Genomic DNA, 67,306 nt, shown 5'->3' with positions numbered 1-67,306 from the left:
TTATGTGTGTTCAGTATCTATTCTGTGAGCTAATTGTTAAGTGTTATCTGTACTTGAATATTCAAAAATAATATTAATTGAGTATTTTAATTTTTATATGTCCAAAATAAAATATAGATAATTGTCATATCTTCCTAATTATTTTTATGTTGGTTTATGGATTTATAAGAATCATATGAAATTTCTAAAATCTTTTTCCGGATAATTAAAATCTATTTTATAAAAACGGGAACCAACCGACGTCAACCGTTGTTACGTTTTTGGAACCCGAAACTCTTTCGAGAACTCCTTCCTAACCTAATTGTAATATTCCGAGCATATTCCATGTTTTGACTTTTTCGATCCGGCTTACGGTTTGTCCTGCGCGGGTCCCGGCACAACATTTTCGATACAATATTCGTTTCGGTAAATCAATAAAACCCGTATTTTCAATAAACGGCAGCTTTTTATTAAACTATCCCAATTATCACTTCGTAATACGTGTAACCAGGCGCTGAGACCAAGACCGCAGTACAAATTGTACTGATTTGGATAATTATCCCGAAAACCGATACCGTTTGGATCAGTTTTTACAAATAAACGTACCGTTTTATATCCGGAATGATCCAACGGGATACAAATTTTCCATAATTGTAAATAGCCTTTTACCGTATTTTATTTCGTATCAAAATCATTTGCAGATAGTTAATTATATAATTTTCAGAGAAAAGCCCTAATTTCTTAAAACTGTTCTAAGAATCAAACAACAAAACGAAGGCGTTACCGATCTCTGTTTTCAAAGCTTGAGTAACCAAAACGAAGGATTTGAAGTGTTCTATCAGATTCTGAGCTTTGTTTCACTGCAGAAATCAAGGTTATTTTTCTAAAAATTTATTTATTTTCGAATTTATTTTATTAAAAATATGAATTTTTGTTCAGATGATTGTTTGTATGATTTGATGATTGCATGTTGTAGAGCTTGTTTTCCTGATGATTTTCATATGTCATACGTCTGATTTGGAGTTCAATAACATGTTCAAATTTGAGTTTGATTTTCGAATTTCAAAATTAGGGTTTATAACCCGTATGAATGTTCTTAATTGAAATTTGGGGGTTTCTTATTCTGTGATAAATTGATGTTGTGTGATAGTGGGTTGTGTTCTCTGTGAAATTTGCAATCTAGTCGTATAAGTTTCATGAACCAACGAGGTCTGTAGAGAAGGGAGTTGTGTTTTGAAGTTTTCCGATGTTCGCTGGAAACTGGAAAACTTCACGGCCAAATTCCGGCCAACTCAGGGATTGTTAGGATGAATTGATTGCATGGTTGTGTTCCTGATGTTGTGTAGATGTGATCTGGAGGTGTTGGTGTGGTGAGGACGCCGGGAACGTGTTCTCCGGCGAACCCGACTGTTTTCCGGCGAAGAGCTGGAAAATTACAGTTTAGTACCCCAACTTTTGAAAACGATACAGTTAGGTCCCTGAAGTTTCCAGACTTTGCAAATTTAGGATTCCTGTTTATAAAATGTTTAAAAATCATATTTCCTATTTATTTTTATTATAAAAATTCATTTTTAATTTCTGAAAATTCTAAAAATTATTATTTTAATTCTGAAAATTATTTTTAATCCACAAATAAATCTAAATTTATTAGTTAATTAATTTCAGTTAATTTATAATTGATTAATTGGTCAATTAATTCAAAAATTAATTGATTAATTGATTTAATTAATTATTAATTGATTTTAATTAGTTATTTAATTAGATTTAATTATTTAAAAATGATTTAAAAATTCTGAAAAATAGTTTCGAGCTTTAAAATATTATTCTAAATTATTTCCAAGGCTCGATAATTATTCTAAAATTATTTCGGAGCCAGAATGGGCCAACCGAACCCTGTTTATTAACCAGAAATTGATCCAACGACCCGTTTTAATTCCGAAAAATGTTTTAAAAATCATTTTAAATACCAGAAAGCCTATTTATGACCCGAGACTTCTTTATAAATAATATATCATTGATTACGTGATATATTATGTGCTACATGTGACTTGTTAATTGACTATCGGTCTATATATTCGGTGTTTACTTGATTATTGCATAACTTTCAATCCGTTAATCGGATTTAGGTAAAACGAAGGGTAGATAGAAGTATGTGTTAAATAGAATTCCATGAGTAAATTATTGATAGATGCTTATGATATGTGAGCAGAAGAGGTAAGACGTAGGAAAGGGAAACAGGTAGTTGAGGAGTAAAACGGTTGTGATTGGAAGCGAGTGCAGTGTAGTAAGCTAATACCAGGCAAGTGTTCTGAACTTTCTCGAGATATTATAGTACTTGATAATCCTGTGATATTGCAAGTGCTTTGAAGCACAGAAACCTAAATCCTGATTTCAGTTATTGTCCTTGAGCCATGAATCATATTCTTTCTAATCCATTAATTATTGTATACCCAAACAAGAACCACAAATCTACGATACTACTCTACAAATACATACAAACTAAATACCAAACACTGAAATGAACTATTATATACTCAACCCATGGTATCTTATACTTTGAAAGACCGAATCCTTGAAACCTTGAAACGTTGATTCCTTTGTTATCCAATTCTTTCATTACCCAGCATCCAAGCTTTTAAATTGCCTTATTGATCCTTACAAGGATTGAAACCCTTTCATTGTTAAACATTTATTGTTGTTAATGATTTCGGTTATTTTTTACTATTGCATATTCTGTTATTATGTTAGAATTGGATTGTTTTTATAAAATTGTGGACCAGATTCATGGTCAGACCATATAATGGTCAAGTTAGGCCAATGTGTGCCTTGGATCCAGTAGTTAGAGTAATGTTGTGTGCCTTGCTCGGGGTTAGTGCGTGACTGATTAGCAGCCTAACCTTGGTTTTTAAATTAAAAGTATAATATCCAATTCTAAATCATAATCTATTATTCACTTGATATCATAAACATATTCACCTGATGATCATTATTCTCAGTTTTGTCATTGTGACTTGCTGAGCTAGTTAGCTCATTTGTGCGATGTTGTTTATATTCTTTCCAGTTAAAAAGGAACCAGTTGGTAAAGAGGATCCCCAGTCCAGCGCGAGAGCTAGGGGTTCAGGTTGAGAAAGCTGAGCTAGTAGGCTTCTTTTGGAATAATTTAAGTTTGTAAAAGTTTGTAATAATGTTTAATACTCAGTTTGAATTTGAAATAGTTGGGATTTGAACGGTTTGTATTATATTAGTGTGTTTGGCTTGTGTGCATACTTTAACCTGTTGCGGTCCGTGGTGATTGGTAAGTAGGGTCATTGCATATATTATTATTATCTTTATTATTGTTATAAGCAGGTTATAATTAAGGTGTGTGTGTGGACCTCAAACTTCTGACCCGAGTTTGGAGGGCGCCACAGGTTTGGTATCAGAGCCACAGGTTATAAGTCACTGACACAAGCCTAGGTTGACGGGAATGGGTAGAGGGATAGGATTAGAAGTAAGGTATAGGATGATAGAACGTCGAGAGGTTGAGTGTTATGGTATAACCGGTATTAGTATAGTTTGCGTCGTGGTACGAGATTCTTATATTACGATATGATTTCAGATAGCTGAGATGGCCGACTCTTTTATTCCCGTATCAGCTGATCACTCAGAGCCTTCAGTTGGAGCACCAACATCGGATCCACGTCCTGTGATTCCACCAGCATTGGCTATTCTACCTCCGCCGGTGTTGCAGCCCGTACCATTGCAGGCTATTCCACCTCCAGGCATGAGGCCACCTGTTAGAGGACCCCCACCAGCTGATTTAGATTCCACTGGGCATTCAGTAGCGAGTGCCCCATTCCAGTCTACATTACCCCCAGTTCCTTATTATCGGTATAAGGCTCTTCTATTGGAGCGTGATTCCTTGTTGGCTCAGATTAGAGAGTTACAGCATATCATTAGGACTACAGATGTTGATCGTGGTGTGAGGGAGCTTCGAGAGGAGATTCATGTGACACGGAGGGTTCTTGAGGCTAGGCTATATGGAGCTACACTACCTGGCAGAGGCCCTGATGCACTGCTGGGCTGGGCTACTGAGGTGATGGAGGACTTCGAGAGGCTGGCAGGACCAGAGTTTCCTTGGAGCTGAGTTAGAAATTTTGAGATGGAGATGCTGAGCAGTGTTGTTATGGTTATGTAGTATGGACAGTAGTGTGTAGTGTGTATCAGAACACTTTTGAGTTGTATTTATAGACTAGCGATGCTGACTAGTGAGTAGGTTGTTGTACCCTTTTTGCTTTTACTTTCGAAGCATCTTTACGCTTGTACTACCTAAAACTTTTGATCTATATATCAGTACCTTTTCCTTTCCAACCCTGTCATTTATTTTATTGCACCTGTTTTACTTTACCTTATTTATTGCACCAGTATATCCTGTGATACCATGTACCCTATTTTCCATAACTGTTTATATTCTGTAAAGAAGCATGCAATTTACTTAGTTACAACTATTTTCAAAAAGAGATATTTCTATTTCATAAAACTTTTCTTTTATACAAAGATTTGATTCAAAAGCTAAATAAATTGATTGATTCTTTACAGAAAATGCCTCCCAGAAAAAATACCCGCACCAACACCCAAAATGAAGAAACCAACAACAACAACAACAATAACAACCAAAATGATATAAACCAGAATATGAACCCAGGACCCATGGACCCAGCAATAGCCCAGATTCTTCAAATCTTGGCCCAACAAATAGTTCACCTGGCACAACAACAGCAGAGACAGACCAATCCCCAGGTAACTTTCAAAACTTTTCAGGCAGTAAACCCACCAGAATTCAAGGGTTCCTTAGAGCCAATTGAAGCAAATGTGTGGTTAAAAGAAATAGAGAAAGCTTTTGCCTTGGTAAAAGTGAAAGAGGAGCAGAAGGTTGAATTTGCAAGTTACTATCTGAAGAATGAGGCCACCTATTGGTGGGAAATGGTGAAAACATTGGAAAGCACAGATGTTATTACTTGGGAAAGGTTTAAGGAATTGTTTTTAGAAAAGTATTTTCCTCAGTTTGTTCAGGATCAAATGGAGCTGAAGTTTTTAGAATTAAAGCAAGGGAACATGTCGGTAACAGATTATGAGGGGAAGTTTGAGGAATTGTCAAGGTATGTGTCGTCGTATGTTGATACTGATAGAAAGAAAGCTAATAGATTCCAGCAAGGTTTGAAGCCATGGATCAGAGGGAAGGTAGCTATTTTTGAATTGGATACCTATGTCGGGGTTGTACAGAAAGTTATGATCACAGAGATAGAAAGTGAGATGTTCCAGAAAGAAAAGGAAAGCAAGAAAAGGAAAGTTGAGGGAGGTGAGGGTCAGTCACAAACAGGGAAGTTTCCAAATTTTAAGAAGGGCAAGTTTCAGCCAGGGAGAAATTTTAATTTCAGGAGACAAAATATAGGAGACGGAGGCCAGGGCAATCGTTCAGCTAATGTGAATCAACCGAATCAGTTGAGATTAACTTTTCCAAATTGTCAAGTATGTGAAAAGAAGCATGAAGGAGTTTGTAACAAGTTGAATGTGGTATGTTTTAAATGCAACCAGAAAGGGCACTACTCGAGGGAGTGCCGAAATCAGCCAGCAAGAGAGCCAGCGAATAAGGATCAGCCTATCCAGAATCCAGCAGTGAAGGTTCCAGCCATTGGATTTACATGCTTTAAATGTGGGAAGCCAGGACATATGGCCAGGGATTGCAAGACACCAGCCCCAGTCAGTAATACATTAAGGATTATGGGATCTACCCCAACAGTGAATGAGACTCCGAGGGCTAGGGTTTTTGACATGTCGGTGAAGGATGCGATCCAGGATACGGATGTCGTGGCAGGTACGCTTAATGTGAACTCTTTATGTGCCAAAGTGTTAATAGATTCGGGAGCAACTCGATCGTTTGTTTCACAAGATTTTGTTAGTAAGTTAAATTATCCAGTTGGGTATTTAAATGAAATAATGACTGTGGAATTAGCAAATCAAGAACGTGTAACTGTTAACCAAGTTTGTGGGAATTGTGAGATTGAGATTTCTGGTAGTAAGTTTTGTGTAGATTTGATACCGTTTAAGTTAGGAGAATTTGACGTTATATTAGGAATGGATTGGTTATCTAATCATGATGCTCAGATAGATTGTCGAAATAAGAAAGTAATGGTGAAAACGCCAGACGAAAGAATAGTAACGTTCAAGGGACAGAAGCAGGTAAAGAAGTTCTTAATGATGATTCAAGCCAAGAAGTTACTATGACAAGGATGTGAGCATTTCATAGCATATGTGATCGACAGAAGTCAGGAGCCAGCAAAACTTGAAGATATTCCAGTTGTAAATGAATTTCCAGACGTATTTCCCGATGAGTTACCAGGACTTCCTCCAGATAGAAAAATTGAATTTGCAATTGACTTAGCACCTGGAACCGAACCAATATCCAAGGCCCCGTATATAATAGCGCCCGTTGAGATAAAAGAGTTAGCAAAGCAATTGCAAGAGCTGTTAGAGAAAGGAGTAATTAGACCCAGCGTATCCCCGTGGGGTGCACTGGTATTATTTGTCAAGAAGAAAGATGGGAGCATGAGACTGTGTATCGACTATAGGGAGCTCAATAAGTTGACGATCAAGAATAAGTATCCATTACCCAGAATTGATGATTTGTTTGACCAATTGAAGGGAACCAAGTATTTCTCCAAAATTGATTTAAGATCGGGATATCATCAACTAAAGATCAAACCAGAAGATATACCAAAGACAGCTTTCAGAACAAGGTATGGGCATTACGAGTTTTTAGTGATGTCTTTTGGATTAACCAACGCCCCAGCAGCGTTTATGGACCTGATGAACAGAATTTTCAAAGAATATTTGGACAAGTTCGTTATAGTATTTATAGATGATATTTTGATCTATTCAAAGACGGAGGAGGATTATGCGGAAGATTTAAGGACAGCTTTAGAGATTTTAAGGAAAAAGAAGTTATATGCTAAATTGTCGAAGTGTGAGTTTTGGCTACAAGAAGTTCAGTTCTTAGGACACATAGTCAGTAACGAAGGGATCAAAGTGGACCCGGCAAAGATCGAGGCAATTACGAATTGGGAAAGACCGAGAACACCCACTGAGTAAGAAGTTTCTTAGGATTGGCAGGATATTATTGACGATTCATTCAGAATTTCTCAAGAATTGCAACACCATTGACAAAGCTTACACGAAAGAATGAAAAGTTTATATGGAATGACAAGTGTGAAGAAAGTTTTCAGGAATTGAAGCGGAGATTAATCACAACACCTATTTTGTCACTTCCAGACGATCAAGGGAATTTCGTAATTTATAGCGATGCTTCCTACAAAGGATTAGGATGTGTTCTTATGCAGCACGACAAGGTGATTGCGTATGCGTCAAGGCAATTGAAACCACACGAACAGAAGTACCCTACTCATGATTTGGAGTTAGCAGCTATAGTTTTCGCTTTGAATATTTGGAGACATTATTTGTATGGAGAAAAGTGTGAAATTTTCACGGATCACAAAAGTTTGAAATATATATTTACCCAGAAGGAACTTAATATGAGACAAAGGAGATGGTTAGAATTGATCAAAGATTATGATTGCTCGATTAATTATCATCCCGGTAAGGCGAACGTTGTAGCAGATGCGTTAAGTCGGAAGGAAAAGTTAAATGTATTATCCGTACCTGAAGAGATATATAAAGAATTTCAAAAATTGGAATTGGAGATTAGAATTTGCAAGCCTGAGGAAGCAAAAGTGTACAGTATGATTTTCCAACCGGAGTTATTGGAGAAAATAAAGAAATGCCAGAAAGAGGTAATGGATCAAGATATAAATAGTTTGGTAGGTGAGGAATTATGCACGCAACAAGATGATCAAGGTATTCTTAGGTTTTCTTCAAGAATTTGGATTCCACCAGTAACGGAGCTGAAAAATGAAATTTTACAAGAAGCACATAGTTCAAGATATTCCATCCATCCAGGGAGTACCAAAATGTACAGAGATTTAAAGAAGAATTATTGGTGGCCAAATATGAAGAGGGAGATTGCGGAATGGGTTAGCAAATGCTATACCTGTCAGAAAGTTAAAGCGGAGCATCAGAGACCAAGCGGATTGCTACAGCCATTGGAGATTCCAGAGTGGAAGTGGGAACATATTGCCTATGGATTTCATAGTTGGATTACCAAGGACAAGGGCTAATCATGATACCATTTGGGTTATAGTAGATAGACTTACCAAGTCAGCTCATTTTCTGCCTATAAATGAAAGATTTTCACTCGATAAGTTAGCTCATATGTACTTGAAAGAGATCGTAGTTCGTCATGGAGTTCCAGTGTCTATTGTATCTGATCGAGATCCAAGATTTAATTCAAGATTTTGGAAGATTTTTCAAGAATGTTTGGGAACAAGATTGAATATGAGTACGGCCTATCACCCCCAAACGGATGGCCAAAGTGAAAGAACGATCCAGACAATCGAGGACATGCTACGTGTTTGTGCTATTGATTTCAAAGGAAGTTGGGACGAGCATTTACCCCTAGTAGAGTTTGCTTATAACAACAGTTATCACGCCAGTATTGGAATGCCACGTTATAAAGCCCTTTATGGACGCAAATGTAGATCTCCGGTATATTGGGACGAAGTAGGAGAACGCAAAATACTCGGACCTGAATTGGTGCAACAGACAAAGGAAGTTGTTGAAATTATCCAGAAAAGATTATTAGCTGCACAAGATCGTCAAAGGAAATATGCAGACCAGTCAAGAAAAGACATGGAATTTGAAGAAGGAAGCTTGGTATTATTGAAAGTATCACCGTGGAAAGGACTAACGAGGTTTGGGAAGAAAAGGAAGCTAAACCCAAGATATGTCGGACCTTTTGAAATCCTAAAGCGTATTGGCAAAGTAGCTTACGAGTTGGCGTTACCTCCGCACATGGAGCACATTCACAATGTTTTTCACATATCAATGCTTAAGAAATATAATCCAGACTCCAGGCATATAATAGAATATGAGCCAATAGAACTTCAAGCAGATTTATCATATGTAGAGAGTCCGATAGAGATTCTAGAGGAAAGAGAGAAAGTATTGAGAAATAAAGTGATAAAGTTAGTAAGAGTATTGTGGAAAAACCCAAAGGTTGAAGAGTCAACCTGGGAGTTAGAAAGTGATATGAGAAAAAAATACCCTCATTTATTTTCTTAGAGATTCTGAGGACAGGATCCTTTTAAGGGGGGAAGGATGTAATATATGGGATATATCGTGTAATTATTTTTGCTATTATATAATTATTATGTGTGTTCAGTATCTATTCTGTGAGCTAATTGTTAAGTGTTATCTGTACTTGAATATTCAAAAATAATATTAATTGAGTATTTTAATTTTTATATGTCCAAAATAAAATATAGATAATTGTCATATCTTCCTAATTATTTTTATGTTGGTTTATGGATTTATAAGAATCATATGAAATTTCTAAAATCTTTTTCCGGATAATTAAAATCTATTTTATAAAAACGGGAACCAACCGACGTCAACCGTTGTTACGTTTTTGGAACCCGAAACTCTTTCGAGAACTCCTTCCTAACCTAATTGTAATATTCCGAGCATATTCCATGTTTCGACTTTTTCGATCCGGCTTACGGTTTGTCCTGCGCGGGTCCCGGCGCAACATTTTCGATACAATATTCATTTCGGTAAATCAATAAAACCCGTATTTTCGATAAACGGCAGCTTTTTATTAAACTATCCCAATTATCACTTCGTAATACGTGTAACCAGGCGCTGAGACCAAGACCGCAGTACAAATTGTACTGATTTGGATAATTATCCCGAAAACCGATACCGTTTGGATCAGTTTTTACAAATAAACATACCATTTTATATCCGGAATGATCCAACGGGATACAAATTTTCCATAAATATAAATAGCGTTTTACCGTATTTTATTTCGTATCAAAATCATTTGCAGATAGTTAATTATATAATTTTCAGAGAAAAGCCCTAATTTCTTAAAACTGTTCTAAGAATCAAACAGCAAAACGAAGGCGTTACCGATCTCTGTTTTCAAAGCTTGAGTAACCAAAACGAAGGATTTGACAGATTCTGAGCTTTGTTTCACTGCAGAAATCAAGGTTATTTTTCTAAAAATTTATTTATTTTTGAATTTATTTTATTAAAAATATGAATTTTTGTTCGGATGATTGTTTGTATGATTTGATGATTGCATGTTGTAGAGCTTATTTTTCTGATGATTTTCATATGTCATACGTCTGATTTGGAGTTCAATAACATGTTCAAATTTGAGTTTGATTTTCGAATTTCAAAATTAGGGTTTATAACCCGTATGAATGTTCTTAATTGAAATTTGGGGGTTTCTTATTCTGTGATAGATTGATGTTGTGTGATAGTGGGTTGTGTTCTCTGTGAAATTTGCAATCTAGTCGTATAAGTTTCATGAACCAACGAGGTCTGTAGAGAAGGGAGTTGTGTTTTGAAGTTTTCCGATATTCGCCGGAAACTGGAAAACTTCACGGCCAAATTCAGGCCAACTCAGGGATTGTTAGGATGAATTGATTGCATGGTTGTGTTCCTGATGTTGTGTAGATGTGATCTGGAGGTGTTGGTGGGGTGAGGACGCCGGGAACGTGTTCTCCGGCGAACCCGACTGTTTTCCGGCGAAGAGCTGGAAAATTACAGTTTAGTACCCCAACTTTTGAAAACGATGCAGTTAGGTCCCTGAAGTTTCCAGACTTTGCAAACTTAGGATTCCTGTTTATAAAATATTTAAAAATCATATTTCCTATTTATTTTTATTATAAAAATTCATTTTTAATTTCTGAAAATTCTAAAAATTATTATTTTAATTCTGAAAATTATTTTTAATCCACAAATAAATCTAAATTAATTAGTTAATTAATTTCAGTTAATTTATAATTGATTAATTGGTCAATTAATTTGAAAATTAATTGATTAATTGATTTAATTAATTATTAATTGATTTTAATTAGTTATTTAATTAGATTTAATTATTTAAAAATGATTTAAAAATTCTGAAAAATAGTTTCAAGCTTTAAAATATTATTCTAAATTATTTCCAAGGCTCGATAATTATTCTAAAATTATTTCGGAGCCAGAATGGGCCAACCAAACCTTGTTTATTAACCCGAAATTGATCCAACGACCCGTTTTAATTCCGAAAAATGTTTTAAAAATCATTTTAAATACCAGAAAGCCTATTTATGACCCGAGACTTCTTTATAAATAATATATCATTGATTACTTGATAATCCTGTGATATTGCAAGTGCTTTGAAGCACAGAAACCTAAATCCTGATTTCAGTTATTGTCCTTGAGCAATGAATCATATTCTTTCTAATCCATTGATTATTGTATACCCAAACAAGAACCACAAATCTACGATACTACTCTACAAATACATACAAACTAAATACCAAACACTGAAATGAACTATTATATACTCAACCCATGGTATCTTATACTTTGAAAGACCGAATCCTTGAAATCTTGAAACGTTGATTCCTTTGTTATCCAATTCTTTCATTACCCAGCATCCAAGCTTTTAAATTGCCTTATTAATCCTTACAAGGATTGAAACCCTTTCATTGTTAAACATTTATTGTTGTTAATGATTTCGGTTATTGTTTACTATTGCATATTCTGTTATTATGTTAGAATTGGATTGTTTTTATAAAATTGTGGACCAGATTCGTGGTCAGACCATATAATGGTCAAGTTAGGCCAATGTGTGCCTTGGATCCAGTAGTTAGAGCAATATTGTGTGCCTTGCTCGGGGTTAGTGCGTGACTGATCAGCAGCCTAACCTTGGTTTTAAATTAAAAGTATAATATCCAATTCTAAATCATAATCCATTGTTCACTTGATATCATAAACATATTCACCTGATGATCATTATTCTCAGTTTTGTCATTGTGACTTGCTGAGCTAGTTAGCTCATTTGTGCGATGTTGTTTATATTCTTTCCAGTTAAAAAGGAACCAGTTGGTAAAGAGGATCCCCGGTCCAGCGCGAGAGCTAGGAGTTCAGGTTGAGAAAGCTGAGCTAGTAGGCTTCTTTTGGAATAATTTAAGTTTGTAAAAGTTTGTAATAATGTTTAATACTCAGTTTGAATTTGAAATAGTTGGGATTTGAACGGTTTGTATTATATTAGTGTGTTTGGCTTGTGTGCATACTTTAACCTGTTGCGGTCTGTGGTGATTGGTAAGTAGGGTCATTGCATATATTATTATTATCTTTATTATTGTTATAAGCAGGTTATAATTAAGGTGTGTGTGTGGACCCCAAACTTCTGACCCGGGTTTGGAGGGCGCCACAAAAAATATAAACAGTGTTAAAGTATTTTAAATGAATCTGTAATCCCGGGTATATCTGCAAAGATATAACCCTCACGAGAATAGAAAAAAGGCCATTACTGGCGAGTACAAATGTACTAAACTGGACACAAGTTCGCATCTATATTCTGCTGATCAGTCAGAATATAATACAGATCTATATCTCAATATATAAATCCAGTCGGGTACCCAGGCACTACGGCCCATGTCGAGGCACCAGTCATATCCCGGTCCTCAAGATTAACACACACTCAATCCCAAAAATATATCATTAACAATTCCATCGCTTAGAAATCGGAACAATCGGTATGCTTTGATATATTCTAACCACCAGAATATATCAATATCAATGTATCCTCAATGGAATATGAATCAAGAATCCAAAGAAACGGATAAATCAAGAATCGAAATGAAATATGAACAAAGGAATAGCAAGTGTGTATCAGTGATTAATAACAAGAATTAAAAGAGTGCAAATGTGATAAGCATTTAAAGAAATGTCACTATTCTGAAAGTAGAATAGGGGAAAAACTTGCCTTCTGCGCGACTCACTGCAATTAAATCACCTCCGTCTATCACCTACTCGACCGGCCTTGCTGGCTTAGCTTCTGTTAGCAAAATAGACTGGTTAAGTCATTTTGTACTTCAATAGCATCTTGAATCGACTTCATTTCGTTACTATTATCTACCCATACACTTATGACTGACTCGTATATTACATATAAGCATGTAAGACTTGATTAACCAGATAATACACATAAGCACATAGTCATTTTTATAGTTAAAATAATTTTTAGAATCAAAATCGACCCGCTGATCGTTCCACTGACCGCTATCTAACTCGTTTCCCATTTTTCCGGAATTTTTCGGACTCGTCTTGGCACGCATTTTGACTGATAATCAAGCAATTAATAAAGTCAAACAATTTCTAGAAGAAATTAGACTTTAATATTATTTTTAATAAAAAAAATTCATTTTTCTGAGTCAAATGACTTTCGTTTCGCTCAAATCGGACTAACAGTCTAATTAATATCAATTAAACACTGATAATTCAATTTATTATTCAATATAAATAATTTTTACTAATTTTTAAATCCTAAAATAATTTTTAAATAATTATTTAAGAAAAATCAAATACAAAAATAATTTTTCTAAAATTTTTGGAGTTAAAATGAATACGTTATGATTTATTGAAAGTTACTTGATTAATTATCGAAATAATTAATCATTTTTAAATAATTAATAAATAATAAAAAACAATTAATAATTAATAAGTAATTATTTAATAATTTAAAATAATTAATCCCTAATTATTAGGATTAATTACAATTTATTACAAATAATTACAACTTATTATCATTTACTCGATTAGATCGATTATTTACAAATAAATAATCGATAAAATCAACTGCTACAATAACTATCGAATAAATAAGTTATTATTCGAATCAGAATTCAACTCAACGATCCACTACTCGTATTTCTACAAGTCATTCGCATTTCTCGCATAAATATTAAACTATTACAATTATTATTACAGTTTATACGATTTAAATCAATTATTTTTATTTAATTGTTCGTTACGAATAATTATTACGATACTCTACGAATAATTAACTATCGCTCGAATAATAATAATCGAACTTATCGTTCAATTATCCGTATAAATACGAGTTACTCGTTTGATTTTACTAATTATCGAATCTTTTCTCGTATATTCGATAAATTTTAATCTTTAATTATTAATTATTTACTTAACTATTAAATAATAAATAAATAGATAAATAGTTAGATAAATAGTTAAATAATTAATTAAATAACTAAATTCGAATTTATAAACTAATAAAATAATTTAGGAATTATTAATAATAATTTTCAGAATTTAAAACTGATTTTTATTTGATTTTTAAAATTAATAAAACTAATTTTTATTTTAATAAAATACAATTAATTAATTAGAAATTCAGAAACAGATATTCCAGATCAGTAATTGGTTTTTCAGATTAAAACCGGGTTAGTATTAAGAATCCACCGTGTCGGGTCCGGGTTGGCAAGAACAACCCGCCGGTGTTCTTCACAACCCAGAAACCGGCCACCGGAGCTCGATTCCTGCACGAAACAACACGTTTTCAGTCTGGTTTTGCTGCCAATCAATTCGTCACAACTCCAGCTGCACATCCATGTCGTCTTTCTCGTCCATCCACCCCTGTGTCATCTTTCCCGGCGAAACAGAACAAAACCCAGCGAGAATCCGGCGAACTTGATTCGTAGTCAAAACAGGATCGTTTGGATCGATTCAACCCTCTATTTCATTTAAAATCACACCAGCAATTCAACCAGTCCAACATCTAATCCTAATAAACCCTACAACTAATTCTCTAATCAAATCAAACAAAAAGCCGACCAAAATCCGGTTTCACTAATTTGTACATCAAAAATTATATTCTATATATGAAAATAAAGCTTATAACACACACAATCAAACCCCTATACTCTACCATATCTCAGTTATCTCTAAAATCAAAAACGATTAAACAAAAAAAATACATAAACCCTAGATATAGTCCTATCAATTCAAGCAATCGTTTGTACAATTAATTAGCAGGAATCGATCATAAACTATCAAATAAAGCAATTCATAACATCAATTTCAACAAATAACCCCAGAATCAAAAAGTACCAAATCGGGTATAAACCCTAGAAATTGAAAATTAACACATCAAAACATGTTTTTGATACCAGAAACCGAAAGAACAGATTGAGAGTATCGATTTGGATACTCACATCGTCGATTTGGTGCTCAGAAACGTTCAAAATCACCGATTGATTTCTGACCCGAATTCCGACCCGAACTGTTCTTCAGAGAATTTCCAGAAATTTGCAGAATTTTTAATAATTAATTAATTATAATTAACTGATAATTAGGCTATTTATAGTGTGAAAAATAATACTGCTAAATAAAATTAAGGGGCTAATTATACATCTAATAAAAATATTTGGCCCTAATTTTCATAATTTTTGGGTATTAAAATTTAATTTATAAATATTTTATATATACAATATATATGCCAAAATTTCCCAAAAATTGTGAAAAATGCAAAATTACAAAGAAATGGTATAAATAAAAGTCCTATAATTTTATAAAAATAAAAATGTGATTTTTGTGGGGGTTTTAACACCCAATGGGGCCCGGAAAAGTCATTTTTCGCAAAATAAAAAAATTTATAAAATATCTAAATGTTCAGAATAATGCGATGGTAAAAGCCGTTTGATGAAAAATAAGGCCCATTATTTTATTTGAAATATTGGCTTTAAAATCAGGGTTTGGGTCGTAAAACGTTTGAAATGAAAGCGATGAATGCAAAATAAAACATCTGAAAAATATCTTAAAAATACAGAAATGACACGGAATACACGTAACACGTAACAGTTAGGGTTTGACAGATAATTAAACACAATAACACATTAATACATATAATTTATTGTAATTATGATATAATACAGACGTAAATTTCCCAGACGTTACATGAGCTCCATTACCGGGTTTAAACTTCTGAAACTTTTGGTTCTGACCTCCACCATTCTTGCCAAACTTTCCTCTAAACTTTGAACTCCCTTGCTCTTGCTCCGAGCTTTCAGATTTCCTTTTTCTTCCTTCATTTTCTCTCCTCCCAGCTTCACGCTCACCTTCCACTATCATTGCCTTTTGAACCATGGCAGCATAATTCTTGATCTCCAACAATGCTACTTGACTCCTAATCCACGGCTTAAGTCCATGTTGGAACCTCTTAGCCTTCTTTGCCTCCGTATTCACATATTCAGGTAGGAATCTAGACGACTCCGAGAACTTCACTTCATACTCCGCTACTGACATATCCTCTTGTCTAAGGTCCAGAAATTTCATTTCCAATTGATCTTGCATATAGGTCGGCAAATACTTCTCCAGAAACATCTCAGTGAACTTCTCCCATGTTAAGTCCTTACCTTCCAATAACGCCTTCGAAGACTCCCACCAGAAACTTGCTTCATCTTTAAGGTAATAACTTGCATACTGAGCTTTCTTGTCGTCCTTAACTTCTGCTAACTCAAAAGCTTTTTCCATTTCTCTCAACCACGACTGTGCTTTGATCGGGTCTGGAAATCCTAAGAACTCTGGGGGATGAACAGATTAAAAGTATTTGAAGTTTCCAACTTTAGGGGCCACAGGTGGTTGCAAAAGCTGAGCAAGTCTGCTCATCATGGTGGTTTCTCGGTTTACTTCTGGGTCTTGGGTTGGAATTTCTTCTTCTTGGTGATCTGGTGAGTTGGCCATTTCTTACAGACCTGATTGAGCAATTATTTAGCAATATGATAGCATGGCATATATAACAACATTTTTTATAAAATCTCCCTTGCGGGTTTTAAGCTTTACCCAATTTTTGCACATGCAATCCTATTACTACATAATTCTCATATCAGTGTTGTTTTATCATGGCACAGAATAGGGTATTACGAATTTTAAACATGGTTGTATGGAAACATGATATTGAGAACAGTTTATGAGATTTCTAGGGTGCACAATGGAAAACAAGACAATGGATTTATTTAAACAAAGGGTACATAAAGAAAAGTCTGGCCATCACAAGTTCTGAAATATGGTACAATAATATAGCAGGGTTAAACAGAGGAAAAACTGGAAAATATCCCCCTATCTACCCTAACTTCTAACAACTACTACTACAACATAGTTATGAAATACAACAAGATAAATGAAAAAGGGATCCCGACATCTGACCAAGTATCCCAAAGCCTACCGACGCTGAAAAAAAACAACAATCTACGGGCGCAACTAACAGTCCCGTCTAATCATCCAGAATCTCTCTCAACACAACCAACATCCAGCGAATGATCTTATGCAGCCTCCGGGCCTTAGCATCACTAGTGGATGGTCCCTCATCCAATCTCCTCCTGGAAACCTGCTCCACCATCTTCACCCGAACTCGCCACTCATCATCCATAACTGAAGCACTCTGCCTAGACTCTCGGGCTAGCCTATCCATCAAAGCTCCCAACTCAGGAATACGGGAGTATACAAAGTCCAGGTCCTGGGCTAACTTGCCACCAACACTGACAGGTACGGTCTTAGGCATCCCAGACTCTGGCTCAGGGGCAGGGGTCTCTGAATCTGGCCTCAAGGGTGAAATCTGCATAGGGATCTCACTACTCTCAGAAGGGTCCTCCTCTGGGTCTGAACTAACATACACAGGCTCCTCTGGAGAGGGTGGAATGGGGTCCACTGGGGAACCAGTCAAACTAATCTCTGAATCTGAGTCACTACCACTACTGGGATCCTGAGAGAAAACACAAAACAGCATCCAAGAAACAATGTTAGGGTTAAATAAAGCTTCCAGCTAACTCACACCCAAACTCTAGTTTCAACTTTAACTGATATACACTTTCCTTAGACTATACCTAATAGTCTAACTCAACTCTATATGAGTCGAACTCTCTCGCGATATAAATATACCCAAAATACCCCTTTTATTCCTAACTTGTCTCAGGGACTAGATCATGTAGCTCTGATACCAAATTGTGACGCCCTCAATCTCGGAGTTAGGAAATGAGGACCCACACACCCTTATTCTAATAATTAAATATGCATAAACCCCGATTAACTACTAACAGGATCAAACAGGATAGAGTATAAGACAATATTACAACTACCAATCATAAAATATAACTTACAGCCCCAAAATATTATTAAATAAACATAATCGATTCCGGCTGGGAACCGACAGATAACCCATTGTATCTTTACAGATTTCCTTCTAAGCGCTTGCTCACTCAGAAATACCGCTACCTGCTCTAGCAACCAGAAGCCCTCAACACGATAGGGACCACCAGGTACGCTCTTACGAGCAGTGCGCCTAAGCCTGGCCATCTTCTTGCTTAGCTGCCATGGTTAGATTAAAACAAAACATATGAGTATAAAATTCAGCAAGTAACTATAAAGCAGTTCTACGATATCAAATCCACAATATACTTTACCGAACTCAGGGCATTCTACTTTATTTGTTCTAGGTTGCAGATTTCCAGCTTTTGGGGTTAAGGAAAGGTTATGAAGAAAAATGCGGGGCTTTCAAAGAACAAGGCTCAACGCAGGATGAATGCCAACATTCATCACAAATCATTAAAGAATCAGAACAGATCTTTCAGAAAGAGGAAATCAACAGTATTTCACTATATGGAATCAATTATAAGATCAACAGATTAAAATCAGGGTTCTCGAGCTTTAAGCTTCACATTAACACAATCAACTCTTTTCAAAACAATATAAATCATTTTCATTTTCAAGAATCAATTTAATGAACAGAAAGATTCAGTATCCTTTTAAATAATCAATTAGAACCCTTAATTGGATCACTTTATCTTTCCATTTCATTATAATACGGGTGATCAGCCCGTACCGACCTCCGTCCGGTCTTTAAGGTACCAATCAGCATAATTTCAGCCTTAAGTTGGACTAGCCCCGCTAGCCTCTTACCATGACTGGATTAGTCCCACTAGCCTCTTACGTCCCAATCCAATCCATCAGGAATTCGTTTGGAAAACCTTGAGTTGGAAAATAGATTTTCTATATTCATTTTATCATTACCAGGAATATGAAATCATTCGGACTCTTTCGAGTCGAAACTCATTCTTAAGTCAAAATTTCAAGAAAATAAAGCTTAGGGAGTGATTCAAGGATTAGCAAGGAACAACTCTTAAGGATTTTGAATCAAGGATAACAGGGTACTTAAATTAGAAGGATCAATATCTGTTTCAGGGATCAGTAGGAAATATGGTGATCAAGAAATAATGTATCATTACAAAGAAGTTAGCAAAGGTAGTTATAGGATTTATAACAGTTCATGGCTTAACAAATAACTTGATCAGAAAAGACAGGTTACCAACAGGTTGAATCAGTAAGCTTATAAATAATAGTTTATCAAGATCAAAACGGGATATCTCAAATCATTCACATTTCCATACTCTACATGGTATGAACAATAACCTATCTATAACTATTTTCACAAGTAATGAGAGTTACTTGCCTGAATTTGCTTTCCTGAAAGTTGAACTACTGCCACCTAGTATACCCTTTCCTTTCCTAGCCTGAATGCCCTCACGCTCCGAATCTACAATAAAAACCAAGATCTTAATCAGTTCTCAACTCTGGTTCCCCGAACGATCACTCAATACGATAGCTCGGTTATACCCTTGACTCGAATATACGAATATAGCTTATACACATAAGCACATAGCACATCACACGTCATATACTTTATTTTTAACCTTTACACCTTTATATACTCGACCATCGACTTATAAACATCCTTATCTCATTTTGAAGTCAAATCGTACTTTATATTAGTACACATAGCTCTTTTTACTAGAAATTCTTATATGAATAAACAAACGGCAAAACTTGCAATATCGACCCTAAAGTCATCTTTAAGCCAACAAGACAACCACAAATTAATCATCCCCTTTCTTTTTATAGTTTAATTCGAACCAAATATAGCAAATTAAGAAAAAATCTCACTTACAATCCTTAATTAATCTCTATGATCAAATCAAACACTTAAATTAGAATTTGACCCTTTTAAGTACTATAAACCATTCGGCCTTAATCACAATCACAATCAAACCAAGACATGCATCATCAATTCCTCTTTTAAATCAACAAGCAATCTCATTTCTTCCTAGTTAAACTTAAATTATACCAAAATCAAGTCACAAAAATCAATTTTTCCTTTTTATTAGCACAAGGTCGAACCAAAACCTTCACCATGCAATCCCAAATTTGATTTCTCAAGCATCCAATCAAACATACAAGTCCAAATATCATAAAAATTCATTGTTATCAATTAATATACTTAAATCATAAAAGAAACATAACCCTTATTGATACATGCATGCAAACATTAAGTAATTTATCATCCAAATTCTCTAATTAATCACTAATTTCCAAGAAGGAACATCAACAAGTCATATCCATTACTAAAATCATTTTTGACCTTCTAAAAACCAAGATCCCATTCGGGTTTTCAGGAAGCAACACATGCAAATGTTTTTCTTAATCCTTAAATCATAAATCATCATAATATCAACCCATAATCACTTTAGTTAACAAAATTCAAATCAACAACTTCCAAAAACCAAAACCATTCGGGTTTTCAAAATTAACACATGCAATAATCAAAAGAACAAGTTTGATGTAGTAGAGTTCAGTGGTTACATCATTACTCACCACCGGTTCACCAGAGTTCATTACCGGTGGCGGTGGCCTCACGGTGGTGCCCTCATTCGAGGGTGTCCAACCACGAAACCTCCGTTTTTCCATTAATTACTCAAAACAACTAACATGCACATCAATCATTTGCAAAAAATCATGCTTAAACAAGACGATTTCAACAATAACACCAAGAATCGAGAAGCTCTTGGGTAAACACACAAAAACACACACATTAAGCTTTGCATGCAAGGGGATATACTGTTAGGGTGAAAACATGCACTAATATTCACGCAAGTATACGCGTTCGCAAGTAATATAGAATACTTTCTAGTTCGTTCCCTCAGAGACTCAGACTAAGTTATTGTCTAATTAAACTCACTCACCAATGTATGATTACTTCTCAATGTTAAGATAATAACACTTAAAATTGTTGATTAAATATTAACTATAATTAACTACTTAATTAACCACTTAACTAACACTTCAATTTATCAATAATAAAACACTCATGAGATCACAACTTCATTATTACCTCCTTCTATAGACATTGTTATTACCTTTAGCATGTGATAGTGATGACATTAATCGAATAACACGAAACTGATAAAAGCCAACTTTCATTATACTAATACCATTCTACCAAGCATCCACAATTAAGATAGAAGTTGAATAGTCATCAATTATGTTGAGTTCCTATATGTCTACAGAAATTGACAACACAATGATTTAAGCACAAGTTATTCCTTTTGATTACATAGGGCAAATAAAACTGTTAGAATTACCCACTAATCATGCACAACGTACATGAACCTATGCTAGCATGGCAAGTTCTAAATCTCAAGATCCACCGTCGCTTCACAAGAGATTAACACCCTATCTTATATGTTCGCGACGCACATAAGACGAATACGCACAACCAATACTAGATATCATGCAATCATCACACACTAAAGTATTAAACAATTAACTAAAGAATTCCATAATAAATTCGTTGCAACCCCATGATCACGATTAGCCCATAATAGAACTTATCGCCATCATGGGTTCATATGAAATCATGATAAACAACACAAGAAAATAATAACTAAACTAATTATATTAAAACAGAGTACGTCACAAGAGTAAATAAGTCAAAGCAAGAAAACTAGCATCCAACGTTACAACAAAATAAGAATCACAAGAATATATGCTTCCTCTTCGCTGCAGTGTGCTAAATCGGTCTTCTTCCTTATCTCCTTCGCTTCTTGCGCAAAACACAATCTAAAACATAATCTCCTTCATATTCTCTATGAAAACGTCTCAAATCTACTTATATAATAGTCCCATAAACTCAGATTACATAGAAGTTGGAAGCCAAACAGAAGTAGAAGTCTAAAATAATTCAGCTTTTTCCCCGACCCTGCGCGGCCGCTCAGCATTTCTGCGCGGGCGCGCAAGGCTGCTGCGCGGCCGCTCAGCATTGCTGCGCGGGCGCGCAGGACCCTACTGGAAAAATTCCAGGTTTGCTCCGTTTCTTCGCCGTAATCTGCCCGTTCTTTTCCTCTCTCAATGGTGAACACATGCCAAGGCTTATTCTTGATGATTCCTCCTCCGAAATGCAACTAATACCCTGAAATGCATAAACACTAGAAAAACGCATCAAATACACAAAATACTTGATTTCAAGACACCAATTTAAGCCATTTTAAGACGTTCTAAGTGGTATAAAATGCCACTTATCACACCCCCAAACTTAAATCGATGCTTGTCCTCAAGCGTCACAGACTCAAAACAAATAAAAATATGCATGAATGCAATCTATATGAAAATGCAACGATCCCCCTTACTACAATTAACCAACCAAATTTTCATGTCTCAACGAATGCAGTTAGACACTAAAGATCAATAAACTCATGCAAACGGACATACAGCCAGAAACGTGGTGTCTGCAAATGCTTAACAGATATGCTTCGGAACTAGACCAATTACTATGACTAGACTATCCTCAAGGCAATCCTACGATTATACAAAGAATAAAAATTCTAGGCACAAAGTGATATACAACACTACAAGAACTCTGGAGCTTACTACGGAATCGTGCTTTTTATTTACAACTCAAATGCTTATTTGACCGTGCAATGAGTGAGGTCCACAAAAGACTTATACAATGGTATCCATGTAACGAGCGTTAGGTTAGCGGATCCCAGACTCTAAAAGCCTTAGGTCACTAGGCACAAAGTCCCCTAAGAACTTAATAACTCGAATACCAAAGAGCCCACTCTTGATCAATTATGCAAAATTTTTTTTTTTTTTTCTGAGCAAGTGCGTTTCGCTCCATCTTGCTCAACCCTAGACTACTCGCATAACATGCGAGCCGGCTACTAGCCATTTGACGCCTAGCCACAACTAGCAACAAATTCAATTTTTACTCCATTTTTTTTCCTTTTTCATGCCTTTACCACTAAGAACCTATTATCAAATTCTAAGCATAATAAATAGATTATCCTCGAAAATAATCAGATCATATCAACAATCTAGCCCTTAAGCATTCTCTAAGACTTAGTGAAAATACAAGTGCTTCTAGCATGCATATCAACCTACACAACTTAATAACACTTTAATGCTATCACTACACTCGCATCAATATCACAATTCAGTCGATAAATCATTGCAAAAGGGATCATGGTATATGCATAAGCTATATGATATGACAAACAAATAAAGCTATATAAAAAAACTCTATGGCAAAAATTATGCAACTATATGAACTAACTATCATGAATATGCAGCTATATGACACACACAAAATATTCCTTAACTACCACCCCCAAACTTAAAATCTTCACTGTCCCCAGTGAAGGTAGTAGAAAGGAACACAGGGTATACCTACTCGGAGTCATCATCATCATCACCCTCAGTGGGTGGAGTATCAGGCGGCGGGTATGCAGAGTCCTCACCAAAAACTGGCCACTGGATATCAGCTCCAAGGCCTCGAAAAGCAGTCCCTAACGCAAGAGTGAGCTCCTGAGCAAACCTGCTCTGCGTCTCATACATGGCATCCATCTGCCGTAAAAGCCTCCTATACTGGGCATCACCCATCCCAGCACCCTCCTGAGCTCTCAAAGAACCAGCCTCACCATGCCCTGGCCTAGCCATAGTAGCACCTCGTGCTGGACGTCCTCCTGGAAGACGATAACCCAGCCCATGCTCCTCAGACTCACCACCGGTCCACTCCTGCATCCCATTCAGAGTGCCAGAATCTATCGGAGCTGCTGGCAACTGCAACTGCTCATGAGCCGGCCAGTTCACTCCTACTGCTCGGCATAGCTTCGTAACCGTGGATGCATAAGGGATGTTCATATGCTTTGCTCCCCTCAAAAACTTCAGAATTCCTTGGTAGATAAACTCACCAAGGTCCACATAGTATTCCTCATTCAGAATTCCCCACAACAACTGTGCTCTCTCAACTGTGACCTCGTGTGCATGTGAAGAAGGCAAAATATTAGCACATATAAATGCATTCCATGCACGGGCATACCTGTTCATGGCGATCGCCGGAAAGTGACGATACTCATTATTGGCTGGACTGCGGTTCCAAACTGTGCCCGGTCGACAGAGAGTTGCACAAATCAAATCCAAGTCAAAATCCTCAGCAGTCTTTTCATTCCAGTTCTCCTCCTCGGGCTTTCTCTCTCGCTGTCCAATCACACGGCGAATCGCCGCAGGATGATAATCAACCGTCAGCCCACGAACTACAGAAAACCCATTCTTTTCAGCCTTCGCGTTCGCGTAGAACTCGCGAACAACACTCATCGGTACTGCTTCAGGTGACTCACAAAAAGCTATCCACCCCTTCTCTGCAATCATGGGCAACAACTCACCATCCCTCCCTGATGGTAAAAACCCCCTCTCCTTCAGAATCGGCTTCCCCAACAGCCTAGTGTACTCCTCCTCCGCAGCTCTGTCAGTTAACCGAGGCCTTGCAGCAGTACCCCTTGATGAATCAGCAGTAGGAACTGTGCTGCTGCTGTCAATAGTGCGTGCTCTCTTGGGTGCCATTGATTTGTGAATAAAAGTGTGTAAGAACTGATTTTTGATGTTTATGAGAGGGTTTAAGTGTAGGAAGTTTGTGGGAGATATGTAGGATAGGTGTATGTATATATAGGGTGCGGAGTAGGTTAAATTAGATTAGGAGTGGGGTTGAGGGATAAAATCATGGGGTAATGGGAAAAGAATTCGTGGGTTTATGGGCTGTGATGGGTTTTTGTGTTTTTGTTTTTTTTTTTTTATTTTCTGAACTGCAAAAAATTTTCTGGAACTCGACCCCTGCGCGGCCGCTCAGCATTTCTGCGCGGGCGCGCAGCAAGCTGCGCGGGCGCGCAGAGGGTCTCTGGAAAAAAAAATTTTCATCCCCTGTTTTCTGTTTTTTTTTGTGTTTTTGGATAGGTTATTAACTTCTAAGGGTTCCTGTAACAACAATTCATGGGTTGCCTCCCACGCAGCGCTTCTTTTTCGTCATTAGCTTGATGTTCTGTACCTTTCTCAAGTAGTCAACAAAATGGCACTAACCACCTCTCGGTTTTCCATGTCCCCATAGTAGTGCTTCAACCGCTGACCGTTAACCTCGAATGTTTGGTCCGAATCATTCTCAAAAATTTCCACCGCTCCATGTGGAAACACAGTTTTGACAATAAAAGGTCCAGACCACCTTTATTTCAACTTCCCAGAAAAAAGTCGGAGCCGAGAGTTGAATAACAGAACTTGTTGCCCTGGCACAAATAACTTAGGATGTAGCTTCCTATCATGCCACCTCTTCACCTTTTCCTTATACATTTTGTTATTCTCGTACGCTTGCAGTCGAAATTCATCAAGTTCATTAAGCTGAAGCATTCTTTTCTTACCAGCTGCATCTAAATCCAGGTTCAATTTCTTCAATGCCCAGTAGGCCTTATGCTCAAGCTCCGCCGGTAGATGACATCCCTTACCGTACACCAACTGAAACGGTGACATCCCAAGTGGAGTTTTGTATGCTGTTCTGTAAGCCCAAACAGCTTCATCGAGCTTTAAAGACCAATCCTTCCTTGACGGACAAACAACCTTCTCTAGAATGCGCTTTATCTCTCTGTTAGACACTTCCGCTTGACCATTTGTTTGCGGATGATAGGCAGTAGCTACTCGATGATTCACATTATAACGCTGCATCATAGAAGTGAACTTACGGTTGTAAAAATGCGATCCTTCATCACTTATGATTACCCGAGGCGTTCCAAACCTTGTGAAAATTTGCTTATGAAGAAAATTTAGCACTGCCTTTGCATCATTTGTCGGTAAAGCTTTAACTTCGACCCATTTTGAGACATAATCGACTGCCAGCAAGATGTACTGATTATTGCAAGACGAGATAAAAGGCCCCATGAAATCGATTCCCCATACATCAAAGACCTCGACTTCAAGCATCACATTTAATGACATCTCATCCTTCCTTGACAAATTTCCCACTCTTTGGCAACGATCACACCTTAAAACAAACTGATGAGCATCCTTAAACAAAGTAGGCCAGAAAAAACCTGCTTGCAGAATACGAGCTGCCGTCTTCTCACCTCCATAGTGTCCACCATAAACCGTGGAATGGCAGTCTCGTAATATCCCCTCCGTCTCACAGAACGGGATACATCTCCTGATGATCTGGTCAGCTCCCTGTCTAAACAAATATGGTTCATCCCACATATACCACTTCACCTCATGCAGAAACTTCTTCTTTTGAACGGATGTCAAATTAAGCGGCATTATATTGCTGACAAGATAGTTTACAATATCTGCAAACCATGGTTCTTCCTCCTGAATTGCAAACAACTGCTCATCCGGAAAAGATTCATTGATTAACGTCCTATCTTGTGAAGTAGAATCGGGATTCTCCAACCTAGAGAGATGGTCAGCTACTTGATTCTCGGTACCTTTTCTATCTTTGATCTCTAACTCAAATTCTTGAAGTAAAAGCACCCAACGAATGAGTCTCGGCTTCGAATCCTTCTTAGAAACCAGATAGCGAATAGCTGCATGATCAGTGAATACTGTCACTTTCATACCAAGTAGATAAGATCGAAATTTCTCAAAGCCAAAGACTATAGCCAAAAGCTCCTTCTCGGTAGTGGTGTAGTTCAATTGGGCCCCATTTAAAGTCTTACTCGCATAGTAGACCACATGGAAGAGATTTTTCTTGCGCTGTCCCAGAACTGCACCTACCGCATAGTCACTCGCATCACACATCATCTCAAACGATTCTGTCCAATCTGGTGCTGTAATAACTGGTGCCATGATCAAACTCTCCTTGAGAGTCTCGAATGCTGCCAAACATTCATCATCAAATTTGAAAGGCACATCTTTCTCAAGTAAATTGCACAACGGCTTAGATATCTTTGAAAAGTCCTTGATGAATCGCCGATAAAAACCCGCATGACCGAGAAAACTACGGATTCCTTTCACCGAATTAGGTGGGGGAAGATTTTCAATGACTCCCACCTTGGCCTTGTCCACCTCCAGACCTTTGCTAGAGACCTTATGCCCAAGGATAATGCCTTCACGCACCATAAAATGACAATTCTCCCAATTAAGCACCAAATTAGTTTCCACGCATCTTTTGAGTACGGCGCGCAGATTATTCAAACATTCATCATATGAGTGTCCAAAGACGGAGAAGTCATCCATGAACACTTCGACGTTATTTCCAATCATGTCAGAGAATATAGCCATCATACATCTCTGAAAGGTGGCCGGGGCGCCACATAACCCATACGAAACTCTACGAAAAGCAAATGTGCCAAATGGACAAGTGAAGGTAGTCTTTTCCTGATCCTCTGGTGCAATACAAATCTGATTATACCCGGAATAACCATCCAGAAGACAAAAATACTCATGTCCCGCCAATCTGTCAAGCATTTGATCAATGAATGGGAGATGGAAGTGATCCTTCCTTGTGGCTTTGTTCAATTTTCTATAATCCATGCATACTCTCCATCCTGTAACTGTTCGAGTAGGGATGAGCTCATTCTTTTCATTTGCGACCACAGTGATACCTCCTTTCTTAGGTACACATTGCACGGGGCTCACCCACGAGCTGTCAGAAATAGGATAAATGATGCCTGCATCTAGCCATTTCAGAATTTCTTTCTTCACCACCTCCTTCATGATCGGGTTCAGTCTTCGCTGCTATTCCACAGTTGGCTTACTACCTTCCTCTAACAGAATTTTATGCATAAAATATGAAGGACTTATCCCCTTGATGTCTGTTATGGTCCATCCTATAGCCGATTTGAATTCTCTCAAAATCCTTAAGAGCTTGTCTTCCTCACTACCTGAAAGGTCAGCTGAAATAATAACAGGTAACGTAGATGAATCACCTAAAAAAGCATACCTCAAGTGTTCAGGTAATGGTTTGAGCTCCAAGGTAGGTGCTTCCTCTATTGATGGTTTGAGCTTCCCTTCAGCATTCTTAAGGTCAGAAGTACCAAGAGATTCAAATGGTATGTCGAGCTTTCGCTTCCATGGAGAAGCGTTCAGATATTGTAATTGCTCGTTGCTATCTTCATCATCGCTGTCAAAATCCCCCACTAAGGCCTTTTCCAATGCATCAGACATTAGCATGTGATCGAGTTCCGAAGTAACCGCAGAATCAATCACATCCACTTTTAAGCACTCCTCATCTTCTGTAGGGAATTTCATTGCTTTGAATACGTTGAAGGTCACATCCTGATCTTGGACCCGCATAGTAAGTTCCCCTTTTTGCACATCTATCAAGGTACGGCCAGTAGCCAAGAAAGGCCTCCCCAAGATTATGGGAATCTTCTTATCTTCCTCAAAATCCAGAATAACAAAATCTGCAGGAAAGAAGAGCTTATCCACCTTGACGAGCACATCCTCAACTATGCCCCTTGGGTAAGTAATGGAACGGTCCGCCAATTGTAGCGACATGTATGTGGGTTTTGGATCAGGCAGATCCAGCTTTTTAAAGATCGATAACGGCATCAGATTAATGCTTGCTCCCAAAACACAAAGGCACTTGTCAAAAGTTAGATTGCCAATGGTGCAAGGAATGGTGAAGCTTCCTGGATCTTTCAGTTTTGGTGGTAACTTTTGTTGCAGAATCGCGCAGCATTCTTCCGTGAGAGCAACGGTTTCAAAGTCATCCAGTTTCACCTTCCTTGAAAGAATAGTCTTCATAAACTTCGCATAACTAGGCATTTGTTCCAGCGCCTCAGCGAAAGGTATATTGATGTGAAGTTTCTTGAACACCTCCAGAAACTTCCCGAACTGTCTATCCAGCTTTTGTTGCTGCAATCTCTTAGGAAAAGGTGGTGGAGGATAGAGCTGTTTCTCCCCTGTATTAGCCTCAGGTAGAGTGTGTTCAACAGTAGTCTTCTTTGGTTCCGCCGCTTTCTCCTTTTGCTTAGATTCTTCATCTCTAACTTCAGCTTCGACTTCTTTTGCCTTTTCAGCATCAGCTACTTTTCCAGACCTTAAGGTAATAGCCTTGACTTGCTCTTTAGCTTCCTTCCTGCCTGGTACTTCCGTGTCACTGGGAAGAGTGCCAGGTTGACGATTGAGCACTGCATTGGCTAATTGACCGATTTGATTTTCCAAGGTCTTAATAGAAACCGCCTGACTCTTGCATAACAGCTTAAGTTCCTCAAAATCAGCACTAGTAGGTGCAGCTGCACTTCCCTGTTGAGGATATGATTGCCTTATAGCATACTGCTGTGGTTGCTGGAATCCAGGTGGGTTAAACTGTTTACTTACTCCTTGCTGATATGTTGGCTGAATAGCATTCTGATTATTCCCCCAGCTGAAATTTGGATGATTTCTGTTGTTAGGATGATAGGTCGCTGGCACAGGCTGCTGTTGTCGCTGATAATTATTCACATACTGAACAGATTCGTTGACAAGAGAACACTGATCCGTAGCATGAGAACCTGCACAAAGCTCACAAACCATAGCTATTTGATTAACTCCATACGTAGCCAAAGAATCAACCTTCATTGATAGCGCTTGGAGCTGGGCTGCAATAGCGGTGGCTGCATCAACTTCCAGAATACCTGCTACCTTGCCTGACGTCATCCTCTGAGTTGGATTTTGATGCTCATTTGCAGCCATCGTCTCGATAAGATTATACGCCTCAGTATAGCTTTTAGCCCATAAGGCGCCTCCAGCTGCTGCATCGAGCATGGGCCGAGATTGGGCCCCCAAACCATTATAAAAACCAGTGATTACCATCCAATCCGGCATTCCATGATGTGGACATTTTCTCAACATTTCCTTGTAGCGTTCCCAAGCCTCGCACATAGATTCTGTAGGTTGCTGCGCAAATTGAGTAAGAGCACTCCTCATAGCAGCAGTCTTTGCCATTGGATAAAACTTCACCAGAAACTTTTGCGCAAGATCTTGCCACGTAGTGATTAACCCAGCTGGTTCAGAATGTAACCAGTCTTTAGCTTTATCCCTCAGTGAGAATGGGAAAAGCCTCAACTTGATAGCCTCATCAGTCACGCCATTATACTTAAAAGTGCTGCAGATCTCGACAAAATTCCTTATGTGCATGTTGGGGTCTTCAGTTGCCGCTCCTCCAAAAGAAACAGAATTCTGCACCATCTGAATAGTGCCCGGCTTGATTTCAAAGGTGTTAGCTTGAATAGCCGGATGAAGGATGCTTGACTGAATGTCATCAATTTTAGGCCGAGAAAAATCCATAAGAGCTGGATCAGCTTGAACAATACGATCTCCCATGTTTACTGGTTCTTTCTGCTCAGTTCCTGAATCCGAATCCTCAAAATCTAACTTCTCCGGAGTATCAAGAACTTCGTCTTTCTCCTCAGCTGTATCTAAGGTCCTCTTGCGAGCACGAGAACGAGTTTGCATAAACGCTTGCTAAAGTACCTGAAACACAACCGAAAAGAGTAATTAACTACTACGTCCTAATCACTGAGTCCTAATGACCAATGATGGTAAGTACATAAACTAAACAAATACGCCGAGTCCCCGGCAGCGGCGCCAAAAACTTGTTAGGGCGAAAACATGCACTAATATTCACGCAAGTATACGCGTTCGCAAGTAATATAGAATACTTTCTAGTTCGTTCCCTCAGAGACTCAGACTAAGTTATTGTCTAATTAAACTCACTCACCAATGTATGATTACTTCTCAATGTTAAGATAATAACACTTAAAATTGTTGATTAAATATTAACTATAATTAACTACTTAATTAACCACTTAACTAACACTTCAATTTATCAATAATAAAACACTCATGAGATCACAACTTCATTATTACCTCCTTCTATAGCCATTGTTATTACCTTTAGCATGTGACAGTGATGACATTAATCGAATAACACGAAACTGATAAAAGCCAACTTTCATTGTACTAATACCATTCTACCAAGCATCCACAATTAAGATAGAAGTTGAATAGTCATCAATTATGTTGAGTTCCTATATGTCTACAGAAATTGACAACACAACGATTTAAGCACAAGTTATTCCTTTTGATTACATAGGGCAAATAAAACTGTTAGAATTACCCACTAATCATGCACAACGTACATGAACCTATGCTAGCATGGCAAGTTCTAAATCTCAAGATCCACCGTCGCTTCACAAGAGATTAACACCCTATCTTATATGTTCGCGACGCACATAAGACGAATACGCACAACCAATACTAGATATCATGCAATCATCACACACTAAAGTATTAAACAATTAACTAAAGAATTCCATAATAAATTCGTTGCAACCCCATGATCACGATTAGCCCATAATAGAACTTATCGCCATCATGGGTTCATATGAAATCATGATAAACAACACAAGAAAATAATAACTAAACTAATTATATTAAAATAGAGTACGTCACAAGAGTAAATAAGTCAAAGTAAGAAAACTAGCATCCAACGTTACAACGAAACAAGAATCACAAGAATATATGCTTCCTCTTCGCTGCAGTGTGCTAAATCGGTCTTCTTCCTTATCTCCTTCGCTTCTTGCGCAAAACACAATCTAAAACATAATCTCCTTCATATTCTCTATGAAAACGTCTCAAATCTACTTATATAATAGTCCCATAAAACTCAGATTACATAGAAGTTGGAAGCCAAACAGAAGTAGAAGTCTAAAATAATTCAGCTTTTTCCCCGACCCTGCGCGGTCGCTCAGCATTTCTGCGCGGGCGCGCAAGGCTGCTGCGCGGCCGCTCAGCATTGCTGCGCGGGCGCGCAGGACCCTACTGGAAAAATTCCAGGTTTGCTCCGTTTCTTCGCCGTAATCTGCCCGTTCTTTTCCTCTCTCAATGGTGAACACATGCCAAGGCTTATTCTTGATGATTCCTCCTCCGAAATGCAACTAATACCCTGAAATGTATAAACACTAGAAAAACGCATCAAATACACAAAATACTTGATTTCAAGACACCAATTTAAGCCATTTTAAGACGTTCTAAGTGGTATAAAATGCCACTTATCATATACACACATGCACACTCTAATAACTACTTATATGTGTTTAACAAGAGATTTTGAGAATTATTGGTGAGAGTTATCAAAGAAACAAGTAGTATACCAAGAGAGAAAAAGGAGAGCCGAGAGAGAGAGAGAGAGAAAGAGAGAGAGAGTAGCCGGGAGAGTAAAAAAAAGAAAGAGAAGAGAGAATGGGGTGCACGGGAAAAAGAAAATAAAAGGGGGGAGGAGTTTATAAACAATCAGGGACAAGGGCAATTTAGTACTTTACTAATTCCCTTTTAAGCTTATTTGATCCTTTCTTTTTACTCAAATACAATCTAAATCAAATATAAAATATATCTCTCTCGGAAAGTCAAAAATTATTACAAATGACAATTTTAATACGTAGATCTCGAAATTAGCTTTCCAACCATTACTCATAATAAACTTTTGAGCGAATGGTTGATTTTATATGATTTTCGCAAGTTCGTGCTAGTAATAGCATTTTAGCACATAAAAATCAATTTAAAATGCAACGACCAACAAATAAATCTGTCCACCATTTTTAAAAAGTCTCTAGGACTATTATGATAATAACAGAAGAAATCCCACATTTTTATCTTACTCAGATAATTGTATAAAATTGCGTGAAGGTTAAATAAACCTTTATTTAAATCAAATAATTCCTTTAAATTCATAAAAATGTCGCAGGGCACATAGTCATGCACACAGACCAGAAATCACACATATACGAACACATAACAACTCAGGTCTGATCAGAGAATTTGTCCTTCTTTAATCTTTATCCTTTTCTACGCGTACCAGGTTACGTTCAACCTGACGGCCTGACGCTCAGCGTTTCGATTACGCTTCTCATTAACATTATCGACCCACACGTCACTTAGGATGAAATACTTTATTTAAACATTTATTTCACTCAATCACACATATTACAAATTTTATATTCTTTAAATCCTTATTAGGACGGGTTCCGTTCTACCTGACGGCCCGACAACACAGCTTAACTCCTAAGCTGACTCTTTAAATTGGAACGCTTTTACTTACGCTCCTATATTCTAATATACAGTAAAGACAATTTAATCAACACTTAATCACACATAATTATAATCACATCACATAAAGCATACTTTATTGACTTAATTATGTCACAAAATTCTCAGTCGTCACAAACGAGCCGGGCTTGAACATCACTTTTCGCTCGGTTATTAAACACGGCGCGACTCGTTATAAAAAAATTAAGCTCAGCTCAGACGGAACTCGGCTCAGCTCTGTTCGTTTGCAGCTCTAGTTGCACTACCAAAAAAACACCTTAAATAAAGAACAATATAGAACAACATCAAAATAATTTATTTTTCATTAAAAAAAAGATTTGTTAAGATTAGAAACACAATATTCATCGTTGATTAAGCTTAACATATTAAATGTAACGTTGAATCTCGTCTAAAATTGATAATGAAGTGTGACATAAAATGCATTGCAAGAATCGTGTATATATTTGTAATAATGAAATTATGAGAATAAATAATGTTATATTTGATCTTAATTTTTTCTTAGATTCCATTTTATTCATAAAAAACCTTTTTTGGTGTGAAAATTACAATCGAAATGTGTTTTTTTGCATGATTTTATGATGTTTTTATTATTATTTATATTAGGATGTTGTTCGTGCAGTAACAGCCATAGAGGGTAATTTGCCTGATATTTATTTCTGTCATAGAGGGTAATTTGCCTGATACTTATTTCCGCCATGTCATGTGTTAGTTCAACGAATTACAAGCTTGATATATGTCGGAATCAATGAGTTGGAATGCAGCTATGTCTGCTTATGTCGTGCATATTGTGGGCTGGCTATTTCCTTTTTCTATGATTGTTTATGGGGGTTGATAAACTTTGCAAACTTGGACCTTCTCCTTTTTTGTTACTAAACGAACAAAGTATACCAGGCCCATTGAAAATTTGGAAGATGCCAAGGGCCCAAGTTGCATTAGACCTTAAAATTATGTCATGTTTGTGTATCAGAAGTCTATATTCGTATTTTTATGTCAAAACTCTAAAATCAAATTAAAACGACACTAATTAAATTTAAATGGTTTTCGTGTCGTAAAAGATGGTACAGATGTAGATATAGAGTTTCCATTGCTCCATGTAGGATGGTTGTTAGCTACCAAGCCTTTCCCATCACAGTTAACATGATGCTGGTACAGGGCCGGTTATAGCAGGGTTAGCATATCGAGGAAGAATTGTGACCAAATAGGTAAACACTAAACAGTGTTCATGATAGTGTTTCAGAACTACATCGAAATAAAAATAGTACTGATAAACAAAGCAGTCTGAAAAATTAGAACACTGGGAAATAGCATGTCTTGCTTCATGATATCCCTGTTGGCTGCTGCTACTCATCGATTTAATTATAACCTAGAAACTGGGAGATCAGGATACATGAATTCAATATGCATTTTCTTTTTTATATTGAATTCATGTATCCCGTTAACTGGGTTAAATTCTCATCAGGGGCGGACCAAGGTTTCAGAACTCACCTGGATTAAAAAAAAGGCAATTGAGAGTTTCATATCCCTAACAAATAAAACATGTGTATGTAATATATACATTTTTTACAAGCATTTTTGAAATGAAATAATATTGCTTTAGAAAAAATATGATTTAGTAAATTTAAGTTAACAAAATTAAAAAAAAATTATAAGAAATATTTTTCATTTTTTAGTAAATGTCAATAATAACTTTACTTGTATATTAATATCAAGTATCTGAGTAAAAAAATTGAAAATTTTATCTCTGGGGATACATTATGAATTTACTATTTACTTGAATATTTAAGTTGGAAAGGTAATCAAACTAGTAAATTTGTCAACATTATCATATATAACATTATCATCTCTATTACTCTATTTTCCAAAATTACTTAGTTAAATCAGCATTGTACAAGTTATAAATGCAAGAGGCTATTTAGTATTAGTAAGTTGGGCTGAAGATAATTTCAAAATACACATTAATAGTAATTTGTCAACAGTCGGAAAATTCACCTGGGTTGAGGCTGGGGTAATTCACCTGGGTTGAGGCCCACCCTAGCCTCAACCCATGTTCGCCCCTGATTCTCATAATCCAAATAGTGTTGCATTTTGTTTACCAATTTGCTGGAAAAAAGAAAGTTACAGATATGGGTAAAACTCATTTGTCATCGGTAAAAAGGAGAGAAGGACCAAAATGTCTTCCGTTACAACTTACAACTTACAGATAACACAACACAGTGTATAATCTTCCATTTTTTAAAAACACAAAAATGGTACATCATCCCCCGTTTTGTTCTTTTTACTTTAACAAAATACATATGCCCGTTAAACACATAACACAACAGTGTTTGTCTGGAGAAAACTGGATTTAATCATATCTTGATAATACCACAGACCTCTGTAATTTCGAGAGGGAGAAGTGCGATTTACACGAACAAGCAGATATTCAAAATCAAGTAACTTTCCTGCATCAACCATGAACATTGAGGTAAATATCTGAATTGCATTCATACTGTTTGATGAAATTACCCAATGACATGACCTGTTTTGAATGTTTAGATAGCTTGTTAGTTGCCTAATAAGTTGAAATGTTTAATTCGTTTATGTTGCAGTAATGTTTCGTTAGCTCTTTTTATAAAATGTCGAGGATTTCAATATTGTTAAAGATAAGGTGGATGTGTGAAGATAAGGTGGATCAGGGATGTTCGTGAGAACTGACTAGTGCTTTGTGAATATTGTTAAAGAGTTTGACTTGCATATTCGATATTTGCTAACTGATTCACACCACACTTGTGCCACATTCATGCGACGTAGGTTTAAAATTTAGCTGTTCACGCGGAAATTGTCTGCTTTTTATTGCATATAGTTCAGTTTTTTAAATTGCGTGTGTTTCATGCAATGTGCACAAAGCACAATTGAATTGTACACTCTTGAATGTAAATTGTCAAGCACTCCTAAGAAAGTTTTTAGCAGGAGAATAGGGAGAACAATTGTTTGCACTTCTGGAAAAGTGTAAGGGTAGAATAAGGCTGAACAATGTAACATAGAAATTTTCTCTTTAGTAAACTATTTGGTTGATGTACGTCATCGTCCACTGGTTTTATCTTAATTTTCTCATGAGTCATTGCTCTAGAGAAAAATAATAACATACCGACAAATATTGGGAATCATAATTTTGAGCTCAACATAGAAAGGAATCAAATTCTCAGGAGCTTCGACATCTCAACATTGTGTCATAGAAATGAAGACCCGTATTTATATATTAATTTGAAAATTGTGCCGATAATATGATTGCTGTCATTTTTCAATTATTGAATCCTGGCATAGTTTTTTGATTGTTTGTTGATTTTTCTCGTTATGTATTACCCTTTAATGTAATCTAAGGATTCCATTTAGATCAAATCTCATTTTGTAGCAAGTGCGTTCATAAATTAGAATGAATTATGATTTTGTAGTAAATTAATGAATTATGATTTTATAGAATAATGGCAGCTGTTAAGCGATTTAAAAGGTCTAGACAACTCGTATCATTGTCAATGTTGTGTTTTTAAGATATGACTGAATCAGGTAATTAGAGGTTTTATCAGGTTATTGCTTAAATTCACAAATCAATGTCAGTAGTAAATTGTGATTGTTTTTTTTTGCTTAAGTTATGTTTTTGCAGCAACTGTGATTATTTTTTTTACTTGTACTTCTATATGTTTGCAGGATGTGCATCAGGGTCTTGTTAACCCTAGCCTTCTTCATCTTCAACATACACATAGATCTTTAGATATTTGGAGGTTAGGTGGTGGTGATATGTTGAAGTGTCACCGAAAAAACCCTAATAATGAAGATGATCTTCCACCGCTAGATCTTCGTATGGTCCCTTTACTTCAGTCTACTGGTTTCTATGGCGTTGCTCGAGTGGCATCTTTACAGCTGGATTGGAGTCTTATATCAGCTCTTGTTGAGAGATGGCAGCCAGAGACTCATACTTTTCACTTGCCTATGGGAGAGGTTACTATTACTCTACAGGATGTTGGTGTTCTTTTAGGGCTTCATGTTGATGGTGATGCTGTTATTTCTGATGTCATCCCTGGCCCTGATATGAGTTGGCGTTCTTATGTTGCTGAGCTTTTTGGTAGAGATCTCGATCCGAAGAGAGACATGAATGAATCCAGAGTTCGGTTGTCCTTTATTACTTCATGTGCTCCAGCACGTTTACCGCATGATGCATCAGCCAATGATATTCGCTTTCAGGTCTTGTGTTATCTTGTTCATCTATTTGGTGGTGTACTCTTCACTGATCATTCGGGAGGTCTCTTCCATCCCATGTTTCTACATTTCATTCGTGATCTAGACAGATGCGGAGATTATGCATGGGCTGCTGCAGTTCTTGCATATTTGTATAGGGAGTTATGCAAGACAAGCAAGAAGGATGTTGATGAGGTAGCTGGTTGTCTGCTATTGTTGCAGTTATGGGCGTGGGAGAGATTGCCCACTCTTGCTCCCATTCGCACCTCTTCTATCTTGTTTGATGCTCGTTTCTGGGAGGGTCAGGTTGCAGCTCCACGTGGACTGAGGTACTTAGCATTTATTAATATCTTTCTGTTTTAGAATCGTTTAAAAGAACTTCATATATAACGGAACGGTTAGGGTTTAGGGTTACACTTTATTTTCATGTTAGATTAGAATTTTACACTTTTTAATGTTTTAGGGTCCATTAATCCCCAAATTGGGTTTTAGAAGCGCTTAAATGAACTTAATATGATATGGAACGATTTAGCGTTTAAATGTAGTTGATATGATATTTAACTGGTTAGGGTTTATGGTTCGTGGTTTAGGGAGCATAAACCCTAATTGTTGCTAGGGCTAAACCATGGAGCATAAACCCTAGGAACCAGAATTTATTTTCATGTTAGATTAGAATTTAACACTTTTTAACGTTTTAGGGTTCATTAACCCCCAAATTGGGTTTTAGAAGCGCTTAAATGAACTTGATATGATATGGAACGATTTAGCGTTTAAATGTAGTTGATATGATATTTAACTGGTTAGGTTTTATGCTCCATGGTTTAGGGTTTAGCGTTTAAATGTAGTTGATATGATATTTAACTGGTTAGGTTTTATGGTTCATGGTTTAGGGCCTTTAGGCCCTAAACCATGGAGCATAAACCCTAGGAACCAGAATTTATTTTCATCTTAGATTAGAATTTAACACTTTTTAATGTTTTAGGGTTCATTAATCCCCAAATTGGGTTTTAGAAGCGCTTAAATGAACTTGATATGATACAGACTTTGAATTTAAATATGAAACTGACTGTTTATTGTAATGTCGTTATAGGTGGCTTCATGGTCATTCCTACACTAGCACGGGTGGTCGTGCCCTTTCATCTATTCGGACGCTATTGGATGGGCTTGGACCATCTCAGTTTATATGGCGCCATACTCTTCTGATGTCATTTCTGAGCTTCCTGCATATTGTTTCACTGGTGAGCGTATTTGGCGCTACTGCGGGCCTTTAATTTGTATTTTCATAGTCGAGCTTCACTGCCCTGATAGAGTTGTTAGACAGTTTGGGCTCGTGCAGACTATCCCAGTTGATGTTGTTTACTCGGAGGCAGAGCATAGTACAAACTTGAGGGGGAATGACAAAATCAGATGGATTCAGAAACATGCAGCTAGCACATCTATCTGGGCACATCATTTAGATCATTTGTTTGTTGGAGATGCGATTGTTGCCGCGAGTTCAGTGCCTGAGTACCATCCTTGGTATTTGGAGAGGACTGTTAGATTCATTTCACGTGTTGGTGCATTTAATCATCGCATTGTAAGTTTTCTTCTTGTACATTTAATTTATTGAATAAGTTGTTTTGCTTTTCGTAGTTTCATCACAAATGCTTTAGTAGTTTCTTTATTTCATACAAGAATCTTGTAACATGTGTGTCTTTTCTTTGTTTGTTTATTCAGGATCTTATGTTCAGGCAGATATCTGAGCGGACACAGGATGTTCTTCCTGATGTTTCTCGTTATGCTGACCAGTGTTGTGATTTTGTCAGAGCCTACACATTACATGGTTTTGATAAGATGCCTGTGGAGGTTCGTAGAGCTAGGCAGTTGGAGGAGAGGCAACAACCGGCCCGTCGAGGTAGACGCGGCGGTGGACGAGCTGCTGGTGGTAGGCGAGCTAGGGTTTTGGTTTATGATGATCCTATTGCTGCAGAGCTTGGAGCTGATGGTATTCCATTACATTCCGATTCTTATGATGTGCCCGAGTCATCTACTCATGTCCGTACTGATCCTATGGCTACGGATCTTGGCGATGATCGGGATCCTCCTGTACGCGTTTCTGTTGCTCATACTGTTGCTGTTCATGTGTCGGGATCATCTACTCGCGTCCAGCATGATTCTCAGATTCCAGATAGGTATGGATATGTTCCTCCTTTTGATCTTAGCTTGACTCCTACTCCCGAGCAGCCTCGTACCGAGGACCCTTCCACTGAGCAGCCTCGTACCGAGGACCCTTCCACTGAGCAGCCTCCTCCTCTGTATCGTCCTCACAGGCCTACTGAGCATGTATCTATGGATTTCTTCATTCCATCATTCAGTCTCCATGTAACACCTACATCTCCTACTGATCTGATGCCAGTACAGATGTCACTTATTCACAGAGTACCCAGGACCAGAGTTCCCAGGACCAGAGTTCCCAGGACCAGAGTTCCCAGGACCGTCCCGGGAAGTATGGTCATTTCTACACTTTTCAGGGTAAACGGCGTTCAAAGAGAACCGCTAATCCTCCAAACTGTGGAACAGATGGGCAGAAGTGCGCGAAGAAATAGTTCATTGTGCTTATTTTCACTATTTGTATGACTTTACTTTTGAAATTTTGTAAAAACAAAGACTTGGAGATACTGTGTTATTTATTTGGCTCAAATTTTATATTGATTTTAGTTTGTTTTGTATTTCTTTTGTATTAAATTTTGTTAATTGTGTTATATTACTGTATTTCGTAATGTAGTTGTATTATAGTTATATTATTGTGTTGTATTGTGTTATAGTTTATTTTGTAATGTATTTGGTTAAGAAGTTAATATATTTTATTAAGCAATTTCATTTTAACAAAACAGGTCTTTCACATTTTTTAAAACAGAAGAGTGTAAAATAAAAGAAAGAAAATGGTAGATAAAACCACGTTTTGGTACCTTTTTTAAAAAGAAAATAGAAGTTCGTGTTCCGTTTCATATGTTTTACATGATTTACATATAAAACGGATGTTCGTGTTCCATTTTGATTGTTTAAAATATATATATATATAGCTTAACGGAAGTTCGTGTTCCGTTTTGGTTGATTTTAAAAACGACATCTAACGGTTCATCGTGTTCCGTTTTACTTGTTTAACAAAAAAAATATATAGCTTAAAGGGGGATGAAGTGTCGTTTTATATTATTATTGCAAATTTAACAGACGCACACAACTACCTGTTGTGTCTCTCACTTTGCAAACACAAGTGTCTTCTGCTTCTTACTTTGCAAACCTAAAATTCGAATATCAAGATAAAATTATATATATACATTTAATAAAATTCTTACAGATTTATTAATGGCTTCGGGTTCGGGATCTGGAGCACAATCAGTGACGGTGATTGCGTGGATTTATACTGATGGTAATATACGACAAACTCAATTAGAGGGTTACGTATATGATAAACCGGTTTCAAAGCAAGTAAGACTCGATTCTAGTATAAATTTTAATAATTTGTGCGACGTATTATTTTTGAAATTGAAAATTGATAGGAGTTTGTATGATTTTAAGTTGTGTTATTGATGGAAAAATTTCAATGATATGAAATTTGGTATTATTCTGATTGATGATGATGATGTTGATGATGTTGAGATGATGTTTGGAATTATTGTTTCGAATGGACCTCCTTTTATTGTTGAAATTTATTTACAAAAAAATTCAACTTGTCCATTAATTGAAACAAGTACGAGAGTTGTGGAAACTAGTTCGAGAGTTTTCGAGACGAGTGGTAGTAGGGGTTTTGATTTTCAAACTATTAGTAGTATGTATGTTGGTGGTGATACGGTTAGTAGTAGAAGTTTGGATGCTTATGATGTTTTTGATTCGGATTTGATTACACGGGAGGAGACATTGGATTCAATGAGGTTGAGGGAGGGGATGATATTCGACTCAAAAAAAGTGTTGATGCATACGGTTAGAGAGTTTCATATCAGGAATCATCAAGAGATTAAGGTGGTTAGATTAAGTGATGTGTATTGGATTGTTGTTTATAAGAATAACGATAGTGGTTGTGAATGGAGTTTAAAAGTTAGGTTGCGAAAATCACTTGGAAAATTTCAAATTATGGAAACTTCCGGACCACACACATGTTTTGAAGGGTTTTTAGCACATAAACGCAGCGAAAACGTAAACATAAATCTTAAAAAGAACTGAAACCCTCCACAGGATCCATACAAAAAATAATATTTAATTCGTAGTTCAGTATGTTTACCTTAAGAAGGTTTACATCAATGGAAAGATGGAGGTCTTTAATAGCGATCCAAGAACCACGAGTGGAGATCCTTAGCAGCTGCTCCTCAAGTGTGAAGCACTCCACCGGTATCCACCAAGAAAACGATGTAATGGAGAAGGAGGAGGTGGAGAGAATTAGGGTTTTGTAAAAATTTTAGGTTGAGGCAAAAATAGGGTTTATAATAGTATATTTATAGGCAAAATTTTCAGCTGAAAATTTTCCCATAAAATATTATTATTATTAACCCTTTATTATTCTCATTAATAATTAAAACACCTTTTAATTATTAATCATTTTTCTAAACACTTTAGAAATAATTCTCTCTCTTGATTTAATTTCCAAAAATTAAATTCTTAATTAATAATATTAAGAACCTTTTCTTAATTAATTTATAATCAATTAAATCTCATTTAATCAATTATTAAATTTTCCAATTAATTATTTATTTTATAAATAAATAATTATCAGCCATTATTAATTAATTCTTCCACCATTAAATCATTCTCTTTTATGGTGTGACCCTGTAGGTTCAATATTAAGCCGGTAGTAGAAATAAATAATAATAAAACTATTTTATCATTATTTATATAAATTCTCTAATTCATTAAATATGATTAATTAATTAATCATATTTATTCTACATCGTGAGGGATACTTCTCAGCATATCGCGACTATCCGGATAATACGAATTCACTGCTGAGAATACCAAGAACCTATTCAGTGAGTAGTTACCGTACAATTAATTCCTTCTACCCTGCAATGTCACGATTAAATACAAGGCATGGAACTTGTGTCAAGCCTATCTTATTTAATCACTTGCTTTCCCATTCACTATGCTTAGTTCTATTTAATGTAAATTAGAAACTCCTTTCTAATTTCATTCACTCTGGCCAGAGATTCCTGAACTAACATAAGTGGATCAGCATTGAACATTTTCTTCCTACACTGGAAGGGGTAGATCCTTTATTAATCATACACTATCTTCGTGTACAAATTCCTATACCCAGTAGAGCCCTTATAATTGTCCCTTGAGACTAAAAACTAAACCAAAGCATAGTTCAGTGTACACATGATGACTATGATAACCTCAAGTCTAAGGATACTTGTACAACTATCACTATGTGAACAACTGCTGACACGTGAGTGAACTCCATCAGTTGTTCAGCTGTGGGAGTCATGTTCAGTGAACTTATTCTATAATAAGTACCTACATACTAGCTATAGTGTCACCACACAAATGTCTATGAGAACAGACATCCTTCATAATGAAGCAAGCATAGTATGTACCGATCTTTGCGAATTATTAATTACCAGTTAGTAATCCTACGACCAGGAACTATTTAAGTTTAGAGTTATCATCTTTTAGGTCTCATTATTATGATCTCATCACAATCCATAAAAAGCTTTACTCTAAACTGTGGTATATCTTATTTAAACATTTAAATAGATAGAGCCCGCAATAAAAACAAAACAAGTCTTTTATTAATATCAATGAAATCAAAACAGATTACGTAAAAGTTATTCCTAAATCCTCATACATGATTGGACTTAGGACATATCTATTTCATGTTTGCGCACCACCGTTACTCAAGACCATCCTAATTTGACATCTCATGATATTCTTGAACTAGTTAAGGATCAAATCGTTGTCGATCCCACGGTTAAGGAAAAAGTGTTGATGGCCACGGTGAAAAGCATTTTTGGTTACCAACCGGGAAGAAAGAAGATTAGAGATGCGAAAAAGCTAGCAATGGATGAAGAACATGGTTCTTGGGAAGGTTCATATGAGGATCTCCCCTTTTTGATGGAAGCGTTCCAATGTTTTAATGTGGGAACCAAGGTTGGTTGGTTTTTAAGGAGGATGAAACGGAAGATCGTGGGAGTTTAGAGGTATTCTATCTCTTTGTACTAGTATCCCATAGATTTTTAAATGATTTCCATATTTATGTAATGCTTTTGTAGTTAACGAGTATATTATGTCTTATTTGGAACAGGAAGTGACAATCAAGAGACTGTTATGGGCTTTCAAACCATGCATTGATGGATTTGAGCATTGTATTCATGTCATACATATAGATGGGACTCACCTTTATGGTCCATATTCGGGTGTACTATTGAGTGTTGTGGCAGTGGATGGGTTTAGTCATATTCTTCCACTTGCATTTGCTATTGTCGAATCCGAGAATGTTTCCAGTTGGGGGTGGTTCATGGATAGATTGAGGAGGTTTGTGGCAGGTAGGAGACATGGGATTTGTGTCATTTCTGATAGACATGCTGGTATTATTGCTGCTATGCAACAGATAGGATGGTGCGAGCCTCTTGACCATCATAGGTTTTGCATTAGACACTTGGCTTCAAATTTTTTACTGCACATAGGAGAAAGGGTTTGAAAAATAAGTTAGTTGAGTTGGCTTCTCAGGTGCAAGAGAAGAAGTTTGAATTTTTATGGGAACAATTGTTGATTGTGGAGCCTAGGACGGCATAATGGTTTGAAGATAAACCATTAAGTAAATGATCTTTAGCATATGATGGAGGGAAACGTTATGGCATGATGACCACCAACCATGCGGAAAGTCGGAACAACGCGATCCTTGATGCTAGAAAACTCCCGATTAGTTCATTGGTTAGAGCATTATTTTTTAAGACGGTTGAGTATTTTGATAAAAAGGCATTTGGAAATTGCAACTGAATTATCTAAAGGTCGATTGTTTACTAATCATGCAAGCAAGAGGTTGAGTCGGTCCATTGTGCGTGCTAGGGGTCATAGTGTTAAAGTTTATGATCGAAATTCATTGTTGTTTGAAGTAGTCACTAGAAAGGTTGACCAAAAGGGGGGAATAAGCATACCATTAGGATTCCCGAGTACTTGTGTTCTTGTGGGAAATGGCAAACGTATCGTATTCCATGTTCTCATGTTATAGCATGTTACGCGCATTTGAAATTGAGCCATGAATCGTTGGTTGACGAAATCTATAGGTTAGACAATGCATCGATGGTTTACAATGGTATTTTTGAACCCATTCCGAGCAAAGGAGATTCTCGTTGGCCGACGGTTAATAATTTCCCAACCGTGATACATGACAAAGATGTTGAGAAAAATAAAGGAAGAAGGAAGTCGACGAGGTATCAAAATGCGATGGATTTTCAAGCACCCAAGGGAAAAAAATGAGTTGTATTAGTGATTTGTTTAGTAACAATGTTTCCTAAAAAATTGTATTGACTTTGAAGAATTTTATTACTTATTTTAATGTATTCGTGTGTTTTTTTATTATCAATTTAATTATATGTTTTAATTACATGAAATAGCAAGTTTTTTTACTGTCAATTTAATGTTTTGGTGTATTTTAGTAAAAAAATTTAAAAAAATCCAGTAGCTTCTGAAAAGAATAGAAGCTGCTGAAGTTCAACATGCAAAACGATTCTTTTAAAAGCGTTTTCAGCAAAACGGCATATCGTGTCCCATTTAACTACAAAATATTCCATAGAAATGTTTCTTCAAAAGATGTTTTACTTTTTCATTTTTCTAAAAACAAGCAAACGGTTTTTCAACCTCCGTTTTAGTCTAAGTGTTCCAGCTTTTATTTTATTCGACAAAACATTTCTTCAAACCACATTTTACTTTTTATATTTTTAAAAACAAGCAAACGATTTCCTAATCTCCGTTTTAGTCTAAGTGACCCAGCTTTTATTTTATTCTACAAAAAACATTTCTTGAAACCCCGTTTTACCTTTTTATTTTTTTAAAGACAAGCAAACGGTTTATTATTGTAAACGGTGAATTAAGCTCCGTTTAAGGTAATAATAATATTTTTAAAACAAAAAACGGTGGACGAAATCGCGTTTTACATCCTTTCCGGTAAGGCTAACGGTTCACGAAGTTCCGTTTTACTTTTTAAAAAAATGTCAAAACGGTAGACGAACTTCTGTTATGAAGTGACAATTTGGGCCATCTTTTCCGAAAATGACAATTTGGGCCATTTTCTATGTCAAAGTGACATATAATGGGTAAAACTCATTTGTCATCGGTAAAAAGCAGGTCGGAACTACTTGGCGCGTGTTGGTAATTCAATTGAGGAAATTTAAATATTTATTTCATATAAGCCTCGAAGAACAAACTTAACTTACAGGTCCCATTCTGCTTTATGAAATTCAAAAACTCGATAGATATGTATTATATTCTAACTGTCAAAGCAAATGGGACAGTCTCTTATGCAAATGGGACAGTCCCTTTACAAATGAGACAGGGAATGGGATAGTCTCTTTTAACTGCAGAATGAAAATAACAGTAATATAAATGCAGTATGCTGAAAACTGAATAAAGTAAAAATACCAGAAGTTTTCACTTGGTTTGGCCCTTATACCTAGTCTATGGTTTACATCCAAGTCCCTATGACAACTAGCATAGAGAATGTATTATATAAACTTTAATAAAGAACTTACATTCTTTCCGTGTTTACAAATATAGCACTTGAAAGTAACCCTTTCCCAAGCTAACCTTGCTACCTAGCCAACTGCTATTCCTGAGCCTTCTAGCTACCTTGTTATACTTTGAAATCAAGTCTTGCCACAACACGACACAAAATTGATATGAATACATGAGTACAAGAATAAACAAATTAATTACAACTCAAACTATATCTTGTTCGACTGGATTTGTATTTCGAGAATAATGAACAAGAGAGTGTTTCAGATAAAGAGAAATAGACGTGAAAGCATTGGTCTTAAATCTGAGATATTGTTGTATTTATAGGTAAAGTCCAACATATTTTGTTTTAAACCAAAGATAAGATAACTGATATATATAAAACGGTTTTGTTTGAAATGATTTGAATAAGTTCTGAAGATAATTTGTTAGAGTGTTTGAAAATGGATAAACTTAGTTAAAGATAAGTATTTGAAAGATTCAAACTAAGTTTAAGATAGTTTAAGATAGGGTTTGTTGAGAAGAGGTTTATTTCTAGTCAAACTAAGATTTACATTAAAAAACCTAACAACCCTTATCTGCTAGAATGTCTCTGAAAACTGCAATCATGTGTCTGTTGCAAACTCGTTGAATCATCCTGTTGTAGTATTCTCATTCTGTTGTATTTGGTTCATCATCAGAAACCTTGTAAACCAACATTCTCCCCCTTTTATGATGATGACAAAAGGAACAATTGCTCCCCTATCAAAAACACTTAAATCCCTGTAAGAAAGGATTAGTAGCAACACAATATATAACAGTTATGAATGCAACAGGTATGCAAGTGAGACAACCAAGTGAGACACAATATTACACATGAATGAGACGCTTAAGTAATGTTATGTATGAATGAGACAGTAAGCATAAGACATAAAGAGACAATCAAATTAGACAATCCCCAATATATAAAACACTTAATAAACCCAACTAAAGAACAACCCACCCATTCAATCAGGGTGCCCAGTTGTCTTTAAAAAAACATCCAAAATCATTCATCAAACCAAATAAACACAGTCTTAAACAGAAACACAAAATAGTCTTAAACAGAAACAAGCATTTAATAACATTTTTCCTCCCCCTTCATCATCGTAAAAGGGATCAGTCGGAGTCATCTGAAGAAGACAAATCAACCTGAGTCTTCTCTTTGTCATTACCAGAGCCTGAAGCCTATCCTTTGCAGTTGGAAAAACTGGTGCAGATCCATATTCAGAACAGAGCTTGTCGAATGCGTCCTGTGCTGGTGCCTTGCCGTCTCTTTCTCGAAGTCATTTAAAAAATTTATCCTTGTATTATTCCTTTGTCAGACTAAAAACAGAGGGTGGAGGAATGGAAGGAAGTGGAAAAGGAGCAATAATCTCTTCCAACGTGCAGTCTCTGATCCAATCACGCTTCTTGTGCCAGTACATTTTCCCTTTGTCCTGCATAGCAGATAGCTGCTGCGACACAAATTTTGTTTCGGAGCCCAGTTTGAAAACAACTTCACAAATTCTTTTTCCCAGGCTCATGAAGGGTTCCGAACTCAAAATCCAAAGTCTTAGAAAGCTTAATATCATGAGTATGCAAAACAGACAGTTTGGCATTAATCGAATCCAGAGAAGAACATACAAATTTTTGAAACAATTCGAAAGAAGCATGCATCATACTAACCTGTGACGTTAGTGAACCAAGAGTCTCAACAGAAACAAAATATTGATTAAGATTAGCCATAGCGGCATAATTCTCATTTAATTTAATCAACAAGGAATTGAGCAGAGTGTTTATGGGTTGATCGAAGGGGTCAGACGCGTAATTCGGGGACTTAGGAATACCACCGAAATTCTTATGAGTTTCATCAAAAAACAACTCATTCAACTCAAACACAATCAAGCTATTTGCAGTTAACACTGACAAATCAAAAACAGTGCTAACCTTCTCCATTTTAACAGAATCAACAGACACACAAATATACTGAAAAATTTTAGTCAACAAGCGGGGTAGGATAAATGCATCGACTCCTGACTCAAGCAGTGACTCATGTTTTTAATTATCAAAGAAGAAACATTACAGGGAACCTTTTTTTTCTAAATTACAGAGAACCTTTTTAACAAACATGGACAATAAAATGGAATCTTGAAATATAATACGATCTCGACCGCTTTTACGAGGCAAAATGTTTGTATGAAATAACTTAAACAATAACAAACAAAGTGGGGTTAGATCTGATACCGAGGGTTTTACGGAGACGTCAATAAAATTCTCCCCAACAATAGTCTTATGCTGTTCCTCATATTATAGTCCCGGAACATCCATGAAAGCTTGGTGTGGTGAACGGACACACCCCTTGATTAGATAACCCTCCTATTTTGGCAAGCATGTCGGCCTTGAAAACCATGGGAGTCCCTCAAACATTCGAATACACCAAACCATCTTGAAGTGATTGAAAATTGGCATAAAACTCACGAACGAGTTCTGGGTAGTCAACTTCAGCCGGAGATAGCAACGATTCACAACCTTGAGTTTTGAACAGATCAAACACACCAATATGAGTCAATAAATCCACATCACATAAACGCTCTTTGAGAATGGGCTTGGATTGAATCTTGGAACCGCTTGCTTTTGCATGCCGATCAAACGAGTCGTGAGATGCTCCACTGGAGACTTCTGATTCCAGTTTACTAATACGACGACGCTTAGAGCCTGAGGCACCAGCGGATGGGGTTTGGTGAGCGGCAGATCTTGATCGAGTAAAATGGGTTGATTGACGAGCCATGGGGAGAGAAAGTAGAGGGTTAAGAGAAAGAGGATAAAAATTTGAGAGAGAATGTGAGGATGCAGTGAAGAAACTGAAGAGATTAGAAAAAGAAAAATATATAAGAGTGAGAAGACAAGGAGTTAGAAGTGGAAGTGGAAACGAAAAAGGAAGAGAGAGGAGATGTACTGAGATAGAAGTACATGCACGTGATACGAGGAGATGATAAGTCATATCAATTAGATAGCCTAAATCTATTTGCATGCCACACGGAGAAACACACGGACCAAAAAAAATAAAATAATTATAAAACAAACACAAAATCACAGACATAAATACATGTAATAAATATGCATGAATACGGAACTATATTCCCTAATATAAAAGATACCATAAAACAAATAAATATATGAAATAATTCACAAATAATCACGTAAAAATTACATGGAACACATACCTAATTCACGACGCATTATACAAAAATAATCTTCAACTAAGGGCTTAGTGAAAATATATGCACGCTGTTTCTCGTTAGATATATAAATTAGGTCAATGTTACCTTTAGAGACATTATCACGTAGAAAATGGTGACGAACATCAATATGCTTAGTACGAGAATGCATGACAGGATTTTTAGAGATATTAATTGCAGAGGTATTATCACAATAAATAGGGATATTTGTATAAAAAATACCAAAATCCTGCAATGTTTGTTGCATTCATAAAATTTGAGCACAGTAATTTCCAGCTGCAATGTACTCTCCTTCAGCTGTAGAAAGAGCTACAAAGGTTTGCTTTTTTTCTATGCCATGCAACCAAACAATCTCCTAAAAATTCACAAGCACCACTTGTGCTTTTTCTATCAATCTGTGACCCTGCATAGTCAGCATCTAAAAAACCGATTAAGTCAAAGGAAGAGGAACTAGGATAAAATAATCCCAAGTTACTCGTACCCTTTAGATATTTAAAGATACGTTTAACGGCATTCAAATGTGATTCCTTAGGTTGAGACTGAAAACATGCACACAAGCATACACTATACATAATGTCAGGTCATGAGGCAGTTAAATATAACGAAGAACCAATCATACCTAGAAATTTAGCGACATCTACAGTGTACCTTATTCATCCTTTGTGATCTTAACTGAAGTACTCATTGGAGTCGATTTAGGTGTGACATGTTCAAGTGCAAACCTTTTAAGTAGATCTTTAATATATTTGCCTTGCTGAATAAATATTCCTGCATTAGACTGATTAATTTGCAAACCTAGAAAGTACTGCAATTCACCCATCAAACTCATATCAAATTCCTTATGCATGCAGTTAGAAAACCACTTACACAAAGATTCATTAGAAGATCCAAGTACTAGATCCAAGTACTATATCATCTACATAAACTTGAACTAAAAGGAAGTTATCACTTTTATGAAATATAAAAAGAGTTGGATCGAGTGTATCGCGAGTGAAGCCATTGTTTACAAGAAACTGACTGAGACGTTCGTACCAACAACGAGGGGACTGTCTCAATCCATGGACAGATTTCTTGTGCCTGTAAACGTAGTTAGGATATTTTTCATGAACAAAACCTGGAGGCTGCTTCACATATACTTCTTCCTTAAGATAGCCATTAAGAAAAGCGCTCTTGACGTCCATTTGATATAGCTTGAATCTCTTGTGAGCTGTAAATGCCATAAGTATTCAAATAGCTTCCAGACGAGCTACAGGGGCATATATCTCATTATAATCAATCCCAACCTGTTGATTGTATCCCTGAGCAACTAAACGAGCTTTATTGCGAATGATATTTCCATCTTCATCCTTCTTATTCTTGAAAACCCAACGAGTTCCAATGACTTTAGTATTCCGAGGAGGTGGAACGAGTTCCCAAACATCACAGCGTTCAAACTGGTTCAATTATTCCCGCATTTCCACATACCAGTTTTCGTCTGTAACTACTTCTTGAGCATTTTTCAATTCGAACTCAGCAACAAATGCACCAAATGCACATAAATTATGAAGTATGCTTTGTGTAGAGATTCCTTGATCTAAATCAGTGAGAAGATTATCTGGTGGATGATTCTTCACAGTTCTAGAAGACTTGGGAAGACGAATATTACTCATCTCTTCCTCATTAGAGTTGTCTGCCTGGAAATGAATAGGGGTTGTCTCATTCAAAAGAGACTGTCTCATTTCTGCTTGTGAAGATTTATCCAAAGGAGTAACAGAGAACACATTTGAGACACTATCAGGATTCTTTGGAGAGCCAGAAGATATATCTGAATCTTGAGAAGAACCTGAAGAGTTATCAGAAGATTGCGATGGACCTGGAGAGGCTTGACTGCTCGATTTGTCAGAATGAGACTGACTCTTTTCAGAATAAGACTGTCTCATTTGGGAATGAGACGATTGATCCGCAGTGTCTTCGTTAATTTGAGATATATTGCTTGAAGATTCATTGAATGCAATATTTTTGGATTCTTCTACTTTGTTCTTGACCGAATTAAAAACTCGATAAGCCTTGCTTGTTGTAGAATAACCCAAGAAGATTCCTTCCATAGATTTTGAATCGAACTTGCCTCGATTATTTTGAGTATCTAAAATAAAACACTTGGAACCAAATACTCGAAAATAACTAATGTTAGGAGTCTTTTTCTTAAGCAATTCATAAGGAGTTTTAAGAAATATAGGACGGATAAGAACTCTATTAAGAACATAACATGATGTATAAACAGCTTCAGCCCAAAAATTACGAGGAAGCTTACTCTCATGCAGAAAAGTTCTTGTTGTCTCATGTAGTGTCCTGTTCTTGCGTTCCACTACTCCATTCTGATGAGGAGTATGAGGAGCTGAGAATTCATGAGTGATCCCTCTCGATTTGCAGAAGGTTATGAAATCCTTCTCGAATTCACCTCCATGGTCACTACGGATAGTCTTGAGCTTATATGAATACTTAGTTTCAAGGTTAGTAATAAGGTCTTTAAATTCAATAAAAGCTTCATCCTTAGTACGTAAAAATAATACCCATGTAAAACATGAGTAATCATCAACTATGACAAATGCATAATTTTTACCTCCAAGACTTACATACCTTTCAGGACCAAAAAGATCTAATTGAAGAAGATGCGAAGGATCAGTTGTTGACACACGATTCTAAGCAATAAAAGATGTTTTCACCTGTTTTCCTAGCTGACATATCGAACAAGGTTCAAACTTCTTGTATTTCAGCTTGGGCGGTCCTCGTACCAGATCATGAGAAGATATCTTTCGAAGAAGATCCATGTGAACATGACCTAGACGTCGATGCCAAAGATTCTGCTGATCTTGAACAGTAGCAAGACAGATTTCCTCCTGCTGTTCATCAAAATCTAACACGAAAATATTCCCTTTTCTTTTGGAAACTAAAGCAAACTCATTAGATTGAGTACCAATATAGCATACATCTTTATCAAAGTTAACTTTATGACCAGTATCGGTAAGTTGACTTACACTAATAAGATTGTATTTCAAACCATCTACTAAACGAACATTAGAAATAGCGAACATGTCATTACCAATGGTGCATTTACCAATAATTCGGACAGTGTTAGAATCTCCAAGATTAACTAAACCACCTTCCCTGGAAACTAGAGATAGAAACTTGGATTTATCATCGGTCATAGGACGTGAACAACCACTATCGATGATCCCATTTATTTTGCGGTACATGGACCTTCAAGCAAACCTGCAAAAGTTGCTTTATCTCTTAGGTACCCACTTAACCTTGGGTCCTTTTTGGTTAGTATCACAAATCTTATATAAATGTTTATCTGATTTTTTAATCCACATCTGAACAATATTAATAGATGCATTAGCAGATTTATATCTAGAAGACGATCTATAAGATGAGTTAAAAAAGTGGCCCTTGATACCACATAATCTGGATTCGGAAGAAGTGTGACCAGATTTGCCACAATCTCGACATTTCTCATAAGGCATCTTGTATTTTATTGGAGCTCGCTTGTAACCACCTTGAAATGCATGTTTCTTAATTGATTCACATCCTAATCCTCCTTTATTAAGAGAATATTTTTGTTCAGCAAGTAAAGCATTCAAAGTTCCTTCACCATGAAAAAATTTTGCTAAATTTTTTTCAATCTGTGCCACTTTCTGCTTTAGTTCAGGAACCAAAGGGTCAGGAGCACTATCTCTTTTGACATTTTCTGGAACAGTTGAGGTTGTCTCTTTCTTCAATGCTTCCAGACATACATCCTTCATTTCAATCTCATTCTTGAGATATTGATTTTCCTCAGTAAGCTTAGAAACCTTTTCAAGAAAATATCTGTTTTCGGCATCCAAGGCTTCATCATTCATAGGATCGTCCATTTTACTAAGAACTTCACATAATGCTTGTTTTAAATAAGCATTCTTTTCTTTTATCTTTTTAACCTCGACCTACAAATTCAACATAGATGAAGATATATTTGAATTATATTTTATATTATGTACCTCATCGTTGTCACTGGAGCTGTCCTTGAGTCCAGGAAAGCAGAATTGAGCAACTTCATCATCTGAATCGATCTCAACATCAGACTCATCATCACTCCAAGTGATTAATGCCTTCTTTTTGTTCTTCAGCTTGTAGCAGTCCTTTTTGAAATGCCCTTTCTTTCCACATTCAAAGCATGTATCCTTTCTTTGATTTGCTTTATTCTCCTTGCTAGAATTAGATTTGAAGTCCTTCTTTGGAAACTGTGACTTCATAGGTCGTTAAGAGGCATTCCGTTTGGCAAGAAATTTATGAAACTTCTTGGTCAGAAGAGCAATTTCCTTATCAGAATCATCAGGAGACTCATCATCTTCGGCATTGAGTGCAAGAGTCTTTTTACGAGGAGCTTCATCTTCTTCATCATATATGCGTAGCTGATTTTGAATTCTTCCAATTCACTGAAGGGTGTTAAAGTGTCCATAGTCGAAAGAAGTGTTGAATCCTACAGAATGGTATCCTTTGGAGCAAACTTTTTTGGCATTTCCCTAAGGATTTTCCTATTGATCTCGGATTTAGGAATGATCCTTTCTAATAGTGAGATTGAGTTCATCAAAGTCAGGAATCTTCCTTGTGTATCTCGAACACTTTCATCTCTTTCCAACCAGAAACATTCATAATCACTCATTAGCATGCTAAGTTTGACTTCACGTACCTTAGAAGTGCCTTCGTGACTGACTTTGATCGTATCCCATATCAGTTTCGCAGTAGTATAGGCAGATATTTTTTGTAATTCGGTAGCTACCATGCCATTAAGAAGTGAGTTCATAGCTTTAGCATTGGAGTTCATTGCATTCACTTCTTTAGGAGAGAGATCCTTGAGGGATTTGGGCTTCCCATCTTTCATGGGAATTGTAAAGCCATTTTCTACAGTATCCCACTCGAATGCATCACGCTGGAGAAAGATTTTCATCCGAAATTTCCAGTCATTGTAGTTTTCAGCACCTTGGAGCAGTGGTAGATAATTATTTGAATACGTATTTGGTTGAGCCATGAATCGCTTGCAAAATAAATACTAAAAAGAGAATTAAATGCACCTGCTCTGATATCAATTGAAATTCAAAGGCTCGATAAACATGTATTATATTCTAACTGTCAAAGCAAATAGGACAGTCTCTTATGCAAATGGGACAGTCCCTTTACAAATGAGACAGGGAATGGGACAGTCTCTTTTAACTGCAGAATGAAAATAACAGTAATATAAATGCAGTATGCTGAAAACTGAATAAAGTAAAAATTACAGAAGTTTTCACTTGATTCGGTCCTTATACCTAGTCTATGGCCTACATCCAAGTCCCTATGCCAACTAACATAGAGAATGTCTTATATCAACTTTAATAAAGAACTTACAATCTTTCATTGATTACAAATATAGCACTTGAAAGAAACCCTTTCCCAAACTAACCTTATTACCTACACTACAAGAAAATAGGGTAAAATCGACCGGACATAACCGACCGACGTCGATTTGGTCACCTTAAAACCGACCGACGTCAGTGGTCGGTTATATGCCAACTAAACGACACCGTATCGATGACGTGGCACACATAAAACCGACCATCCACTGGTCTTCATGAGCCTTCTACCTACCTTGCTATACTTTGAAATCAAACATTGCCACAACCCGGCACAAAGTTGATATTAATACACGAGTACAAGAATAAACAAATTGATTACAACTCAAACTATATCTTGTTCGATTGTATTTGTATTTCGAGAATAATGAACAAAAGAGTGTTTCGGGTGAAGAGAAATAGACGTGAAAGCATTGATCTTAAATTTGAGATACTGGAGTTGTATTTATAGGTAAAGTCCAACAGATTTTGTTTCAAACCAAAGATAAGATAACTGATATATATAAAACGGTTTTTTTTGAAATTATTTGAATAAGTTCTGAAGATAATTTGTTAGAGTATTTGAAAATGGATAAACTTAGCTAAAGATAAGTATTTGAAAGATTCAAACTAAGTTTAAGATAGGGTTTGTTGAGAAGAGGTTTATATCCGGTCAAACTAAGATTTACATTAAAAAAACCTAACCCTTAGCTGATGGAATGTCTCTGTAAACCGCAATCTTGTGTCTGTTGCAAACTCGTTGAATCATCCTGTTGTAGTATTCTCATTCTATTGTATTCGGTTCATCATCGAAAACCTTGTAAACCAACACTTTAATCACGTCTCGTCTACGGGATCTCACCCAATAATCTAGCTAAATCAGTAGATCAGAGTTCAGAGAGTTGGCGTATGAACACACAGAAACAATGGCTTAATAAATTGTGTATGTACGTGGAATCACCACAGACAGTCTCTTGCCAGGCCGCCCTAATCTTCTACCACCTGTAAACTTTAATCAGGTTAAATAATTACTCTCATGTCCTCTGTTCGCTGTTTAATTTGCTTTCTTCCCACATGTATGACCAATGTGCCTATTTTCTTCCTTAAGCCACTGTTTCTAATTAATATTTAAAAAAATTATTTATCCTGTTATATTCTATAATATAGTATAGATTTTTGTTTAAAAGTTAATTTTCGCGTTCTATGAATAACACAATTGTTCTCGCCAAAATAAGAACCAATTTCAAACGATATGCACTGCTAAAAGATATTTGTCAATTTAATTATGACGCACTCCTGATTGGTCACAATTAAAATATTGTGGTTCAGCAGTACTATAAATACTACTCCCTCCGTCCCGATGGGTTGTTTACATTGGGGGACGAGGGATCGGCATGCATTTTAAGGCTCCCGTAAAATATGGTTCTTTAAATAATTTTAAATATTTTTTTTTTAAATAAAAATATAATGTGTAAACTTTTATAGAGAAAAAGAAAATTTTAAAAAAAAATTATAGAACTATATTTTATAGTAGCCTTAAAGTGCGTGTCAAGTATGAGACAAAAGTATGTAAAGAATTTAGTGGGACGGAGGTAGCAGGAGTCTAGGACTAATGGTCCCTTCAAGTTTAACATACTATCATATATTAGAGCTCTCCTTCTGTGTCTTCTTGATTACTTATGTATTCCCTTGTAATTTTCATTCTGATATAAATATGTATTGTTTTCGTGCATTTGTATAGAATACTCAATCAATCAAGTTTTTTTTTCTCTCTGCTAGCTCTACCATTCTAGCTTCAATCAGATTAATTAGCTTAACAAATGGATTTGTTTCTCTCGCTCCGATATTTTAATTAACATTTTCATTTTTTCTTAATCATTGTCTCGCCATCTTCTCGATTATTTTACAAGATTTGCGTCTACATTTCTTTCATCTCTAAATATTTATTATCGAGTTTAATAATTTCAAGATTGAGATTGTCCACAAGGTAATAGGTGAAGCTGCCAGCATGATCTATCTAGCTAGCTTTGGTACGTTATGGAATTTTATTCAAGTTTTCGCAAGAAGTTTAAACACCGATATTATAAAAAAAATACCAGACATATATTTAAGCGCCAGTAGCTAGCTGGTTAGGTCATGCTCGGACAGCTTCACTCGTTCCCGGTTGGAGGACGGAGCACCCAAAGGCCAGGAGATGCGATTGAGGTAAACCACAAACAGAATAATTACTGTTTGTTTCAGTCTTTATACAACACCTAATATCCGACGAAACTGTAATTTCTGAAATAGTGCATGACTGCGCACTACATATATACATACATCTAAACTTAATTAGAGCTGCAGATGCTCTACTTGTATATACAGGCCTGGTACTTTGTACGCTGGTTCAAGGGCAACAAGGCAGGATAAGGTTAGGAGGGCAAATCACAAAATGTGCATTTGTATCAGAGTAACAGCAAAGGGGCAAGGTTTTCTTAATTTCTTGGGCCTGTCTAATTTATTTAAACACATCCCCATAAATAAATTTAAGATTAGATGGGCCGACTTGCCCAAAATAAATTCATATCCCACAACAACATTTGATTGGAAAATACGGTTAACAAGAATGAAAAATAAATTGTCTAATAAAAATGTATTAGAATTTCATCCCGATACTTTCTATCTTATCAATTTTCAATCTAATGTACAGAACTTTAGTCAAGATTATTGTCCCATTTTGCTACTATATTTAAGGAAATAAAACACTAGTTAACGTCTACCCTAAATATTTAAAGGCCCAAAAAAAAGCCCTTGAAAAGTACACATGCATGTAATCATATGGACTTATAAATTATAAAGAGCCTCGACGGTAGTCTGGCCCAACTTCTAACTCAATGGTCTGTTGGTTTTAAAATTAAGTGCAAGTAGACTGGGCCAAGTTTTTAGCTGGATATTTATATATAATTATATGAAACGAGCACGTGATCACATGCACAGTTTGAATGTAGCGAAAGTGCATAATGTACCGCCAAATGACTCGCTAATCTTTTAGTTCGAACTTGGTATATATCCTTGTGTATCTAATAATAAGTTAAATGTTCAGCAAGTATATCAACTTGACTGCTAAATTTTTTAATACCTGATCGGAGAAATTTGCCAAAATAGTATGTAGACAGTGAGCTAGAAAAATGATAGTCTCCTATTTAAAATTAAGATTATAGACCTTAATTCTCATTTTTGGTTTTAACTTATAAATTTTACGAGTGGGATATACGATACATTTCCGATATATTTTTGGCCATCAGATAACTAAAATTGACAGGGAGAACAAATCTGAATAGCTGATCAAGGTACTTTTGAGTGGAGGGAAAACTTAAATTATGAAATATTGACATGTACCAAGCATCAAATAATAATAATTTAAGGCGCTCATTTTGTTTCAGTATGAGGCACATGAGAAACAGTAGCTTTGAATTGTACATATACATCATGCAATTTAATAAAGGACAGAGGGAAGTGGCATATTGGCATGTGAAATGAGAATGTAAGCGATGTGAAGCCCATTGTTTTTGGCAGTAGCTTCACCCCTAGGCTACATTTCCCGAGCATAGTGGGTTTACACTACTAAAGGCCCCCCGTGGTCAGAAACTCGATTAATTATTCCAATATAATGGGAATAGTAAGTTTTTATTCTCATTTATTAACTCAAATTTTCCAAATATTGATAAATTCTGTCAGTAGAACGAGATTCACCAATTCTGTAAATACCAAATACCATACCCTAATACCCGTGATTACACATTTCGGAAAATCAAAATTATTCAACTGATGTGCCGATTTATAATTTATTAGATATTTTTTGACAAATTGAATGCTTTATCTATAATTTATCAGTGATTTAGTAAATCGGTCAAATTTATTTACCAATTTATCAAAAATTTATTGACAGTCTTCAAAAATCAATCAATTTAGATAAGAGATGTTATATTATAAGCATGATTGTTCTATCATTTTAACACTTTTCTACGTCTGTCGCTGCACACATTTTTGAAATGGACACAAAATATGAAATATACAAGTAAATCTCACTTGTGAAAAGAGGACGAGAAAATTCTTAAAGCAAAAAACGGGAGTCATTCTGCAATTTTGAGCATGTTGCAGGAGAGATTTGGTCAAGTCTCACTCATTCCTCTCCTTTCTAAAATAGCAGAGCTTCCATACCATAGGTAATGGTACCCAATGGCACCAACTTTTTTTTCACTGTTCAATTTTAAAAATAAATTCGAAAATTATATTCCTTCTACGTTCTTTACGTGTCTGTAAATATGACCAATAATATGATTAGAAGAATAATTAAGATATACTCCCTCCGTCCCCATCAATTGTTATCATTTCTGGCATAATGTTCGACACGCATTTTAAGATAAATAGAAAGTATAGTTCTATAACTTTTTTTAAAAAATTTCTTTTTTTGAATAAAAATAGAATGTTTAAAATTTTATTCAGAAAAATAAAATTTTTAAAAAAAGTTAAAAAACTTTATTTTCTCTTCATCTTAAAATGTGTCGGACACTCTCCCCGAAATGATAACAATTGGAAGTGACGGATAGATAACTAAATTTGTTACTAGTATTTATTATGAACGCTTATAAACACGTATAAAAAAATCGTTTTTGATAATATTCGAATCCTCAAATTTTTGTAAGCTATATCCAAAAATATATTACCTAAACTTTTAAATTTTTTAATGTGTGAATGTGCAGATATATTTAAGTAATTATTAGACTAAAATAAAGCGTTTTCTTAATCATGCGACCACTTTCGGCCCTAAAATATTATATACAAAAATTTAAACTTTGATAGATTGCCTTTATTTGTATTCAGTAGGGTGTGTCGTTTTTGCTATTCCCTAAAACAAATATGAAATTAAAATGCAAGTAAATATAACTTGAATGAATTTAGGGTATCATATGAAACAAATTTAGAGGATCATATTTCACGTGAAGGGATTGGACTGTAAATCGAATGTCATTACTGTGTATCATGTGGAATAATAATTTAATTATATATAGCTGGATAAGTTTGTCATGTGAATAGTACCTGATTGGCTATTTCAATTATTTAATATAATTTTTGATCTATGCAAGATTCTAACTACATGTTTGTGTTTCACATCACATGTGTTATGTGCCCCTCTGACTGTCTAGGTTTTTTTTATCATTTATGATAAAAAGATAATAAATTAACAAATAATGGGCTAAATAATAATTTTATTTTATACTATCACTTCGGTGAGATATACACGTTTTTTTTTTTTGGAAAAGAAAGTACTTGCATTAATTCAAATCAGTAGTAATAACGTCCAAAAGGAAATCAGGATACAACCTTAAAAATCCCCTACGAAACACGGATTCACTTTAATATTTAAAAAATTTATTTATTTTGCCATCTTATAATTTAAAAATATTTATATAAATATATAATAATTATAAATTTATAATAAAAATAATAGGATAACATGTGGTCAAAATTTTGTAGGATTAGTATACTATATCTAATAATTTAATAATTTAGTAGTTTAACGGATATATAACACTATTTATTTATTTTTTTAATAATAGGAGAAGCCGTGGTTGTAGTTTAGTAGGATAAGTAAACTATGTGTTTAGTGGTTTAATAATTCAGTAGTTCAGCGGATATATAACACTATTTATTTATTTATTTTAATTACCAAAATTAGGGATAACCGTTGAACCAAATTATACTTCATTCCGGTTATTATAGTATAGTATAGATAATACAACAACAACATGGGGGTTTAATAAGCAATTTAATTAATATGACGATTATACCCCTGTATTAATATACATTAATATCTATGTAACATTTATTTCACTCTCGTCATTTATTAAAAAATATTAATTGTTGTTTAATTAATATGTGTATACATACATTAATACATACATACATTAATATATACATACATGCAGCAATCCATGAAGGGCTCTCTTAGATAGAGGTCCGTAGAGAACCACTATTTAAAAAAATATAAATAAATAATTTATTTCATTTTTCATCATATATAGTTACAAATTTTAATTACCAAGTTAAAAAAGAAGTTGCACAATTTTTTATTTAAAAAATCATTGAAATTTGATGAAATAGTTTAAAGTGGTTCTGTAGTAAAATCACAGTAAACTCACACTTATCCAAAATTATTCCACAATATAATCAAATTTAAAATCAAACATTTTTTACAAATTTCAGTTATTAAACATTTTATTATATTTAAATATAATTATTATTCTACATTAGCAACGAATTTGATGAAATTCTATAATAGAATCAAGGATTCCCTATGGTTCTTTATATAAGAGGGTTCTCTCTTGAAGAAAGGCCTACATATATATAATAAATATATACATATACTGGGATACACCAGCTGCAATATTACATTGCGGGCTGCCGCAATGTTTCATTGCGGCGGGTGAGTGCACCTGCAATGAAACAATGCGGCTGCTGTATCCTATCCAACGATGGTTGGGGATCAGTTCTCATACATATAACATACATACATACATTTATACATACATACATACATATATATACATAAATACCTACATACATATATACATGCATGCATGCATACATGACATACATACACACACAGACACATACACACACATACACATGTACACACATAGATACATACTCATATATTCTTATTAGTCATCAATTTAACATCTTCTTCTAACAAAATTAAATGGTCAAATATTATATTAAAGTATATGAAATAAAAATAAAACAAACTATTTATGCACATATTGTAACGCCCTCAATCTCGGAATTAGGAAATGAGGACTCACACACCAATAAACTAATACCATAATAGCAGAAATATAATAAACCCCGATACTAACAGGATCTAAACATGATAAATTATGAAACAATATTACATCTACCAACCAGAATATAATTATTACAACCCAAAATATAAATAAATTCAATTTATTCGATTCCGACTTGGAATCGATAGATATTTCAAAAGTATCTGATTCAACTATTACACTTCCCATCATCGCTTGCTCACACAACATCTACCTGATCTGGCATCTGAAATCCCTCAACACGGTAGGGACCGCCATGAACGCTCTTTCGAGCGGTGCGCCTAAGTCTGACCATCTTCTCGCTTAACAGCCATGGTTAGATCAAAGCAAATAAATGAGTAAAGACGCTCAGCAAGTAACTATATAGCATTTCTAAATATCAACATTAACAACATTAACTGAGGCATTCTATTTATGGATAAAACTGAACTAGGTGGCAATATTCTTTTAACGGCTAGGTAAAGGTTTTGAAAAAGGTTCCGGGCTTTCAAGCTTCAAAGTTTGGGAGAAAACTGATATTAATCACAAATCAACAACAGGGCTCTCAAGGAGTTTCTCCTTTCAAAGGAAGCAATCATTCAGGCTTCGAGAATCAATAACAACGTAAAGTGATAGGGTTCTCAGTCAAATTTCATTACTTTAGATAAGATAAAACTCATTCTGTTTATTTCAAGTAATTAAGCAAGTTGCTTTATCAAAGATATGCATTACCTTTTTTATAAAATATTAAAGAACCCTTGATTGGAATATCGATCTTTTAAATATAATACGGGTGCTCAGCCCATACTGACCTCCATCCGGTCATTAAGGTACCTATGACATTATTTCAGCCTTATAGTGGACTAACCCCGCTAGCCTCTTATATGACCGGACTAGTCCCACTAGCCTCTTACGTCTTTACCCAATATTCAAGAATTCATTTGGAAAACCCTTGTGATGGAATACAAGAAAGTTTATCTAAATTTAGTTTTAACATTACTGATAAATGAAATCATTTAGACTCTTTCAAGTCGAAAGTCATTCTTAAGTCCAATTTAAAAATTCAAGAAAAGTGAACAAATCGAAAGTAAACGGGGATCACAAGTTAAAGGAATTGATTGAACGTTGAACAAGTGTATAAGTTCGCAATAAGGATAGTTCCAAAGAACGATATGTAACAAGGTATAAGAAATAACGGGAAATCTTGGTTAACAAGATATAACATGTGAAAAGTTCATAAAGCTCTCTTTGGGATCAAGGAATCATAAATTAACAAGGTACAGGGATATGGTAATAAGTTCTAGAAATAAGGGGTTACTATTATGGATCGTCATATGGATTTATAACGAGCTTATTTCAGGGAACGATATTAGGGTTTCTCAAGAATCGATAAAAAGTATTATAAGGAACTTTCATTCTATCATGGCAATAATATCCTCTCTATAACAATTTATAATAGAAGGCAGAGTTACTTGCCTCAAAAATCTTTCCTGCTTTACGGAACTGTTGCAATCCGTGTTTATGGTAAGTAGGGTCATTGCATATATATTATTTTCATAAACATGTTTATATATGCTGTGTGTGTGTAGTGGACCCCAAACTTCTGACCCGGGTTTGGAGGTTGCCACATTCAACCTCATCACATTCGTATCACCTGGTTGAAGGAGCGAGTAATGACGTCATAAAATAGGAAAAGGTGCAAGAACGTGAATATAATAAGTGCGTAAAGCGTAAGATAATACTACTCACAAGCATCTCCATTGAAACTCAGGCGAACTCTCTCAACATCATACAAATAGAAGAAGATGTCATTAGCCTTTTTGTCATTGCTTTTCCTCCTCCTTCTGGAGAATCCAGGCAAGTCATTGCACGAATGGACAACCAGGTAATAGAAACCCTTAACACCTCGACGGAGGCTAAAGAATTAAGCAATCTTTTTCGCTGAGTTTCTGCTCATTGGGCGCGGTCGCGCCGTCCTCCTGAATAAAATTCTGATTTCTTTTCTTCTCCTTGTTGATTTGAGCTGGTCTTTTCACGAGCCTTTATTCCAACACCATCCAAACACCAAATTAGCATCAAATCAATGCTAATTCACCTGAATTCCGGATTAATGCCTGAAATACAAAAATACTAGAAAAACACGTAAAAACACCAACAACTTGAGTACAAATACATCAATTCAAAGCTTAATAGAGCGTTTTAAAGTGTCATAAATGCCACTCAACAGGTGGCAGGTCAGCAGATGTTAAGCCCGATCTGTGTAGTGGAAGATTGTTAGGAGTTGTCCCACATCATTTGTGGGAGGGGCAGATTGCTAGCATATAAGCAGCCAATTAACTTCATTAGTATTAGGCCTTTTGGGATGTGCTCAAAATAAAAATCGTGTGAGCTTGGCCCAAAGCGGACAATATCATACTAATGTGGAGTTAGGCTTGCTTAGCAAGCCCGACATTCTTTTCTCTCCATAAAAAAATATTATGTAACATGGTGTAAGTGCTTTGAGATTTAGTACATGTTTGGCGTTTCCGTTAAGTTAACTTAAATGGGCTTAAGCCCATATCTACTTACTCTGGACCTTTTGGACGATAACTTAATAGTAACTACTTTATATGGGATAAGCCCATAAGTAAAAAGTATGTGACCCGGTACTTTTCTTTCTTCACTTATCCATTCTCTAACCCTGAGCGCCTCTTTCTCACTTATCTCCCATCTCTTATCTCTGTTTATTTAGCGCTCAAATCCCGTCTGATCTCTCTACACTTCCTACTTCGAATCTCGTCAAGGTATTTACCCTCTCCTTTAGTCTGTATGTGTGTGTAATTTTCAGTTTTGTTAAAAATAGAAAATCTGATTGTTTATTAGTCCGGTATATATCAATGGTTTGTGTAGCTGTCAAGGGCACAATAGAAGACACGGCGACGGGATCAACCATCAGGTGCAGCTCCTCCAGTATGTGTGACTCCTTCTATATCATTTGCTGCCAAGTGGGGAAATGAAGAATATGATTTATTTGTGAGGCTATGTTATGGTGAGGTTGTTAAAGGCAACAGGCCTAACACCATTTTGAATAAAGGTGGTTGAAACGCTGTGTACCAGCAATTTGTTTCTCTTTCAGGAAAGGATCCCGTTTGGGATTTAAGAAAACTAAAGAATCATTAGGATGCGATCATAGAAGATTACAAAAATTTTAGAAAATTGAAGTTTTGGAAAACTGGATTGGGATGGAACGAGTTGAAAAAATAATTTGAAGCATCTGATGAATGGTGGAAGAAGAAAATTAAGGTACATCTTTTACAATTCAAATAGAAAAATTTAAATCAGTGATGAATTTTGGTTGTATTTGATATTTCAGAGTTTTCTCAATTGCTTTAGCCTTTTAATGAATCATTAGATAGACAAATTAGTGATGTGATGAAATGTATTGTTTGTCATTTCCTTTTCATTTTCAGGCATTCTATTATTTCATTCCATGTACTTTCACAGTTTGTATGTTAAAACTTTGTATGGTTAAAACTTTGTGCAAGATCTGATTACTTGACAGGAATTGACTTGAAAGGCATGTGGAAATAATTGATGACGGAGGAAATGGTTTTGAATAATTGTAATACATAATTTGTCTAATGGTTTTAGCATTTCTACATGTTAAATATAATTTATTTGCCTGTTTTTAGCAACATGAATATGAGAATAATTTGATATGTCTAGGACGATGCATAACCTCTTTTTGGAAGTTGTTCTGGTAAAAATGTATCATTTATATCAGGTAAATGCTTATGAGTTGTGAGGGTACATACAATTCATTATATGACTTGCTCAATAACTCGAAATCAACCAAAGTGATTAGCCCAATTCGACAGCTTGTGTAAAGTCATTATCGAGTTCATACCTACTGATCAAACTGAACTAATACTTATTTTTGCCTTCATGATAGTGTCATCCCTGTATTGTTATATATTTCATCTTTGTTTTCTTACAAATTCAGCAAATTACTTACTTGTTTTTGTAATTGCTTACTTGTTAATTCTCGCAGGGGAATAAATTTTTTAGCAAATTCATAAATAAAGATAAGACGTATTTCGTAAACTACTATGATACCTTATTTGGTGATGTCATTGCAACTGGTGAACGGGCAAAAACAGTGAATAATTACTCTGCGATGAATTTAGAGGAGGGTGAAGATGTTCCAGAATTAGGAGAAGACGATAGGAATAAAGGCAGCGGTGACAGTGATGATAACAATTATGAAACACCACAACCACCATCGTAAAATATATTTCTTACAAATTCTTTTAAATCTGGTTCGAGCAGTGGCCAAAAAAGAAAGAAATCTGGAGCAGAGTTCGTTCGGGAAGGGCTTGATGGTTTAGTAGCAACCATGTCTTGTAATAGTACCGCTGTAACATGTAAATGAAGACCGCACATTGGAGGAAGCAATCACCATACTTGACGTTATGCCATAAGTTGATGCTGGTAGTGACTTGTATATTTTTGCTTAGCGGTACATTCTAAACCTTGGAAATAGGACGGTTTTTTTAAAGACGCACAACAACGAGCTCTGATATGGCCAATTACAGTATAACTTCAAGCACATTAAAGGTCCAGGAGAGCGAAAGCTACGAATCTATTTTCAGATTTTACAGATTATTCCTCCGATAGGAAGTGAAAGCTACCTTTACTGGTTGTAATTTTATGTTGAGTGATTTGTTCACTACACTATAGTGCTTGTGTCAAGTTGAGTGTATTATTGTAACATGCCTGTAAAACAATAGTCGACTATTTTAGTGACTGACTTTTACAGGATAAGGATTTTCAAATCTTCTTTTTTAAAAGTAGTGTGATTTATCATGTTTGTACTTTATTAAAATGTGACTACTATATGTTAATTTGTAACTATCAATATGTACCGTGAATTGTTCAACTTTTATGTATAATTATTTCCTTTGATGTTCCTGTATGTTTATATATACTAGCTTCATTATTTTCATCTTCACATTCAGCATAAGCCATAAACTTACAAGCAAGTGTAGCCTCTCATATGGATCCATATGGTTATAACCCTTTTGGTTATAATAATTCTCAAGGCCAGACTTCTAATGCATTTGACCTTTTGCTAATACTGAAGGTGCGTCTTCTTTTAATAGAAATGTAGAGTCTTCTTATATATTTAATCATTTCCCTCAATATTCCTACAAAAATAATTTTTTATTGAGTCAAAAAGTGCATATCAATACGATTTTGAAATTTTAAATGAAACTGAGGAAGATGAGTCTAATTTGTTGGATTGTCAAACTGTTTGTTGTCCTACTGCTTACACATTTGGTGTATTATTATGAAAGTTTTGTGCACAAAGAGACGTGTCATGATTCAATTAGAATGAGAGGCAAATTAATTGTAAAATAATGAAAGGGAATGAAATTCGTTGTTATCAAGATTTTCGTATGTCTAAAGATACTTTTGTAAGTCTTTTCGAATATTAGTAGATCGTTATGGATTGGTTCCCACACTAGGCATGTCTGAATATGAGGAAATAGGGATATTCCTAATGACTGCTGCTAATGGGTGTGGAAATCGTTTAATGCAAAAAATGTGAATCACTCTGGTGAGACTATTAGTCGACATTTACATTCTATTCTACAAGTTGTCTGCAGACTGGAAAGTGATTACATTAAACCGGCTTCAAATTATAATACTGGATGTGGTTATCATCTATATGATATTATCCATATTTTGAAGTAAAAGTGTATATATATATATATATATTTATTTA

General features: G+C 35.8%; 1 non-coding gene across 1 annotated transcript; it reads left to right on the top strand.

The window, feature by feature from the left end:
- Nucleotides 1–29,872: 29,872 nt before the first annotated feature.
- Nucleotides 29,873–29,979, top strand: LOC141700339 (small nucleolar RNA R71). The gene has a single exon (XR_012566298.1). It is a non-coding gene; the product is annotated as a small nucleolar RNA R71 (small nucleolar RNA).
- The last annotated feature ends 37,327 nt before the right edge of the window (nt 29,980–67,306 follow it).

The sequence above is a fragment of the Apium graveolens genome, unplaced genomic scaffold (genome assembly GCF_009905375.1).
Source record: "Apium graveolens cultivar Ventura unplaced genomic scaffold, ASM990537v1 ctg2172, whole genome shotgun sequence".
In the NCBI taxonomy this organism is placed as follows: Eukaryota; Viridiplantae; Streptophyta; class Magnoliopsida; order Apiales; family Apiaceae; genus Apium; species Apium graveolens.
The sequence above is the reverse complement of the archived record's forward strand: the minus strand, read 5'-3'. Positions and strand labels throughout refer to the sequence as shown.